The sequence below is a fragment of the Nicotiana sylvestris genome, chromosome 2 (assembly GCF_000393655.2).
Source record: "Nicotiana sylvestris chromosome 2, ASM39365v2, whole genome shotgun sequence".
NCBI classification, from domain to species: Eukaryota; Viridiplantae; Streptophyta; class Magnoliopsida; order Solanales; family Solanaceae; genus Nicotiana; species Nicotiana sylvestris.
Window position 1 is genome coordinate 20,333,674 of NC_091058.1, and position 72,089 is coordinate 20,405,762.

General features: G+C 37.6%; 3 protein-coding genes across 5 annotated transcripts; 2 read left to right on the plus strand and 1 right to left on the minus strand.

Moving 5' to 3' along the window:
• Window positions 1-4,034: 4,034 nt before the first annotated feature.
• LOC138883387 (uncharacterized) lies at window positions 4,035-5,192 on the minus strand. The gene is made up of 3 exons (XM_070164069.1): window positions 4,810-5,192; window positions 4,499-4,623; window positions 4,035-4,354 (listed from the first exon to the last, which is right to left on the minus strand). The coding sequence occupies exons 1-3, from the start codon at window positions 5,190-5,192 to the stop codon at window positions 4,035-4,037; spliced, it is 828 nt and encodes a 275-aa protein (XP_070020170.1).
• Window positions 5,193-19,822: 14,630 nt separating this feature from the next.
• On the plus strand, window positions 19,823-21,998 carry LOC104228323 (peroxidase 42-like). Its single transcript, XM_009780762.2, has 4 exons — window positions 19,823-20,204; window positions 20,295-20,483; window positions 20,786-20,951; window positions 21,339-21,998. The coding sequence occupies exons 1-4, from the start codon at window positions 19,989-19,991 to the stop codon at window positions 21,746-21,748; spliced, it is 981 nt and encodes a 326-aa protein (XP_009779064.1). The 5' UTR covers window positions 19,823-19,988; the 3' UTR covers window positions 21,749-21,998.
• A 17,358-nt stretch (window positions 21,999-39,356) lies between these two features.
• On the plus strand, window positions 39,357-50,498 carry LOC104217250 (uncharacterized). 3 transcript variants are annotated; one of them, XM_070167760.1, is made up of 3 exons: window positions 39,357-40,123; window positions 41,465-43,073; window positions 50,285-50,498. In XM_070167760.1, exons 1-2 carry the CDS (start codon window positions 39,803-39,805, stop codon window positions 43,037-43,039), a joined length of 1,896 nt encoding a protein of 631 aa, XP_070023861.1. In that variant the 5' UTR covers window positions 39,357-39,802; the 3' UTR covers window positions 43,040-43,073; window positions 50,285-50,498. The 3 variants fall into 3 exon arrangements, with proteins under 3 accessions (XP_070023861.1, XP_009765744.1, XP_009765745.1); XM_009767442.2 differs by lacking the exon at window positions 50,285-50,498 and having other exon boundaries at window positions 41,465-43,339; XM_009767443.2 differs by lacking the exon at window positions 50,285-50,498 and having other exon boundaries at window positions 39,358-40,111; window positions 41,465-43,339.
• The last annotated feature ends 21,591 nt before the right edge of the window (window positions 50,499-72,089 follow it).

A 72,089-nucleotide genomic window follows, 5' to 3' on the forward strand; every position in this document is an offset into this window, starting at 1 on the left:
ATCAAGCAAGGAACACTTTGGCGTCAAGACTCTTCTGGCTTGTGACTATCCAGTCAATGCCACCCTAGTTGAACCTTGTTCATCTTTGAAGACACCTGTGAACAGCAAGGTTAGGGCTTTGGTTTAAGAGTGTGGATCTAAGGATGCGGAAATTGCTCGGCTCCAGGCTCGTGTAACTGAACTGGAAACTGAAAGAGATGGCCTTAGAACTGAGCTAGCAAAAGAAAAGAATAAGAGTGATGGGATGCTTCAGAATATGCTCAACCTTCTCCAAACCCAGCCCTCTAGTACCTCCAAGCCTTAGGATTTCCAGTTGTTGTCTTCTGAACCAATCTAGTACCCCCAGTGACCCAGATTAGGGACTTTTTTGTTTTTTTACTCATGCTTGGAAGTTTTTCTTTCTTTTTGTGGTTTGTTGGTGGAAACATATCTTATCAATGACAGCTGCTATTTCTCTTGTTCTATGAAGATTTTGCTCTTAATAGTTTGAATATGTTTGTTGATTATTGATGATTTCATCCATGTTTTCACTTGTAATTGCCCAAGTGGCCAAGGGGGAAGAGATATTGTGCTTTACTCTTTATTCTGAATAATGTGATATTTTTAACCTAATTAAATCTGGTCCTTAATGATAAGTTAAAATTTTAAGTTAAAGTGTTGATGGTCAAGCTGAGTTCCTACAGGTTCTTTGATTAGTAAAAGCACAGAGTTTGTCATCATCAAAAAGGGGGAATTTGTTGGCCCAAGTTCAGGTGAAGTTTTGAAGAATGACAAATGAACTTAGTCATGGAGCAGGTTCATCATGTGAAGCACAATATTTATCAACCTAGACATGTGAGATACACGTGAAGGAGATAAGTCTCAGTAATCAAGCAGCAATATCTCCTGAACTGATCGAAAAGGTTGCATATTGGATGAGGAGAGAAAGTCTCCTTATGGGAAGATGACACAATCACACAATCCGAATAAAGGATAGGGTTGGAGTTTGTATTGAACAAGGACTCAACTTCGATGGAAGATCAGCAATTGAGTCTCAATCAAACTCTGATTACTAACTCATTAAATAATAGTGATTATTATCTTTTACAGGTGTTGCACATACGCAGTAGTTAAACGTGAATAGGGAGCAAAATAGCAACGCTTTTTGCAAGCAATTCGTGTGTGATTCAAGTATGCAAACTTGAAGCTACTTGAACGAGATAGAAGAACCAGTTCTGTTGTGTTTATTCTTATTCTAGTTCAATTGTAGTAGGTGGTTTAAAGTTGTACCTTTTCAGCTTTCATAGAAGCATTTGTAATAGGTACTTTGAGTGTTCAAGTTATAGGCTAACTTGAAGGTGTCGCAACAGTTGAGGCTGTGTGCTACACAGGGATTAGAGTTAATCCTTAGGTTTACAAAGAGTTTTGTAAATGCTGTTTTGGCTCAGTGATTTTAGTGGATGTTTGGGAAAATCCCACTGAGTAGTAGGTCGTGGTTTTTTCACCTTTTGAGCCAGGTGTTTCCCACGTAAAAATCTATGTGTTCTTTATTTTCTGCACTTTTAATTCCGCAACAGTAGCAGTTAGAACACCTAGAAGAACCAGGTTTTTCTAGATCAAAAAACTGGGTACCACACAAATCACCCCCCCCCTCTTGTGTGGTATTGACGTTTAGAACATCACACTCTCCCATCCACATCTAGATTTTCCGGCACCCGAGATACCTGGCAAAGTTGAGTAACCAAGGAAGGGAAGAAGAACCCATACCTTTACAACAGATAATGGGTGAACATCTCCTCATGAATCACTTTGGCCACATCAAAGTTGTGACCATTTATAAAGCACCAAATCAGAGCCGCTCGAGGACCATTCACCTCCGTAGTGTTGGAAGACGAGATCAGGCGGTTGTTGATAACATATAACCAGCACTTCCCTTCAAAGGTTAGCACCGTGGAGTGAAACTTCTTACCATACTTCATCTAGACAATTTCCTTTTCGGGTACACAAATTATTTCAAAGAACATCTCCCATTGCGTGTGTGATCTGCCATACCCCTCATAATAGTCTTCATATGGATCCACGGGAGGGGGTAACTGGTATATCCTACGTACAGCCTCAACAGAGGCATCCATCGCCTTTTTGTGCACAGTTACTACGCCATTCACATGTTCTTTTACATTAGCGTAGAACTCACGGACAACCATCACATTCCCCTCGTTCGGCTCGTCAATGAAGATTTGTAACCCCCGACTTACCAGCTCAATATACAAGTTAGGGCAGTCTAGCTGGACCGACCCTATATCTATTCCCCTTTTCGGTATTGGTTTCTTAGGGGCCTTATCCGCAAAGCGGTCCTGATCCTTGGCAGAGATGAACCTGCTACTATCAAAGGGACGAGTAGGAGCTGACATGCGTGCCTTGGACGATCCAGCTTGACTGTTGGAAGAGGCACCTGTGGTGCGGTATTTCCTAGATGGAGCCATAGTACCTGGAAAAGAAATAACATTAGCACAGCCCAAAAAAATTGTGACTCAATGCGGTTACTCAGATTTCACGTGCACAATTGGTCACAATTACTCATTTGCATTCACTGTCACATTTAAACAAATACCTTATGGGCATTATATACTCACACTCTAATTCAAACATGTTGCACCCCAATACTACCACTATTTTACCAAATTCAACCACTAAGTGAAGATACAACTCCACCAACATTACCACCCATACTCACTACAACATACACTACAAATTTCCACTTAAGAAAAGAAAAGAAAAAACTACTACATAATTAAAAAATAAAAACTAAAATCTGTATAAGAAAAATGGCAAAACAAAAATCATACCTGTAGTGAGAGAATGTGGGGAGAAGTGAAGAAGAGTAGGGGAGAGCGTGGCTTGAACCTTGGGGAAGTTGGGTTGGGAGTTTGGAGAAGAGAGAATTTGAAAAAGATGGAATTTGAAGAAGAAGAAAAGGGTTAGGGTTGGGTAGTTGAGAGCGTTGGGGAGTTTTTTGGGAGTGAAGAAGAGGGGAGTAATTAGATAGGGGGAAATAACATTTAACAATTATACAAAATAAAAACATAAAAAATAAAAAAATAAAACAAAGTGTTAAGTTAACAGGCAGAACTAGCGCAGTCGTAGCGCAGTACGAGCGCGACCGCGCTAGTCAAAATAGTGTACTTGGCCATATGCACGGTCAGTAGCGCGGTCGCGCTAGTGATGGAGAAGTTGAGGCAAAATTTTTGCCCATATGCGTGGCCTATAGCGTGGTGGTTAACGCGGGCACGCTCCTGGGCCTGAAGATTTTCCTTTTTTCACTTGTTTTTTTCATGTCCGATAGACTTATCACCTGCCCAAACTCACTTGCATTGGTTAGTACTTCCCAAAATCAAAATTAACAACTACTAACTATCATTGGGTTGCATCCTAACCAGCGCCTTAGTTAATGTCGTGGCACGACAGTTACAACAAATCAATGGGTTGTCTCCCATGCAGCCCCTGATTTAACGTCGCGATACGACTCAGATAAGCGCATTTAAGGCTCGCTCGACCTCTGAGGTTCAGTCAGATGGATCTCTGACACTTCCTTTGGTTCATTCATGCCCACATATAGTTTCAATCTCTGCCCATTGACTCTAAATGTCTGAGAGTCATTCTCTAAGGCAATCTCTACGGCACCTGGGGGAATACTTCGACCACTCGAAATAGTCCAGACCATCGCAACTTGATTTTACCCGAAAATAGCCTTAATCTTGAGTTATAAAGCAATACCATGTCCTGGGATTGAAATTTTGCTCAATAATGTTCTTGTCGTGCAACCTCTTCATTCTCTCCTTATACAGCCTCGTGCTCTCGAAAGCAAGATATCGGAACTCATCGAGCTCATGCAATTCTGTGACTCTAGTTGTGCCCGCAGCCTCAATGTCCAGGTTCAGCTGTTTCATTACCCACCAAGCTCTATGTTCTACTTCCACTGGCAAGTGACAGGCCTTCCCGAACACCAGCTTGTATGGTAATATATCAATTGGTGTTTTAAAAGCAGTTCTATAGGCCTAGAGTGCATCATCCAACTTTTTCGCCCAATCAGTTCTTGTGACATTCACAGTTTTGGTCAGTACACTCTTTATCTCTCTATTAGACACTTCGACCTGTTCACTAGTCTGAGGATGATATGGTGTTGCCACCTTGTGGCACACATTGTACTTAGCTAGCAATTTCTCAAAGGCTCGATTGCAAAAGTGAGTGCCTCCGTCACTAATAATAGCTCTTGGGGTCCCAAAATGGGTGAATATGTTCTTTTTCAAAAAGCCCACCACCACTCTTGCATCATTCGTGGGAAGCGATATAGCTTCCACCCATTTGGGCACGTAATCTATAGTAACAAGTATTTACTTATTGACAAAGGAGCTGACAAAGGGGCCCATGAAGTCTATCCCCCAGACATCAAACAATTCAACCTCTTGAATTGGGTTCATGGGCATCTCATAGCGACAGAAAATGTTCCCGGTTCGCTGACATTCGTTACAGCCCTTCACCCATTGATGTGCATCATTTAACACTGTTGTCCAGTAGAACCCAGCTTCTTTTCGTTGTCGTCCTGAATCCTCCAAAATGCCCGCCATACGCCGATACGTGACATGCCTGCAAAACAGAAGATTGTTCTATCTCAGGGACACACCTCCAGATCATATTGTCAACAAATATTCGAAACAGATACGGTTCATCCCAGTAATACATGCGGCAGTCACGATAAAACTTTTCTTTTACACAGAGGAAAGGTCATAGGAAACTATACCGCTTGCCAGGTAATTTGCAAAGTCTGCATACCATGGCACTTCCTCAAGGCTTGTAGCGAGTAGCTGCTCGTCTAGAAAGGTTTCCAGAATATCCTCAACCTTAACTGAGTTTCCATCTCCTACAAGTCGTGATAGATGATCACCGACTTGGTTTTCTGTGCCCTTACGATCACGAATTTCAAGGTCGAACTCTTGCAGTAATAGCATCCAACGAATCAGACGCGGTTTGGACTCCTTCTTCTCAATCAAGTACCTGAGAGCTGCATGATCAGTATATACAATTACCTTAGATTCAATCAGGAATGATCTGAACTTGTCGAATGCAAATACCACAGCCAGCATCTCCTTTCCAGTCGCAGTGTAGTTCAGCTGGGCTCTGCTCAATAGTCTACCGGCATAGTAGATTGGGTGCATTAGCTTGTCTTTCCACTATCCCAGCACTACCCCCACTGCATAGTCACTAGCGTCACATATGAGTTCGAATGGTTGCTCCCAGTTGGGGGCAACAATGATGGGTGTTGTGACTAGCTTCTTTTTCAACTCCTCAAATGCTACCCTAGAATCATTAGAAAACAAGAAAAGGTGATCTTTTTCTAACAACTTACAGAGAGGCTTGGCAATTTTTAAGAAGTCTCTTATGAATCTTCGGTAGAAGCCGGCATGCCCGAGGAAGCTCCTGATTGCCTTGACTGAAGTTGGAGGTGGCAGCTTTGCTATCACGTCAACTTTAGCACGATCCACCTCGATTCCCTTACTTGATATCCGGTGTCCCAAGGCTATGCACTCTTGTACCATGAAATGGCACTTCTACCTATTAAGAACCAGGTTAGTCTCAATACATCTTTTCAACACACGGGTCAGATTTATAAGGCACTCATCGAATGAGTTTCCCACCACTGAGAAATCATCCATGAACACATGCATTATGTCTTCGACCATGTCAGTGAATATGGCCATCCTGCACCTTTGGAATGTGGTGGGTGCATTGCATAGGCCAAAGGCATCCTCCGAAAAGCATAAATTTCATATGGGCATGTGAAGGAGGTCTTCTCCCTATCCTCTGGTGCAATGGAGATTTAATTGTACACTGAGTACCCATCTAGAAAGCAAAAGTGGGACCTCCCTACCAGTCTGTCAAGCATCTGATCAATGAAGGGAAGTGGGAAGTGGTCTTTCCAGGTGGCCAGATTCAATTTCCTGTAGTCCATGCAAATTCTCCATCTTGTGACGGTTCTTGTAGAGATCGGCTCATTGTTATCATTTTTTACCACCGTCATACCACCCTTCTTAGGAACACATTGCACCGGGCTAACCTAGTTGTTGTCAGAGATGGGGAAAATGATTCTCGCATCCAACCACTTAATCACCTCTTTCTTCACCACTTCCTTCATGTTGGGATTCAGCCTTCTTTGGTATTCTCTGGAAGGTTTGTGCCCATCTTCCAGTAGAATTTTATGCATACAATATGCCGGGCTGATCCCCTTAATGTTTTCCATGGGCCGCCCAATGACAGTCTTGCACTCCTTGAGTACCTGCAAAAGTTGTTGTGCCTACACATCTAACAAACTAGATGAGATATTAACAGGTAATGTGGAGTTAGGTCCTAGGAATTCATACCTGAGATAGGCGGGCAGTGGCTTCAACTCCAGCTTTGGTGGTTCTTCTATGGATGGGTTGGCTGCAGGAGTTTCTCTGTTTTCTAAGTGCAGGGGCTCGAATTCAAGTGTTCTATCCCAGAACCCTCTGCCCTCTAAAACCAGCACCCATTCTGCCAATTTTTCCCCATTCAACTCATTTAAATTTATAGACATGTAGTAAGAGGGTATTCAATAGTCAACGTTTCATCATCTGCTTCTACGATTACATCCACAGCATCAATAAGAGAACAATTGGCGAATTCACTTGGTCGCCTCATAGATTTCTCCACATTGAATGTTATTTCCTCGTCGTTCAACCTCATCTTGAGCTCCCCAGTTTCACAATTAATGAGAGTTCTCCCTGTGGCCAAGAAAGGCCTTCCCAAAATTATGGGAATTTCTTCATCCACCTTGCAATCTAGAATCACAAAATTTGCAGGGAACATAAATTTCCCTACCTGAATCAATACATCGTCCAAGATACTAGAGGGTCTTTTCACGATTCTGTCAGCCAGCTGCAATAACATAGAAGTGGGTCTAGCTCTTCCAATCCCCAACCTCTTATAGATCTCCAGGGGCATAAGATTTATGTTAGCCCCCAAATCATAAAGTGCCTTGGCAAAAAACAAAGTTACCAATGGTGCAGGGAATTGTGAAACTCGCTGGGTTAGACAACTTCTCAGCAACTGGTCTAGTCACCACAGCACTACAGGTCTGATTAAGAGTCACTGTAGTCAAGTCTTGGAAATCAAATTTTTGGGACATCAAGTCCTTCATCATTTTTACATAACCAGGCATCTCCTTCAAAGCATCAATCAATGGAATATTTACTTGGATTTGTTTCAGCATCTCCAAGAATTTCTTGTATTGTTCCTCTTTCTGGTACTTGGCCAGTCTCTGTGGGAATGGTGCTGGAGATCTCTTATTCCTAATGATTTGGGTATTTTCTTTGTCAGGCACCACCTCAACTACCGGTTCCTGGCTGCCTCAGCTTCTTTCTCAGCCTCAATTTGTGTATTGGGTTCTTCCTGGGTAGGCTGTACTGTCACCTCTGTCAGTTTTGTTGAATCATCTAGCTCAATGGACACTGGTACAAGTGTCTCAGCTTGTCTGCTTTCCCGAGCCCTGTCTTGCTCCAAGTCTAAGTCTCTGCCATTACGTAGACTCACTGCCCTCAGCTGCTTCGGGCCTTGATCTTTTGGATTTATTTGAGTGTCTGCAGGCAATGTCCCATGAGGACGATTATTCAAAGACATCGAAATTTGGCCCATCTGTACTTCAATATTCTTTATAGCTGACTCATGTGCATCTACCCTTTTACTCATTTTTGCATTTGACCCAATAATCTGCTGCATCATTGCCTCAAGTCTAGCAAACCCATATTTTTGTCTTCCCCCATGCTGTTGTTGAGGAGGATGATGACCCTGCTGCTGATTTTGATTGTTGTATCCCGGTGGCCTTTGGTAAGGCACCATATTATTGTGAGGTCGCATACCTCCTATATTTCTATTGTTGAGTTGTGGCTGGACTGGCCTGTATGGCTGATTCTATTGGCCCCAATTCTGACCACCCTGTCTCGGGCCCCCATAGTTAGACACATAATTCATGTCCTCAGGGTAATGGTGATGATCACTTTCTGCATTCCATTGGTTACCAATTGGCTGACTAATGCAAGATGTGCATAAACCCCTGTTGGTAGTACCTACAATATATACCTACTGTTTCTGCCGTGACTCTTCCACCTTTTTGGTGAGTATACTCATTTGTGTCATTAATGTGGCCATATTTTTAGCAAGAGTATTGGATGGATCTAAGGGCACTGAGTGAACTACTAGAGTGATAAATGCATTCCTGGTTGTCCACCCCGAATTTTGTGCCATCTTGTCAAGTAGGCTCTAGCTTTCTCTCCATGTTTTGCTCAAGAATGCTCTACCAACTGAAGCATCAACATTAGCTTTCACGCTATGTGTCAAACCCATGTAAAACTGCTACCCCAACATCTGGTCTGGAATACCGTGGTGCGCACATATAACCAACATCCCTTTGAATCGTTCTCACATTTCTTGTAGTGTCTTCATTGATTTTTGTTTGAAGCTCAAAATTTCATCAATTTGCTGAGTAGTCTTGTTGGGTGGATGAAACTTATTCGCAAATTGCTTGACTATCTCCTCCCAATTCATTATGGAATTAATGGGGAGTGAGTTTAGCCAAGTCTGGGCAGCTCCTGTCACTGAGAATGGAAACAACAACAGCTTTATTGCTTCCTAAGTTATGTTGGGCTGCCTTTGAGTTTTGCAGATTGACAGGAAATTCTTCAAGTGCTGTTGAGGATCTTCCATGTATGACCCCGAAAATAGTCCCTTGTTTTGCAACAAGTGCAACATGTTATTCGTGATTTGAAAAGACTCGGCCTGTATCTGTGGGACTAATATCGATGTGGCTAAATTCTCTTATGTGGGTTGTGCCCAATCATATAGAGCAGCCTCGGGCACACCAGGTGCCACTAGCGCCAATGGCGCAGCTGGGTCTAACACATTATCCCCATGTCTGGTTCGAGTTGTTCAGTTGATTGTTGTTGTTTGTTTTTCCGGTTGGCCCGATTCAAGGCCTTAAAAACTTTCTCGGGATCTGATAATGCTTTAAATACTTCACCAATTCTCGATGATTTTCTAGGCATGCACCTGTACAACTAAGTTAACAAACGTTAAAATTTCCATGTATAGATTGAAAATAAAGAAAACTGACTACACTAAGAATTTTTGTATTTCTTTCAACTGTAATTGATAACACTGTTAATTCCCCAGCAATGACGCCAAAAATTGATCACGCCCAACTATGCCTTATAAAAAAGACACGCGATCGTTACAAATATAATCCGAGTATTTATCCCAGAGTCGAATCCATAAGGAATTAACCTACTCATTACTCTTGTTCGACTCACTGAATTCTTCGTAATCAACTTCCTAGATATTTTGAATAACAATAGAGGTGTTTTTACGAACTATAACTGAATGAAAAAAAGTAACTTAAAAGAAGGATCTAAGGTTATGATTTCCCCTATTGATGGAATCCCTTCCTGATATGTTTCACATAGATTCGCCTAATCATCTTTATCGATCATGAGCACTCTTATTACCGTAAATCTCTCCCGAATAATCACGAAACTTTACTAGACCACTCTCTTGAGTTACGCTAGCTGGCTTTTATTACAGCTCATTTTAGATCGCACCCAAGGTTTCGTTATCCCTAATCCCACCTTTAAACCCTCGGTTATTGATCTCTCATATACTTTGGGAGTGGTATTATTCAACAATTACCTAAATATGCACTCTCTCGAGTAATACATACTAAATAGGCACAGCTAATTAAGGATCCTATCAATTAACTACAACAAGAACGTAGTTGAACAAATAGAAATTAAACCGGGCAAACTATATTAACATAACATGAAGTTTATCCTTCAACAGGTTCCAACAAACCCTAGACTAAATATTTAGCTACTCATAAATGTGTTCATACTAACAACAACAAAATTTATCACTTAAGGTAAAATACACAAGGAGGAAAGGAAGAACTCGATGTTGAACTATCCTCCTTGCCTCTTGACTATCCTTGCCTTCAACTAAACTGTAAAAACCTTGATAATGTCCCTTTGGGCGAGCTGGACCTCTTATATGTTAAGTATAATTACCCCCAAACTTCCAAGTTTACCCCTAAATTATATGTTCCGAACTGGACTAGCGCGGTCATGCTAGTGGGCGCGCTAATGATCACGCATATGGCATAGTATTCTGCCTCGAATTCCTGGGCTAGCACAGTCGCGCTAGTGGGCGCACTAATGGCCGCGCTAAGCTGGGTCATCATTTCAGCTCTTCATTTCTCTCTTCTTTCAGCTTACTCAACTCCGAGGAGCTTCCTTTGCTTTAATTTAGCTCCAACCACTGTCCTATGTTCTCATAAGTGCAACTCGCTCCTGCAAAATATGAAACTCACAATTAGAGCCAATTTATCATCATTTAACTATCCTAGAATAGTGAAGCATAGTCAAATTGGGGCATAAACAGTCGCCAAATTACATGAATCTAGCCTATTATCACTACTCATCCTTTTGAACTTGTGCATGCTGATGTCTGGGGATCATATAGGGTCCCAACTTATGATGGTAAGAGATATTTTATGACATTGGTAGATGATTTCTCCAAATACACCTGGCTCTTCTTAATGAACACTAAAGCAGAATCTATTGTTGTGTTGAAAATATTTTTAACACTAGTTCAGACTAAATTTTTAACACTAGTTCAGACTCAATTTGATACCAAGGTTAAGTGTCTCAGGTCTGACAATAGTACTAAGTTCTTTAATGAGCAGGTCAATAGTTTCTTGGTGCTACATGGCATTATTCATCAGAGTTCCTGTATATATACACCTCAGCAGAATGGTAAAGTGAAGAGAAACACAGGTCTATCCTTAATATGGCAAGAGCCTTGAGGATTCAAGCATTTGTTCCACTACAATTTTGGGGTGAGTGTGTCTCTACAACAGTCTATCTTCTAAATAGATTGCCTACCATGTTGTTGAAGGGAGCCTCCCCTTTTGAGAAACTTTATAGCAAGGTTCCCTCTCTTCAGTACTTAAGGGTCTTTGATAGCCTGTGCTATGCCACCTCAGTTAGAAAAGCAGATAAGTTCAGCCCCAGGGCTATTCCTGCTGTACATCTAGGCTACTATTCTGTGCAGAAGGGATACATTTTGTATAATCTTCACTCTAAACTATTCTTTGTAAGCAGGGACACTGTTTTCAAGAAGGATTTTTTTCCCTTCAAGCATGCTACATCCAGTTCCTCTCCTTTATTCCCTATTTTGGATCTTTCAGAAGCTGATTGCTTTTCTCTCAATTACATTTCTCCTCCTGGGAACACTACAGCCTAATCACTTGCTTCTATCTCTAGTTAGTATGTTGGTCCTAGTCAGCTGGTTCATGATCATCCTCCGCAGTCCAGTTCCTCCACTACTGCTGACCCACCTCCTATTAAGAAGTCATCTAGGGCTTATGTTCCTCTTATATGGTTGAAAGATAATGTTGTACCCTCCAAAGTAGCAGCCTGTAATTACTATATTTCCCAATATGTTTTTTTATGATAAGTCGTTTTCTATATATCGGGCTTGTCTTGCTGCCTACTTAGCTGTGTTTGAGCCTACCTCCTATGCTTAGGCCAGTACTGATCCTAAGTGGATAGAAACCATGCAGGTTGAGATTGTTGCTCTTGAGAAGAAACAGACCTAGCCTATTGTGGACCTGCCTCCTAGCAAGGCTCCTATTGGTTGCAAGTGGGTATTCAAGGTTAAATATAAGTCCAATGGGGAGGTAGGGAGGTATAAGGCCCGGCTGGTTGCTAAGGGGTATAATCAGCTTGAAGGCCTGGATTACAAAGAGACTTTCTCTCTTGTGGCCAAAATGGTCACAGTGAGGTCTGTAGTGACTTTGGCTGTAGCATCTGGCTGGTTTATCTTCCAAATGAATGTGCACAATGCATTCCTTCAAAGAGATCTTCTTGAATAGGTCTATATGCAGATCCCATATGGCTTTGCCAGCCAGGGGGAGTGTCAATAGAACGTATGTAAACTGCATAAATCCTTGTATGGACTCAAGCAGGCTCCTAGATAGTGGAACCTGAAGTTGACTTCTGCTCTGAAGGATATGAGATCTGTACAGTCTCATTATGATTATTCTCTTTTCACACAAAGGGTAGATGGTGATCTAATAATAATTCTGGTATATGTTGATGACCTCCTGGTTACTGGTAATAACTTGAAGCTTATTCATCAGTTAAGGACAAATTTACAAGCTAAGTTCAAAATGAAGGACTTGGGAGAGTTAAAATTCTTTCTGGGAATTGAATTCTCCAAATCCAAATAAGGAATCCTTATGAATCAAAGAAAATATGCTCTTGAGTTAGTGTCGGAGCAGGGATTAGCTGGTAGAAAATCTGTGGCTACACCTCTTGAGTTCAATCACAAACTCACCTCAGTAGCATTTGATAACTTCATGAACAAGGGGGAATCCTCTACAGATGCACAGCTTGAGGATCCAGGTAGCTACCATAGGTTGGTAGGCAGATTGCTATACTTGACAATGACAAGTCCATATATTGCCTTTGTTGTTCAAGTATTTAGCCAGCACATGCATGCTTCTAAGCAGTCACATATGGAAGCAACTATACGGGTGGTCAAGCATGTCAAGGGAACTACAGGATTGGGATTGCTTATTCCAGCAAAAGGAGACAAATAACTAGTTGCTTACTATGATTCAGATTGGGGTTCATGTGTGGAGACAAGGAAGTCTATCACTAGTTATATTGTTAAGTTTGGTGGAGCTTTAATCTCTTGGAAATCCAAGAAGCAAAGCACAGTTTTTAGGAGTTCTGTTGAATCAGAATTCAGAAGCATGACAACTACTGTTGCTGAAGTCACTTGGCTAGTTGGCTTGTTTGGAGAGTTAGGAGTTACAGTACACACTCCTATACAGTTGTTCTGTGATAGCAAAGTTGCTATACAGATTGCAGTTTCATAAGAGGACAAAATGCTTTGACATTGATTGTCATTTTATAATGGAAAAGATTCAGGGTGGTCAAATTCAGACTCATCATATTGGGACTAAAGAACAGCTTGCTGATCAGCTTACCAAGAGTCTATGCAAATCACAACATGAGTACTTGATTAGCAAGTGGGAATGAAGAACCTCTTCCATCCCTCAACTTGAGGGGGAGTGTTGAGAAGTAGGTATATTGTAGAGGTTAGCTAGATGGTTAGAAGTTAGTTAGTAGGTTTGTGTACAACTGTCAATAGCTATTATTTTATTCTTAAGGAGTTATAGGTTATATATATATATATATATATATATATATATATATATATGTACAGTAGCGGTGGACATTCGGTATTTCGGTTCAGTATTTAAGAATTTTGATTTGGTACTTCGGTATTCGATTTATCAATTGTGTATACCAAATACCGTACCAAAGTATTTCGGTATGGTTCGGTATTTCTTATTTTGGTTCGTTACGGTTTCGGTTTAATACATATTCACCATAATAATTGGTGTGATTCTCCTTGACAATGATATAGATGGTCAAAAATTGCGCAATATCTACCAGCAAGAACATATAATGAAATCAAGAATTACTGGAGAACAAGGGTGCAGAAACAAGCTAGGAAATTGAAAACTGACTCCAATAGTGCAGCATTTCAAGTTTCAACACATGATTCGCCATCTCTGGATACCTCGGCTTCTTCAGAAGATACAAGGCTCATCATCTGCTTTAATACAGAGCTCAATAGATATTCAGCCCTTCAAGATTTTACATTCAACTCCATCATTTGATTCACAATATGGTCCTCTAAATATCAATGGAACACATAACCCTTTAAACTTAGGGAAAAATATCACCAGTAGCTGCAATTCAAGTTCACGTTCTTCAGAATGTCCTGAAATTTCACCTCGTGAGATGGGTGATCCTGACTTAAATTCGTGAGGGTTTTTTGAAATTTTTGTCTGCCTCTAACTCTAAGGGACTAAGCCTAAGGGTAAGGGACTAGGGAATTAGGGGTTTTGGACCTTTGGGGTGTGGGCTTAAGGTTATTGAGCTAAAAAATAAAAATAAAGTTGGGCTTGGACTAAATTATTTTGGTATACCGAAATATCAAAAATTCAATATCGTATACTGTACCGAACTACCGAAATACCGTAATTTCTGCACCAAAATAAACCAAAATACCGAAAAAATTGAAACTGAATACCAAATTAATTCGATTCGGTTCGAAATTCGTGTTTTTGAATTTTATGTCGACCCCTAGTGTACAGTACATGCTTAATGTGAGATTCGATATTTTCCTAAAAGTTGTGCCTCTTCAACAAAACAACTTTGATTTCTTTAAGAGCAAATTATCCTCTTTTTTTTTTTCTAAGTGAAGATTTATCATTTAATTAATTTGGTGTAGTATCATACTATCATTGAATCCTTTTTTTTGGGGGGGGGGGTGGTGGAGGAGGCGAGGTCAAGTATCATATTGTAAAATAAAATAGGAATTTCTTATAGTAATGGACTATTTCTACAATTACTATTTCTTATTGTTTATTTTTAATGTTTAACTGGAAGAGATATTTTTCGAAAACATAACAGCCAGTCATCCACCTTTTTTTCCCAAAGAACATAAAATATGAGGTTTTCTTATTTCTTTTTCTTTTGGCCAAATAAAATATTGGCTTATTTTGACTTATAGAGAAAAAAGTGTTAAATCTTGTGAATCTCTAGGAAAACTGGGCTTATTTTTCAAAGGATAATCAATTCCTTGTGAGATTCTCTAGGCAAAAAAATGTGGGCAATGAGCATCTTCTTCTGACTTTTATATGGAATTAAAATTGTATTAGAAAAAGAAACAAACACGGATAAAACGATAATTAGGAGTTACTCTCTCCGTTCACTTTTACTTGGCAGGTATACTAAAAATAGATTTTCAATTTTACTTGTCACTTTACGCATATCAAGAGAAGACAAACTTTTTATTTTCCTGTTATACCCACAATATTTATTACTCATTTCAAATTATTTTCTCAAATCCAATAAAATATATATCAATTAATATGTGTATTATAGTAAATTACATACTTTATTTATTATTTTTTAATGGGCGTGAAAAGTCAAAACATGCCAAGTAAAATTGAGTGGAGGGAGTATAACACCAACTTTACTTATTTGGTATCCATGATAAAGTAAATTCTTTTAAAACATTGCTCTGTATTTATGTGTGAGAGACAGAGAGCGCATTGATTTTACAATTCTCTTTGATTCAAAATATTACTAGTTATTTTGACAAACTGATAATTTTAATATACTTCATGTTTTGAAAAATAAGAAGTCACTAATTTTTATTTTTATTTTGTAAATTTAATTTTTCTTTATCAATTATTAAGTATTAATGTAGATGTTTAAGGCCATCTCCAAGGCTGCATCAAATTTTGCACCAAATTCAAATTTGGTGTTTTTTTGCTTCAATGAAACACAAAATCTTGCACCATTGTAGAGCATGAATAGTGTTGCACCAAATTTAGTGCAACATTATTCATCACACCAAATTTAATTTATTATTATTTTATTCATCTTTTTATTTTTTAGACTTTTAATTTATCATATATTGTGTATACAATTAATTTTTATATTAAGATATTTATAATTTTAATTTTATATCCTATTTTTTTATATATTAATTTTTGTATAAATTATATTTGTATAAAATTATAAGTTAATTTTATTATTACTATAATTGTATAAAAAAATATAACCATTATTTAAAAATAAAATATGCAAACGTAAGATATCTAATGTTGTTAAAATTGAAAAGTGAAAACTAAAATTTTAAAAAGAAAATTAACAATACATAAAATAAAAATACATTATAATTAAAGTACATCAAACGAGGATACATTAAAATTGAAATTACATTAAAAAACATAAAACATAAGTTTAGTAATCCCCTATGTCTTTTCCAGGTGCACCAAAATTACCAAACTACTGAGAGAACGGGGTAGAAGATTGTTGTGCTTGTGGTTGTTGAAATTGTTGACTTCTTTTATCGATTATTCGTTTTTGTTCTTGTCACAAAAATTCACGAAGATTTGAATCGTCAATGGAATTCAAGTTCGTCATCGATTTGAATAATTTTTAGCTCGACACAAAAAAATTAAGGATAAAGATGCGCATTTTGCACTTCGTAATGCATTAATCGAGCATTTATGGGAGAATAGAGGCGAAAATTAAATATTTATGTGGTACTTAAATTAAATTTGATTATGATGTAATATTTATTTAATTATCTTTTATCAATGATTTTATTATTAGTTAATTTATCCTTTAAAATAATTTTGTAATAAATGATTATATAAGCGGTGAATGTGAATTATATATAATGAATATGGAAAAAAGAAAAAAGATAGTATTTGTTTGAAGGAAATAAAAAATAAAATTTAAATAGAAGATAATAATATAATATAGAAGATAGAGAAGAAATATTATTTTTTGGTGTAAAAAATGGTGTAATGATTGGAGTAAATTTGGTGTTATACAATTTTAGTGTGAAATTTGGTGTTAGGGTTGGAGATGGTCTAAGAGATTAGAGATTGTGCAAAAAAAACTTTTCTGAGTAAAACTATTAAATATTTTTAGTGATGGAGTGTATAACGTTGAAAAGACAAATCATATGAATAACAAAAATATCTAAATAAGAATTTTAAAAGTTTAAAATATACTATTATAATAGTCGAATTGAGAAGAGATAAGTGGGGTCAACCATTCAGCTACGTTGCGTGAGCACCGAGCAACGCACTTTCATGTCACGTGCTCATCATCAAAGTGTCGGTGCTCATTACTCATTAGTCTGATAAAAGCACTTGGACTGAATGAGATCATATTTGATTGGTAAAAGATTTTGATTTAAATTTCTTTTTGTATATCTTTTAGATATGTAACAAATTAATATGCCAATTCATAAAAATTTAATTACATTAATCTTCTTACTTCAAATAGATTCACCTCAAAAGGAGGAGTATGAAATTGTGTTTATGAAGTTGGGTACTTCCTTCAACTTTCACTCACTGTTAGATAAGTTATAGCCATTTTTAATATAATTTTCTTCAACCGTCAAACTTCTTTAGAGTTTCGAATTTTTTTAAATATTATAGCGAAGTGCTATTATATAGAATATATATTATAATATAGTATGAAAATTGATTCTATTAAAAATTTAATTTTTAGAATAAAATAAATATTATATACGATGATGTTAAAGAGAGATCTTACCGTATATTATCCTAATATCGAATAGGAAGAAGTAAATAGTAAAAGTTGAACTCAAACCTTTTATATAAAAATTCTGGCGAATATCACTAGACTGTAAACATAATAGTATATAGTTTAATCATTCAAGTCAATAATGCATTTATCCATTTTTGGATAAATCAAGAGTGAGACAGTGCTTATTAAATTAGTGCCATTTATTTCTTCTTTAAATGTCCCACTAAGGAATAAAGCTTTTCAACTACCATCAACGGGGGGCTCCCTATCTTATAGTAATGCTTACAATATAGTAATAGTACCACTTGCCATGTGGATCCCCTTTTCACGTACATGTGTCCATGCAAAGATGCCTAGCTCTTGTTTTCTCCTTTGGAGACTTGGAGTAAAGTATTAATTTGCATTTGGGAATTTCACTTAAAATATCATATTTTAACTTTCTTGACCTTTTTAAATAAGAATTAATCCAAATAGCAGCCATTTAATTTTTTAAACTAATAATAGCCGATGAATATATGATATATATAAAATTCATATATAATATATGTATAACCAATGTATAATTTATATATACCACCTAGAAAAAGTAAACAATAAATCTGACCGGCTATTTGTATAATAGTTTTAAATTGGATTTCAGTTTTCTCCTTAACTATGTAAGAAGGAAAAACAAAAAAACATTACAAACGAAAGACAAGAGGTCATCATGTGATTTTTCACTTACTAATCTTAATCGATTCATGCCTATGACTCATTTGGGGGGAAATGCTAGTGTTAATATAATTTTTTCTTTTTAGGATTCAAATCCCAAATTTTTACACAAAGAATAGGTGAATCCCATCCATTTTGCGGCACGTTTTGGTGTTAATCATACCTTTATTTGTGAATTTCCAGGCAACTTGTTAATATCTTCCAACTCACTTTCGCCTCAGGGTGCCCAAGCTATGTTCTATTTAACAATTACTACTAACTAAATCAACTTGAAAAAGTATGTCCATTGTAGCTTCCATTGAAATTTCCACGGGAAGACTTGGTATTGACTTGAGTTAATACATTGGATTATCTAATTTTTTGTCTCATAATGGATTGCAAGATCACATACCATTATTTCCAAAATTTTCCATTAAATGTTCATTACTACAGTACTTCTTTTTTGATATTTTACTTATATTTTTACTGCGACATTATGTGATCATACCTCCTGCTTTCAAGCACTGTCTTCCGTGACAACGACAAATGGTACCGAAAAGAATATCATATACACTACTAACTTATTGGTTGTACTCTGACCTTATTATCCGTATCTAGTTTTCCTGGATAGAATCTACTATAATCTAATAAAGTACTGGTTTTATTATTACAAGATATTAAAGTGGGTGGAAATTCAATGGTGGAGTTGAAACCTAGACTTGATTGAAAGATAGGAAAGTATTCAACGTGAAGCCTAAAGTAACAGGCAGCATGAAAGGAGAAAATAAGTAAATTCAAGAAGTCTTCTGTAATTCTTTTTGGATGATAAATGAAGTGGAAGGTTTTCTAGAGTATAGAGTACTAAAAATTCAAATATTTTGGGTCTTCTAGTTGTATTTCTTATTTCTTGATCCGAAAATTGAAAATTCTCCCAGAAAAAAAGGTTTCGGCCTAGTGTAAAGAAAAAGTTTGGCAACATGGTGGCAGCTATATATCAATAAATGCCTCCACGTATACAAAAGGAGTCAGCTTCATTACTAATGAAAGTGTATTTACATACTATCGAGTCACTTTAAAATAATTAAAGGTAATCGATAAGAAAAAAGTTTCCTCCGTCTCAATTTATACGATGATTTTCGCTTGCAAAAATTAATTTGACTAAACTTTGAAGTTAAATTAGATAAGTTCAGCTCAATACTTTAAAACTAAAATTTAGATATTTCAAAGCTATATAAAAAATATTGTAAGTTATATTTTTTCTCATGTCAATATGATAAAAAATATTTTTTAAAATATTGGTCAAACTTCACACAATTTGACTCTTGATGAGCGAAATGTGTCATCTAAACTGAAATGGTGGAGTATTGGTAACATGAAAAATTAAACAATTTACATAAGATGTCGTTTGGTAGGAGGTATTAGAAGAAATAATGCAAGCATTAGCTCTATGCATTACTAATACTTTGTTTGGTATATTTTTTCAACATGTGTATGACATCATACTTGGTATTATCATATATATATAAGTAATGCATAGAAAACCATGACATTAGTAATACCAAGGTTATTAATGCATGCATTAGTATGGTTAAAGACATAATTGTCCTTAAAGTCCCTTAAAGCTAGAGAATATGGAGGACATTTTTGTAAACAACTATTTTTCTTACAAATTATGCAATGCATTATAATTTCAATACCTCACAGCAAATAATAGATAAGAAATAATATCTGCATAACTAATGTTTGCATTACTAACTCATGCATTACTAATACACCTTATTCTGCATTATTCTTATGCACTCTACCAAACGACCCTTATACAACATACTAAAAATAATATTATGCCAACTTTTTTATGCTAGCAGTGTAAAAAAAAGTTTAATCCATTTACAGAAATGGAAAGAAAAAGGTCAATTCTTGTTGGCAATTTCAGCACTTTTTTCCTTATTTAAGAAGGTAGCCAAGGATCATCCAAAGAACAAGGTCTACTGACCATTTCCATTAGTCACTCTACAGTCTCTTCTGAGTAAAGAGAAAATGGGTTTCAAAGTTTTCTTTTTCTTTGCTATCCTCTTCTTTTCAGCTGTCTCTGCTTTTGCAGAGGACAATTCTGGCCTTGTAATGGACTACTACAAGGACAGTTGCCCTCAAGCTGAAGATATTATCAGAGAACAAGTTAAGCTTCTCTACAAACGCCACAAGAATACTGCATTTTCTTGGCTCAGAAATATCTTCCATGACTGCTTTGTTGAGGTACTAAAAATCTATGTTTTTTTTAGCCACCCTTTTTTGAAGATGTTAAATTAACATATGACAAACAACTGAACATTTATTTTTCTGCAGTCATGTGATGCTTCATTGTTGCTGGACTCAACAAGAAGGATGCTGTCTGAGAAGGAGACAGACAGGAGTTTTGGTATGAGAAACTTCAGATACATTGAGACTATTAAGGAAGCTGTAGAAAGGGAGTGTCCTGGTGTTGTTTCATGTGCTGATATTCTTGTGTTGTCTGGTAGAGATGGCATTGTTGCTGTAAGTTTTTAAGAAATTTTCTTTTATAAAGTGTTTGTTTCCTTTATTTCTATGTGTACTTGTAGTAGTAGATCTGGATTTACTCTAGTCAATAGTTCATAAAGTTTCCAACTTTGAACAAACATTTACTCTGGGGGTATGACTCAAGTTCTTGTCATTTCATATTAAAGAGAAGACACATCCATTTATGCATGTTTAACAAGTTCAGATAATTGTCTGTGTTTATTCCTTTTTTGGCTTTTAAAAGTGGCTTGGTTAAATAGTACTCATATTTACTGATATGTAATGGACTTGTACAACAGCTAGGAGGGCCATATGTCCCACTCAAAACTGGAAGAAGAGATGGAAGAAAGAGCAGAGCAGACATTCTTGAGCAACACCTCCCAGACCACAATGAAAGCATGAGTGTTGTTCTTGAGAGGTTTGCCAATGTTGGTATCAACGCTCCTGGAGTTGTTGCCTTGCTAGGTACTATAGACATTCTTCCCGCACCTCCCCCCTCCCTCCCCCCCCCCAACCAAAAAAAAAAAAAACCAACAAACAAAAAAGAGCACTTCAAATTTCTTGGTTCTATTGGTATTTGATTGTGAAGGGGAGCCTTGCTTAACGGTAAAAGTTGTATTACAGTCTAAGACTGCGTAAAGTAGATTAAACGTGGTCTGATCCTTGCATAGTGGTTTGCATAGCGGGAGTTTAGTAGGTCACTGGTTCAAATCAGGGCAACAGTCTAAGACTGCGTAAAATAGACTAAACGTGGGTTTGCATAGCGGGAGTTTAGTACATTTACTACTCTTTTAATTGGTATTTGAATGTGAAAAACTCAAAGCTTATTTTGTGCAATTTGTTCTTGAACAGGGGCTCACAGTGTGGGAAGAACACACTGTGTGAAGTTGGTACACCGTTTGTATCCAGAAGTAGACCCTCAGCTCAACCCTGACCATGTTCCTCACATGCTCAAGAAATGCCCTGACCCAATCCCAGACCCAAAGGCTGTACAATATGTTAGAAATGACAGAGGCACACCCATGAAGCTAGACAACAACTACTACAGAAACATATTGGAGAACAAGGGGTTGATGTTAGTTGACCACCAACTAGCAACGGACAAGAGGACTAAGCCTTATGTAAAGAAAATGGCAAAGAGCCAAGATTATTTCTTCAAGGAATTTGCAAGAGCCATCACTATTCTAACTGAGAACAATCCTCTTACTGGAACAAAGGGTGAGATCAGAAAGCAGTGCAATCTTGCCAACAAGCTCCACTAGAGGACCTAGCTTTTGCTATATGGTTGTACTCATTATCACTTTTCCCCTTCCTTTGTATAGGTGAGGGAGAGGAGACAGTGAAAATGATGGGAATAAGATGGTTTTCTCCCAGTGTGAGTCTGTTTTAGTGCAAGGTAGTAGTGGCATGAAATTGGTGGTCATCATGTTCATTACATTCCATGTTCTGTTTGTAAAATTCACTGTTTTAGCTATCCTTTAATTTAATTAAGTTATGAGTTTTATGTTAGAATTGGGCTATGGTGAAGGAGATGTTTGATTGTTATAATGCAAGAATGGTGATTATGATTCTTGCATAGAGATTCACTTTTTAACAATACAAGCAAGATTCCAGCAACTTTAGGTGGAACTCAATGATAAAAAGAAGCATCTTCCTGAGGAAAGTTAAAGCAGGAAAAGCAAATTAGGGTCCCATATAAAAACATTTTTTAAGTTAAAGAAAGAAGTAAAAAGAATTTGCTTTACTTACGTCATCACTTACGTCATGGCTGCTAAGACAAGAGATAATATATATAGGGTTCAGACAAAGAGAAAGAGGGTCATGAATGTTGTACAGAAGGGAAGATAGGTAAATGGCAACAACAATTAATTAATGTACATAATTACGTAAAAGCAAACAAAAACAACCAGACAGGTGGTTTGATTATAAGAAGTCACATTCAAGAAATAGACTGGTGTTTTTGGATTATTAAATTCATATCAATTTGAAAGTATGCTCTGAACAACCAAGAAATTGAGTTGGTTGTACCTTAAGGTGCGTTCTTGATTCAAGAGTGAAAGAATACAAACTCTAGTCTGCTTATAGGTCAAATAGCTTCCAAGACCAAAACACTAAATATTCAAAAGATTACTTGAGGAGGATTATTTTGCTTCTTGCTTGTTCACAGAGAAAAAGTATTAGGACATGCTAGTAATAAATAAAATGACTCATGCTGTTCAGTTAAGACAAGATATATTTTCATTTACTTGTGAGCATGATGGAAAGCAGCAATACTAAAACTTTATCCCTTTTATTATGTCACTGATATAATTAGCAAAATGTTCTCGCTCTCCTAATGTAGGATAAGTAGCAGCCAGGGGCAGAGCTAGGTGGGGGAGGGTTCATCCAAACCCCTTCCGCCGAAAATTATTATGTGTATATAATGTCAATTTTTTTCTAGGTATATATATTAGAGGCATGTTGAATCCTCTTGGCTTTTTCAGATGTTTAACATTTTTATTTGTTGAATGACTGAATCCTCTTAGTGAAAATCTTGCTTCAGGTAGCGGCAAACTAGAATATATGCAAAGCATGTTTAACCAACATAAGAAAAGTAAGGTTAGAATGAGACTGGACGAGATTGTGATGGCTAAATGCAAGCGACTTAAATATCTAAGCTCAATGATCAAAGAGAATTGTATGATAGATGAAAATATAAGGTCAAAGTAAGGATGGTCCCTCTCTCTGATTTGATTCAGTTGTTTAGCAAATACTAGACCTAACTAAAACACGCCTTCATGGCCATTTACAATGTTATAAATAAGGGTAATAATTTCATAGCCTTCAAAGTTTCTGGTTCTTCACATTCTTGTAATCAAATCAATAAGTTTGTCTCTTGAAATGACGATAGATAAGCACAAAATTACAATGGGAATCAGACAAGTCAAGAAGAAACAAGAAATATAGAAGAAAAAGAAACGCACTCTACAATATACACGGTCTTCAACTCAATCTATATAAAATTGCTTACCGTGCTGTACTCCAATGCATCCCAAGAGTATTTACCTCGATTTACTTCAAAAACTTCTCTTCCAAGTGCGTTCCACTTCCCATCATAGCACAGAATATTTATTCTACTAACCCGTTTAGGTGAAAGAGTCAGCACAAAAGCAGAATACCATAACAAGATTGTCAACCTTCAAACATTTCATGACACTACTTATGTTGTCTGTCCATTCCTACTATAATTTCCTGGATGGTGGCCTCATCACCCATACCATACTACTTCAAAGCACTTTTCTAATTCAACTCTTGTGATGATACTGAATCAGATTGTAGGAAATTGAGTACTCCCATAAGTAGAAGCGGAACCATGATTTGAAGTTATAGGGTTCGAAATTCCAATTATAAATTAAGAATTTGTATATATTCAGTGAATTCCTCAAGATGAATACATAATTTGGACCAAAGCTACTGGGTTCGTGTAATGAACTTGTGAATTTGATATTAAATTGTAATCAAACAAATATTGAAACTCAAATTGGGATTTTATTGATTTAATCAACAATTACAGTAGAATTGAAAGATTGAGCCCAAAGGATAACTACAAACTAAAGATTAGGTTCCAACTCCATTGATGAGCTTGAGTAACTGAATGAACATAAATGAAGGTGAGGAAGGTTCTAAAAGAAGAGAGAAGAGAGAATTTAGAAAGATGTAGAGAGAGGGAAATCACAAATTATCGGATTCTAACTAACTCCTTTCCCCCATTCTGTTAGTTGTTATAATGACTTAGAATCAATCTGGACCGTCCGATGATCTATAGTGCATCTTTTAATCTGGACCGTTTATTCTCTTTCTTTAGTCATCAGCTCCTAACCGTCCACGTGTCCTTCCACTTTACCATTTACACCTAATATCTACTACTATCTTCTATATTTCTTCAGACCCGTCTTCTTCTTTACTCGTCTGCTAACAAACCCTCCTCGTTCAAATCGACCTTGTTCTCAAGGTCGGAGTTGGGCTACAAATGTCGGAAATTGGCTCCTGATATAACCCCAATCTTCCCAAGTAGCTGCATCGTCACCCAAATTGGCCCATTTCACTAAAACCTTCACCCCCACTGTGTTATTAACCATGACCATTTTTCTTTGTACAATGGCCTCTGGTTGTATCAAAATCCTTCAGTCGGAGTCACAAGCTGGAGGCTGCCATTGTGGTGTGATATCTGGGCCAACCCTGCATTTCAGTTGCGACACGTGGAACACTGGGTGGATCTGTGAACCTGGAGGAAGATCTACACGATAAGCCACTGAACCCACGTTGTGTATGATTTTGTAAGGCCTATAGTACCTATCACTCAGCTTAAGATTTCTCCTCACTACAACTGATGATTGTCCTTATGGTTGTAACTTGAGATACACCAAATCCCCTTCTTGCAGTTCCCTATCTGTTATGTGTTTATCTGTGAAAAACTTCATTCTTTCTTGGGCTTGCTTTAAGTTTCCTTTAGATTCTGTAGAAATTGTTGTCTCTCTGCTAGTTTTATTCCCACAGTAGTAGGGGTGTAGTGGGGTAAGTATCCCATAGGAATCTGGGAAGGGTTGTACCCATAGAGAGCTTGGAATGGGGCGGTATTTAAAGCACTGTGGTGGTTTGAGTTGTACCACCACTCTGCTAGAGGCAACCACTTCATCCATCTCCTTGGTTCATTTAGCACCATGGCCCTAAGATAAGTCTCAATGCACCGATTGAGCCTTTCAGTTTGGCCATCAATTTGTGGATGGTAAGATGTTGACATGGTTAATTTGGTGCCTATGACTTTGAATAGATGCTGCCAAAACTGACTGGTAAAGGTAGGATCCATGTCAGACACAATGATCTTGGGCAGTCTATATAGTCTATATATCTCTGCAAGAAATAATTCAGCTACATCTTGAGCTGAAAAGGGGTGTTTAAGTGCTAGGAAATGACCATACTTAGTTTGTCAATAACTACTAAGATAGTATTTTCGTGACCTGAAAAAGGAAGCCCTTCAATCAAATCCATAGCAAGGTCTTGCCATGGTAATTCTGCGATAGGAAGGGGCTGCATAAGCCCTGGTGGTTGACTGTTCTCATTCTTTACTCTTTGGCAAATACCACACTCAGAAATCCACTTAGAAATATCTTTCTTCATGTTTGGCCGCTAGAAAACTATCTTTATTCTCTTGTATGTCCCCTGTTGTCCTGAATGCCCTCCAAGTGACCACTGATGTAGTGATTGAAAGATTTTTTCTCTTAAATTGGCTCATCTACCTATGAAGATCCTCTGATCACACCTAATAATGCCCTGAGCTAGAGTGTAATTGGCCTTGCTTCCTGGGGTTGTAATTAGCTCAGTCATTAGTTACAAGGCTATGGGATCATGCTCATAACTTTGTGTGATCTCCTCCATCCATGTAGGCTCCACTCCTGAAATATCATTAAGGGTAGGACTTTCCTCATCTCTTCTGGATAATGCATCAACCACTCTATTTTCTGTCCCTTTTTGTATTGTACCTCATAATACAACCCTCGGAGTTTGGTTAGGCCCTTTTGTTGCAGTGCTGTAGTGACCCTCATAAAGAGCTTCATCCGGATCCTTTCATGTTTTCCGACCCCAACAAGCTTGTCATAATAAGTCCTCAGATGAACTCTGGGATCACCTGTACCATCAAACATTTCGAACTTGGGAGTTTTGTAACCCTCTAGAAGTTCTACATCTGGCTATGCATAAGTCTGTCGAAGTTTGGCAAAATGCCAAAGTCCCAAATCGGTTGGGAGAAGAGTTAGGGGGATTTTCCCCCCTATAAAAGAAGGCCTAATGTTTAGGATTTAAATACACCTCTCATTTGCTTTCTCATCTGTTTAAGGCATTTGTATCTTCTCTCTTTAGTATTATTTCACTTGTATTTTTGGAGTGGAATAAAATATTGGTTGTGTCCGATGAGTAGACAAAATTAGCCGAACCTCGTAAATTCTGGTGTTCCCTTTATTGTTGCTTTATTGTCTTATTTATTATTTGGTGGTTGTCATAATTTTTGGTATAGTAGTTGTGACTTATTCACACTATATACATTTGGCTTCCGCAACAATTGGTATCAGAGCCAAGGTACTGTCTAAGTATGCTCTGTGGTTGCAGCATAGTCTGATCTTCCACATCAGAAAAGATTTATCTTGGTAACTGAGTCAAGGTTCTGTCTGAGTATGCTCTGTGGTTGCAGCTTAGTCTGATCTTCTACATCAGAAAGGAAATAATCTTGATTTGTGTCGTCAGCTATTAAATAATATTTGTGTCAAATATGGGAGACAATAAACAAGAAGAATCTACATCAAGTGTCAACAATACGTCATCATTGGCATCTTCGCTTATGACAAGAATTGTGTCAAATGCGAAATTTGCGGTAGAAATTTTTGACGGGTCCGGGCATTTTGGGATGTGGCAAGGCGAGGTTCTAGATGTCCTTTTTCAACAAGGGCTAGATCTTGCCATTGAAGAAAAGTGACCAGATGTTATTGGAGAAGAAGATTGGAAAATTATCAACCGTGTTGCTTGCGGTACCATTCGATCCTACCTTGCTAGAGAGCAGAAATATCCATACACAAAGGAAACTTCTGCAAGTAAATTATGGAAAGCACTGGAGGATAAATTTTTGAAGAAAATGAGAAATACTCCAAAAAAATTCAAAATAAAATGATTTTCCTTGGTGTGCAATTTTGAGTATTTTTGTGATATTTTTGGATAATTATTTGTATTTGTTTGTGTTTGCTTATTTGTTAAATTAATAAAAAAAATATAAAAATATGTCGCATTTGCATGTAGGATTCAATTCTATAATTGATAATAATTAATTTAGTTTTACAAAAATTAAAATTACAAAAAATAGGCATATTTTGCATTTTTAGCATTTAATGTCCAAATGAACAATTTTATGCTTAATTATTACTTAATTGTGCGTTAATTGTTATTGGGAGAAGAGAAAATTTATGAAGAAGGGGGTGGAAAAAAGAGGAAAAACTAGATAGAGAGAAGAAGAAAAGAGGGGGCGGAGAGAGCAGTATACACTCGATATACACTCTGGATACATAGAATATACAGGGACATAATTCATTTTGGAGAGAGTAAAAAAGATAGAAACAAATTTTCTGAAATATTGAGAGTGGAAGAACACCATAGAGAGTTCAAATCTAGAAAGAAAAAATAAAGAAAGATTTCCGCACTATTTGTCTTCTCTATTTTTACTAGTTTTCTCCGTGTTGTTGGAATTTCTGGACTGAGGTGTTGAAGCTATTGTGTTGGGTTTTCTGCTGCTGTATGTTGCTGTGTTACATACTACTTTGCTGATCTTCTTCTTCTTGTACTGTCATTTCCAGGTACACATTTGTACACTCTCGGCTTGAAGCGAAATGAAATATTAATCAGGCTTTGTTCCTGTTGAATCCCTCCTGTTTAGATTTGTGTTTGAATATAATTTTCCTTTCTTTGTATAAAAATGTAGTCGATTAATTAATGAGTAATGGGCTTGCATATGTATAACTTCTTCATCTAATAATTTTAGTTTAAATTAATCAAATACTAGTTAATTTGTTTTTGATATTATGGTGTGTCAATCTCATGTTCCAGTATTATTGAATAATAGAATATAGAATGAAAGCAATTTTTCTTTGTACAAACTCGATCGCAATTTTCCATTCACATTAGCCGTAAACTAATAACTAATAAGTTATTTTTTTTCAGCATGTAATTAATTGAGAAATTTTCTTTTATTTTTAGAGACAAACTTAATAGAAGAAATGTAGTCACTATAGGTTTATCTTTTAAAATAAAAATGAGATGAGCCTCGCTTAGTAAAATGTATACATTGCGGGGCCCTCACAAATGTATATATTAATTATTTAGATTTCAAGATGGGCGATTTAGTAAAATTCACGGTCTTACCTAATAATATCATAACGCGTAGTATTTTGGCGCATATTTAATAAGGTTATTTTCTTGAATACGGGTGTACATTTATGTAACCCAAATCACGATCTTGACGAAGTCAAAATGCGTCAACAAATCACGCGTGCACTGGTTGTGGCGTGGCTCGAGATGCGTTTTCACGACGTTGCAATTTTGTATAAAATAAATAATGATAAAAGCGGTTTTTAAAAGTTAAATTTGCACATAAGTTTATAATACGTATTATATCAGATAGTCAAGCCAAATATAACAGTTGAGCGACCGTGCTAGAACCACGGAACTCGGGAATGCCTAACACCTTCTCCCGGGTTAACAGAATTCCTTATCCGGATTTCTGGTTCGCGGACTGTAATACAAAGTCATTCTTTTCCTCGATTCGGGATTAAACTGGTGACTTGGGACACCCTAAATGCGAAATTTGCGGTCGAAATATTTGACGGGTCCGGACATTTTGGGATGTGGCAAGGCGAGGTTCTAGATGTCCTTTTTCAACAAGGGCTAGATCTGGCCATTGAAGAAAAGAAACCAGATGTTATTGGAGAAGAAGATTGGAGAATTATCAACCGTGTTGCTTGCGGTACCATTCGATCCTACCTTGCTAGAGAGCAGAAATATCCATACACAAAGGAAACTTCTGCAAGTAAATTATGGAAAGCACTAGAGGATAAATTTTTGAAGAAAAACAGTCAAAATAAATTGTACATGAAGAAGAGACTGTTTCACTTCACCTATGTTCCTGGTACCACGATGAATGAACATATCACCAGTTTCAATAAGTTGGTCACAAATTTGCAAAATATGGATACAACTTATGATGATGGTGACTTGGCCTTGATGTTGTTGGCATCACTTCCTGATGAGTACGAGCACCTTGAAACTACTCTACTCCATGGAAATGACGAAGTTTCTCTCAGAGAAGTTTGTTCGGCTTTGTACAGCTATGAACAAAGAAAGCGAGAAAAACAGAAGGGCGGAGAAGGAGAAGCACTATTTGTGAGGGGTCGTCCTCAAAATCAAACGAGGACAAAGAAGGGAAGATCCAAGTCAAGATCCAGACCCAGCAAAGATGAATGTGCCTTTTGTCGAGAAAAAGGGCACTGGAAGAAAGACTGTCCGAAGTTGAAGAATAAGGCCAAATATAATAATGGAAAGGCCATTATGGATTCAAATGTAGCTGATTGTGATGATTCAGACTTCTCATTAGTTACAACAGAGTCATCAACATCATCAGACATATGGTTGATGGACTCGGCTTGTAGCTATCATATGTGTCCCAACAGGGACTGGTTTGTGGAATTTCAAGAAGGAGAATATGGAGTCATCCACACAGCGGATAACAACCCTCTTACCTCATATGGCATTGGTTCAATACGATTAAGGAACCATGATGGAATGATCAGAACATTAACAGATGTTCGATATGTACCGGATTTGAAGAAGAATCTCATCTCTGTGGGAGCCCTAGAATCAAAAGGGTTCAAAATCATTGCAGAAAATGGAGTGATGAGAGTATGCTCCGGTGCACTAGTGGTAATGAAGGCTAATCGGAAGAATAATAATATGTACCGCTATCGTGGCAGTACAGTTATTGGGACAGCGACAGTGACATCCAGTGACGACAAAGAGGCAGAAGCAACCAAGCTATGGCACATGCGCTTGGGACATGCTGGAGGAAAATCCTTGAAAACTCTATCAGATCAAGGATTGTTAAAAGGAGTAAAGGCTTGCAACTTGGAGTTTTGCGAGCATTGTGTCAAAGGGAAACAGACAAGGGTTAAATTTGGTACAACGATCCATAATACTAAAGGCATTTTGGATTATGTACACTCTGATGTTTGGGGTCCTTCCAAAACACCTTCATTGGGTGGGAAGCACTATTTTGTAACCTTTGTTGATGATTTTTCCCGAAGAGTATGGGTGTATACAATGAAGAGCAAAGATGAAGTGTTGGGAATTTTTCTCAAATGGAAGACGATGGTGGAGAATCAAACAGGCAAGAGGATCAAGTGTATTCGCACAGACAATGGAGGTGAATACAAAAATGATCATTTCAATAAGGTCTGTGAAAATGATGGCATCGTCCGACACTTCACTGTTAGACATACACCACAACAAAATGGAGTGGCAGAACGTATGAACCGGACCTTGCTGGAGAAGGTACGGTGTATGTTGTCCAATGCTGGCTTGGGCAAAGAATTTTGGGCTGAGGCAATTACATATGCATGCCACCTCATTAATCGTCTACCATCTGCTGCTATTGATGGCAAGACACCATTTGAAAAATGGTATGGAAAGCCTGCTGTAGATTATGACTCTTTGCACGTGTTTGGCTCAACTGCATATTATCATGTGACAGAGTCAAAATTGGATCCAAGGGCAAAGAAGGCTATTTTTATGGGAATTACTTCTGGAGTCAAAGGATATCGCTTATGGTGTCCTATGACAAAGAAAGTAATATTCAGCAGGGATGTTACCTTTGATGAATCTGCTATGGTAAATAAGGTAACAGAAGATACCAAACAAAATGAAGGTGCTTCTAAGTAGGTGGAGTTTGAGGGAAAATTTATTTTTCCTACACAAGAAGCATAGGAGGAAACAAATGAAGATTACCCTCTGGAAGGAGAGCCAGTAGAGGAGATTCCAACTCAGGAACCTCAACAATAACTTGAATCAATAGCAACCAGCAGGCCAAAAAGAACAATAACGAAACTTGTTCGTCTCATAGAGACGGTTGCTTGTGCAACCTCAATTGTAGTTGATGATGTTCCTACTACTTATAAAGACGCTGTCCAAAGTTCAGAAGAAGATAAGTGGAGGATTGCCATGAATGATGAAATACAGTCCCTTCATCAGAATCATACATGGAGATTGGCCAATCTCCCGAAGGGAAAGAAAGCAATTGGGTGCAAATGGGTATTTGCAAAGAAGGAAGGATTTCCTAACCAAGTAGATGTTCGCTACAAAGCAAGATTGGTGGCCAAAGGATATGCTCAAAAGGAGGGAATTGATTACAATGAAGTGTTTTCTCCAGTTGTAAAACATTCCTCCATTAGAATTATGTTGGCTTTGGTAGCACAATTGGATTTGGAACTAGTTCAGATGGATGTAAAAACTGCGTTTTTACATGGAAACTTGGAGGAGGAAATCTACATGACTCAGCCAGAAGGATTCAAAGTTGCTGGAAAAGAAAATATGGTGTGCAAACTTGAAAAATCATTGTACGGATTGAAACAATCTTCTAGACAATGGTACAAGCGATTTGACGAGTTTATGTTGCGGCAAGGGTACAAGAGAAGCAAATACGATCATTGTGTGTATTTGCACAAGCTTAAAGATGGTTCCTTTGTATATCTTCTCCTATATGTTGATGATATGTTGATAGCTTCCAAGAATTCGGAAGAAATTGATAAGTTGAAGATTCAACTGAAGAAGGAGTTCGAGATGAAGGATCTGGGTGAGGCAAAGAAAATTCTTGGCATGGAGATAATTAGAGATAGACGTTCAAAGAAACTCTGTTTATCTCAGAAAGAATATTTGAAGAGAGTACTACAACGTTTTGGCATAGATGACAAGACTAAGCCAGTTAGTACTCCACTTGCTCCCCATTTTAAGCTAAGTACTACTATGTCGCCAATGGATGAAGCTGAACGAGAGTATATGTCAAAGGTACCATACGCAAATGTTGTTGGTAGCTTGATGTATGCAATGGTCTGTACGAGACCTGACATTTCACAAGCTGTTGGAGTTATTAGCATATATATGCATAATCCAGGAAAGGAGCATTGGCAAGCTGTGAAGTGGATTCTACGGTATATTCATAATACTGTAGATGTTGGGTTAGTTTTTGAGCAGGAAGACAATCAGTCTGTAGTTGGATATTGTGATTCAGATTTTGTGGGTGATCTGGACAAACGAAGATCAACTACTGGTTATGTGTTTACTTTTTCAAAGGCACCAGTTAGTTGGAAGTCTACTTTGCAGTAAACAGTTGCTTTGTCTACAATAGAGGCAGAGTATATGGCTATTACAGAGGCTGTGAAGGAGACAATTTGGCTTCAAGGATTGCTAAAGGAGCTTGGTGTTGAACAAAAAAGTATCACAATTTTTTGTGATAGTCAAAGTGCTATTCAATTAGCGAAGAACCAAGTTTATCATGCAAGGATGAATCACATTGATGTTCGGTATCATTTTGTACGAGAAATCATAGAAAAAGGTGGAGTCACGATGAAGAAAATTCATACTACAGAGAATTCTGCTGATATGCTGACAAAAATGGTGACTACGATCAAGTTTCAACATTGTTTGGATTTGATCAACATTGTTGAACACTGAAGATTGAAAATGAAGGCACAACCAAAATTTGTTATTGAGAGAGAATTGAAGATGTGAAATGTTGGGAGAAGAGTTGGGGGGATTTTTCCCACTATAAAAGAAGACCTAATGTTTAGGATTTAAATACACCTCTCATTTGCCTTCTCATCTGTTTAAGGCATTTGTATCTTCTCTCTTTAGTATTATTTCATTTGTATTTTTGTAGTGGAATAAAATATTGGTTGTGTCCGAGGAGTAGGCAAAATTAGCCGAACCTCGTAAATTCTGGTGTTCCCTTTATTGTTGCTTTATTGTCTTATTTATTATTTGGTGGATGTCATAATTTTTGGTATAGTAGTTGTGACTTATTCACACTATATACATTTGGCTTCCGCAACAAAGTCTTCATAGTTCAAATCTTCTATTCCTTTGTCGCCTTCGACACCCTAAACTTGACTCGTCAACTTCTTGAGTTCCTCAGCCATGTTTTTGATGAGCAAGTTCTTCTCGGAGGATTCTGGTGTATAGGAGGTTGGTTGGATAGAGTGAGGTACGTTTTCTACGTATATAGGGTTGTTTTGGTGAGTGCCTGGGTGTAATGGTGGTCATTGGTTGAGTTTTGAGGATCGAGAATGGGTTGTGGTGTGTTCTGGGGAGTGTGATAAGTGGCGGTTGGTGGGTTGTGGTGTGTTCTGGTGGTCATTGGGGTGTTTTAAGGAGGTGCTAGGTTCTTTGTATTTTGTTGATTAATGTCGGGAACATTCAAAGTGAGGGATAAGTTTGCCAAGTTGCGGACCTGCTCAAGTTCTCATGTAGATCTAGATCTTTTTTTCTAATCTTAAAACTAAATCATTCGGTGTCGGAGTACTCCGACCATCTGAAGTTTCTGCATTTTCCTTTCGAATACCACCTAAGTCGTCCATTTTAGCCTTCCTTTTGCTCTTTGTATTGCTTGGAAGAGGAGATGGTGGATGGCCTCTAGATCTGGTGTGATATGATGATGATGCCAGTATGAGCGAACCAACCTTAGGGGATGGGAATAAAGAATAAAAAGGAAAATAAAAGGGGTAAACAAGTCAGTAAGGGTTTTGAAATATTTGCGATATTTAAACACATATTGCGAGAATGTAAATTCGTGTACTTCAAGCTGTGGTGGTCAGTTTTAATAATGAAATGACCTCCCTGTAAGTAGTGCCTCCACCTATCTACTGCTGAAAGAACTACCATGAACTCCTTCTCATAAGTTGATAGGCCCCGATGTCTAGGGGCTAAGGTTTTGCTAAAATATGCAATGGGCCTTCCTTCTTGCATCAACACAACCCCTATTCCTTTTGAACAAGTATCTGTTTCAATGATGAAATGCTTAGAAAAGTATGCTAATGCTATGACTGGAACAATAATCATAGCTGTCTTTAACTTCTGAAATGCAGCTTCTGCTTCTTCATTCCATTTGAATGCATTCTTCTTCAGTAGATTAGTCAAGGGCCTGCAAATCACTCCATAGGACCTCACAAACCTTCTATAGTAGCCTGTGAGTCATAAGAATCCTCTCAATGCCTTGATAGATTTTGGATTTGGCCAATTAGTCATGGCCTCAATCTTAGAGGGATCTGTGGCCACTCCTTGCCCAGTGATTACATGGCCTAGATACTCCACCTTACTTTGACCAAATGAGCACTTAGACATTTTAGCAAAGAGTTGTTCTCTTCTTAATACCTCTATAACTTTTTTGAGATGCTACACATGCTCTCTCATGGATGCACTGTACACCAAAATATCATCAAAAAACACTAATACAAACCTTCTTAAGTAAGCAGCAAACACTTGATTCATCAGATTTTGGAAAGTAGCTGGTCCATTAGTCAGCCCAAAAGGCATGACTTTGAATTCATAATGCCTCAAATGAGTCTTCAATCCAATTTTATATGTATCCTCCTCTTTCATCCTTATTTGATGGTAGCCAGCCCTTAGGTCAATCTTAGAGTAGACTCAGACCCACATAACTCATCCATCAAGTCATCCACCAAGAGGATTGGAAACTTATCATTAATGGTCATTTTATTCAACTCTCTATAATCAATGCATAATCTCCAGTTTCCATCTTTTTTCTTTACTAATAATACTGGTGAAGAAAAATGAGAGTAGCTAGGTTGAATTATAACATTACTCAGCATTTCATTTACTTGTTTTTCTATTTTATTTTTTTAGAAATAATTGTATCTGTAAGGTCTAATACTCACAGGTGTTGCATCATTCTTCAGGGGAATGAAATGGTCATGACTTCTGCTTGGTGGCAAGGTTTTTGGCTCAGCAAAAACATCAGTGAATGCTTGTAAAACTTCTTGGGAGTTGTTTCACTCCTTTTGCTGTCATACCCTGCAGTTTTGCTTGGTGGTATATCCCTTTCAGCTCCACCCTTTTCCCCTTATGTGTCACCTGTGCTTTATACTCCACAAAATCCAATACCACTAGATTATGACCCCTCATCTAATCACCTCCTAGAATTAATTCATTGCCCCCAATCTGACCAGTCTGACTGTATCCTCAAACTCTACTCGTTGTACTCTCCACTTAAATTTAGGACATGTGTGCCAGCTTGTAATATGATTACCATTAGCAACTGTAACTTTCATTGGCCTAACATCATTAATTAGGCACCCTATCCTTTTGGCAATCTCTAGATCTAAGAAGTTGTGTGTGCTACTAGAATCCAACAACACAGTAATTTTGTTCTTCTTAGACTCACCTCCCAGCTTGATGGTATTGGGTACCTCAGTCACAGGACGGCATTAGGACTTATTGCCTCATCCAGTACTTGCTCTTCTTGTAGCTTTAAGATATCATCATTATTCACCATCTCTTCCGGTTCTTCCTCCTGAGTTTCAGGTGCTGCTTCTGCTGTCATGGAATTAATCTGCTTCTACTTGCATTGATGACCTATGAAATATTTCTCCCCACACTTGTAACACAACCCTTGTGCCCTCCTAGTTTCAAACAACTTATTTCCTTGAGTATTGTAGTTATTGGTAGTGCCTTTGTTGGGTTGTGGTGAGTACCTTGGTGTTGTATTCTTACCCCCTATAGCTTCCCTTTTTGTACAAGGAGTCCATTAATTTCTCCTTGTGTCTAGCCTTCTCCAAAGCCTTACTGAAAGAATAGGGATCTAACATCTTAACTATTTGCCTGATTTCTTCTATCAAACCTTCAATGAAAAATTCTAAGAAGAATTCTTCTGGAATAGTAGGGTTTCTTATCAACACTCATGCTTTCAGTTTTTCAAATTGTTCTAAGTATTCATCCACGGTACCTGTTTGCTGTAAATTCTTGAAGGTCTCAATTAGGTTAAATTTACTGTTGGCTGTACTTGCAAATATGCTATAGATTTCAGCAATAACATTCGCCCATCTAACATTGCTTTTATTGATATGGTAGGAGAAAAACCAAGACTCAGCTCTCCCATTCAAATGAAGAAGTGCTTCCTCCAATTTTTGTTGAGGGTCAGTGATATGATTGTACTGGAAGAAGCACTCACACTTCCTCAACCAAGCACAAGGATCTTCACCGTCAAAGTAAGGAATCTCATATCTCGAGTGAGAATTATGGTCTTGATTCCTTCCCACATAAGTATCCCCTTGATCTGCAACTCTAGGTCGATTGATCGCACCATTGAGCTGAAGATCTCCAAAGGAGCACTACCCAGTATTCCTTCTCTTGGAGAAGAAAGAAGTTTCTCCATAAAATTATCCAACTTCTTACCCAGATCGTCCATTTTTAGAATCATTTGCTGCCATGTAACTTTGTAATTGCGATTCCGATTTCTTCATAGTTTCATCAGTGGTCTTCGATCTCGTTTTTGCTCTTGTCATTTTGAATGGGCCAGGTCACGGCACTGATACCAATTGTAATGAATTTGTGAATTTGATATTAAATTGTAATTGAAAAAAAATTGAAACTCAAATTGGGATTTTATTGATTCTAACAATAATTACAGTAAAATTGAAAGATTGAGCCCAAATGATAACTACAAACTAAAGATTAGGTTCCAACTCCATTGATGAGCTTGAGTACCTGAATGAACATAAATGAAGGTAAGGAAGGATTTAGAGGAAGAGAGAAGAGAGAATTTAGAAAGATGTAGAGAGAGGAAAATGGCAAATTACCGGATTCTAACTAACTTCTTTGCCCCCATTCTGTAAGTTGTTATAATGACTAAGAATCTATCTAGACCGTTCGATGATCTATAGTGCATCTTCTAATCTGGACTGTTTATTCTTTTTCTTTAGTCATCAGCTCCTAATCGTCCATGTGTCCTTCCACTCTACCAATTACACCTAATATCTTCTTTATTTCTTCAGACCCATCTTCTTCTTTACTCGTCTCCTAACAGTTCGGCCGAAACATAACACATACACTGGCTCCACTTCCGCCCATAAGCGTGCTCGCTCACTTTAGTCCTAAAAATGGGTCAAATATGGATAAGAACCATATTATAGAGAGCAGCCTGGTGCACTAAGCTCCCGCTGTGCGGGGGATTCAGGGAAGGGCCGGACCACAAGGGTCTTTTGTACGTAGCCTTACCCTGCATTCCTGCAAGAGTCTATTTCCACAGCTTGAACCCGTGACCTCCTGGTCATATAGCAATAACTTTACTAGTTAGGCCAAGGCTCCCCTTCTATAAGAACCATATTATCCATCTAGAAAATGGATAACCAATGGATAACTAATGAGCATAACTTTTACATTTGTAAAGCCTCAAATTGAGGGTTCCTCAAGTTTTGGAGACTAGGAATTCTCTCAAAAGTGATCATTTTCAAGAAGTCGTGGATAATATGGATATCCTATCCATATTATCCGCCGATTAACCCGTTTTTTATCTGAATTAAATATGGGTCTGGTCGGATAATTTATCTATTTTTGCAATACTCGTTTTGACCCGATCCATATCCGCATCGCCCCGCTCGTTTGCCACCCCTTGTCCTAACTACTCCGTAACATACCGACTAACTATACCGACTAAATATATACGGAATACAATATAGAAGGGATTGATCTAATACACCGTAACAACCACCTCGACCAGTAATTCCAGCCGTAATTCATCCCGTCTTCTCCTTCCACTAAAACAAGTGAACATCTTAAAGGAATAATGTGAGAAACGATAAAGACTTAATAGAGCATACTGGACTAATAGAATGAGGCCTCGTTAAAGGGATTATTTTCAGAATATCTAAGCACATGCTTCCCAAATAGGGCCCAAACTCAAAGATTAGGAAAAGCTATAAGGAGCTCCCAAAATAGCATAGCCCAGAAATAGCCGGATATAGCTCAACAATAACTATGTTTCAAGAAGTTTCTTTGTATGGGTCAATTGGGGTCACATATATATGCTCAAAATATAGTAATATACTCAAATTTTTAGATGGGTTACGCAGGGCTGTACTCAAATTGACCCGTCATTTCGACCGAGTTGGACGGTTCAAAAGTTATAGTTTTATCATTTCATGAGCTGAATTGGACATCAATTGTAGGGAAAAAATTGATTTTCTCAAGATTAATAATATACAATATGAAACTAAATGCTCTTCTCATCCTCATTCTAGGCAAAGGAAAAAGGATATTATGGATAATCATTTTGTTTCCAAACAAGCTTAAACAAATGAAATCATAAGCGTTTAGCTAAAAGCATGATGTATGTTGGTGCAGATGATTAAAATTTAGTGACGATAATTAGCACAAACAGGAATTTGTCCCCCTTTTCTCATTTAACTTAGACAATCAATTTTTTTTTTTTTAAATGATTGTTGAAATAGCAGTGAGGAATGCGTTTTTGGATTAATATCTATAAGTATTCCCTGCACAACTAAACATATTTGCAGAAACTAATGAGCTCCAAATTGGGAGTTGGTAGCCTGGTCACTTACTCTTTTTTTTTTTTGGGGGGGGGGGGTCGAAAGTCTCTTTCTATATATTAACTGAGATCGAAACAGATACAAGAGAGGTAATTAACATATAAAAAGACAGTCTAATGCACGAAACATTCCTCGTTTATCCAGGGTCTGGAGAAGGATTAGACCCTAAGAAAGTATAATATAGAAAACCTACTCAAATAACACGGCTCGAACACATGACCTATAAGTCACACAAAGATAACTCACTAATAGAAATGAACAATATGCAAATTTCATTGATGATGTTATCTTTGAATAAGTTGGGGATAAAAACTGTATATTACATCTAAATAGAAGCTAACAAGTCATGGATGACTAGCCAAATATAGAAGCAAGCTGAATGTATCTAGCCAAGGTGGTGGACCTTGTATTTTTTGTTCGTTTCCATCCTTTATTGGACTTATTATAATGATGCATTATGCCTTGTCAATCACTAGCATAGTGTCCGACACCTATATATTCTTTTTTTATGTGCATAATTTGCAATTACTCCATTGTCAACTCAAATTAAATTGGCCTCTTAGAAAATAAAGTTTTAATATCAGCTTGTTTTTGAGTATTCAAATGTTTAAAAAAGAATAAAATTTCTTGATCAGGGAGATGGCAATAAAGTTTCTTTGGAGGCACTTAATTAGACATTTGAAAACAACTATACGTGCATAAAATGTTGAGAAGAAAAAATTTAAACCTTGTGGGGTTGGCCTAGAGACCAAAACAAAAAATCACATACTGAAATGTACAGTCATATGTAAAAAGAAAATCTTTTATAAAAATTTCTGTCGACCGACTCATGCACACAAAGTCCGACAACCCCACCAACCTTTAAGACCCGCCTTTGTTTTCTCCTTTCCCTGTTTCAAACTTTCTAAGCTAATTCATAATGCAAATATAATAAATATATACACAAATTAATTCTTCATACCTACTTGCTTTAAAGTTTAAAATATTTTTTTAATTATATGTACATATATAGTTCGAATTCAAAGTGTACATGTAATGATATACTAACTATTTAGTACTCCATATGTTTGATCAACTTTGAGCTTCATGTGAGTACAAACTGCAAATTGGAATAAAGTTTTCTTGTTAAGAAAAATGAAGATTAAAGATGGGACTTACAAGTCAAATTCTGCTAGTTCAATTGAGTATCAGCTGACTACTGATCATCAGAAGTTGCACCATCGCCGGAAGAAAACAAGACCTCCGGTGGCGGGAGGTCGGAGGAGGATAAAAGGTGGAAGTGTTTCACCCAATCGATTCTTGCTAAGCAAGTTTAAGGAAAAAGATGAGGCAAAGGTAGGTGTCTCTGCTAGGAAGCTCGCCGCTGGTCTGTGGCATTTGGCGGCGGAGTTCACCGCTGGGGGCGGCGGTGGTGTGAAGCGGCAGTATGGTTTGATTCATCCGGTAGGTTTTCAGGTGTGTTGGAATTATGCGTTATGTTGTTGTTTCCAAAAAAGTTTTCATTTTTTTCTTAGTTTGTCGTTTGTAAACTTTTGTTTCTTTTTGCTACTTAATTGGTTTAGGGAATTTGATTAAATAGCCTAGCATAAAGTAAATAAAACTTAAATGTGCTCTGCTCTCTAGATGGCATGTTAGATTGTGTATGGTTTTTTAAAGTTGATCCTTACATAAAAAATAGGAGAATCAGTATCTAACATTTTAGGCGGAGGGAGTATAATTTATGTTCATGAGTGATGAATTATTTCTTAAGGAGAGCCTTAGCGTAATTGTTAAAATTGTTGTCTTGCGACCAAGAGGTCACGGGTTCGAGTCGTGAAAATAATATCTTGTAGAAATCTAGGGTAAGACTGCGTACAATAAATCCTTATAGTCCGGCCCTTCCCTGGATCCTGAACATAACGGTAACTTAGTGCATCGGGCTGCTCTTTAGTGATGAATTATTTCTGGATTTTACTGTTGGATGATGGATTAGGTTCCTCTTTAGTCTACATTCTCTGCATCTATCATCCACAAACCTTTTCAATGCTTTATTTATGACAAAAAAGCTCCATACTTGGTTGATTCAAGATAAAATGATTCTATAAATTTTCCAGTCAAAAATAGATACAAGTTGTATCTATTTTGACTCATTCCCCAATTCAATTCAATGGTTCAAATAGTTTTGGCTCATTTCCATCATGGTCAGCTTGTTGCCTGATGCAATTTCACAAGAGAAAGATATGTTTTAGTATACTGATCTGGACATCTGGTAATTATGAGAGTTAATCTGAGGGAGCTGTGGAGTATAATTATGGTTATAAACTAAAGTGCGTAACTGTAAAGTGGAACAGGAGGGAAGGTAAGAGATCCTAACCAGTATGATGTAATGAGAAAACCTCAAGCTTTGTAACAATATTACAATGGACCTACAAACAATGAAATATTTGTTTCCTTAATCTCGCAAGGAAGCCAAAACTGAAATACAAACATCTAATATGGTCTACCACCTTTCTTGACGTATATATTGTTTGTACCAGCTGCACACGCCCAGAATGCCCGTATATTTTGCTTTAGTCATGCTGCAGTTCATTGCACAAATTTTCTGTAACACGGATATGGTTTAACTTGCCTGCTTTATCCTTCTTTTCATTTTCATTGTATACATCATTCCATCACTTTGATTCCTGTTTTTAGTTTGTTCGCTGTTTCTTTCTCTCTTACTTCTATTTTAATCTACTAGATATGCAACTGGAAGTTTCATTTTAATTAATATCCAGACTTCCTGACAAATTTCATGATCGCTTTTATTATCGCTAGCTCCATTCTTGGATACCAATCACTAGATCCGCGACGGAGGGAGCTACAAGGTGGTATCCTGGCCACTTAAAAATGTCCAGAGAAGTTAAACATTCCAACAGCCTTGTAAAGCTTTATAAAAGTCAACATACTGCTACGACCTCAGTTGCTTCTGCTTTACAAGTTGAACTAATAAGAGCGCAGAATTGCATTCAAGAGCTAGAAGCTAAGAGGGGACGCCTAAAAAAGAAATACAAACACTTAGTGAGGAAGCTGGAAGAAGAAAGAATCTCATGGATGAGAAGAGAACAGCGGAAGATGCATTCTGTAATTGATGGCTTAAAAGATGATTTAAGAAGAGAAAGAAGTAATTGTAAACGACTGGATGTTGTTAATTCCAAAATGCTGGTTGATGTAGCTGATTTAAAGGTATCGTCCAGACACTATATGCACAATTATGAGAAAGAAAGAAAATCCAGAGAATTACTGGAGGATGTGTGCAACGAGCTAGTCAAGGAGATTGAAGAAGACAAAACTGAAATTGAAGCTTTGAAGAGCGAAAATGCCAGGCTTGGCGAGGAAGTGGAAGAAGAAAGAAAAATGCTGCAATTGGCTGAGGTTTGGCGTGAAGAACGGGTTCAAATGAAGCTGATTGATGCGAAACTACTTTTAGAAGAAAAATATCGCCTGATGAGTAATCTTATATCAGAACTTCAGAGCTTTTTGAGATCTAGCAATGTAACTGTGGATGTGACTAGCTTAAGTGAAGCGCAGGTGGTCAAGCAGGTTGTTGACTCATTGAACATCCAAGAAATAAATGAGTTCTCTTCTGGCTCTCCAATATCAAATGACATATATACAACTAAAGAGGATAATATTATCTTTGAAGCTAAAGAATTGGGAACTAATCAGTGCACTGATTATAGCACTCCTAGCCATTCCTCTGCAGTCCAAATTGTTTGTACCGAGAGTAAAAGATGTGCTACAAACACCAGCAGTGAGTGTTTGAATGGCTTTCTTGATCATGGTGAGAGTTGCAAAGATGTAAGTGGGAGGAGTACAGTGACCCACGTCGAAGATCAGTTTTCAAGTTACACTTCTGGTGAAACTAAGCATTCCGTCAATGGTATTGAAGGGGGCAGATATCATTTTACTGGCAAAGTGAATCATGAGAAAAACACCGGTCAATCGGGTTCTCTGCATTTTGAGACCAGTGAAATCTCCTCGGTACTTCCAAAGCAATCAAAGAAGAAAGGATCCTCTTTTCGCAAGTTTTGGAGATCCCCATTGTCATTTGATGAATTCTGCAAGACAATCTCACTCGATGAGAGTGGAGGACTTTCAAATGGATCAACATCTAATGTGGATGTTATTTCTTCAGAGAATGTACCAGCTGAAAGGCCACTAGCATACCAAGATTTTGAAAATCATTGCTGCTCAGGAGGCCCAAGAAATCCACACATCGCTCGAGCTATGAAAGGTTGTATTGAATGGCCTCGGGGAATCCCAAAGTATGGTTTGAAGTCCAAGATTTTGGATGCAAAATTTGAAAGCCAAAAATCGCAATTGTGCAATGTACTTAAACACATGAATTAGGTGGAGGATGGCTTCAGTTTGCTGCTTTACTGAGGTAATTCTACAAATTATTTCATGAATATCATGAACTAGTAGTTGGATTCACTTTAGCGGTAGAGTGCAGCTGTAACAATTTTGTCTCTTCTTAGCTGCCTCTTAAGGATTTCGATGAGGTTCATTTTTTCAATGAACTTCCACATATCATCAAAATGTATACACCCAAAGTTATATATGTTATTTTCATCTTGTACATGCCATCTTCCATAACGTAAAATATGGCATTTTAATCCTATCATTCATGAACCAAAGTGCTTAGTTGTATAGTTTGTCTGTAAAGTCAACGTAGAACCAGAATCATTCCTATCTATGCATGCTTCTTAGAGGTTAAACTTATTCTTTCCTCAAGATCTTGCTCCCACCCTTCCTTAGACTAACATTTTATTAATGCCTTTAATAATGGTTGTTACTTTCTTAAAAGAACTCGCTTACAGTTGGCACTTTACTAATGGAAGTGATGGTTTCTTCGTCAAAGATTTAATCACTTAATTTTAAGTATATTGATTGGCCTCATGAAAGGAAAATGGGAAATCTCAAAATTTTGAGGTGAAGTCATGCACCTTGGATTTTGTCCCTACAAGGTTACTACTAATTTCTTCAGTGGACTGCTGAAATTATTCAGCAGCAGAATGATGTGTGGCTGAATGGTGATTGTCTTTACTTTTTCTTGGCTTTTGTATGTATCATTCTGGGGGACACCTATGCCCCAAGCTTTCATGTCTCAGATTTCTTGAATTTAGCATCATTCACAATCTAGCTCTCCAGGTTAAAAGGTTCCACACAAGCTTCGGTTCGGTGGCGTTTTTGTACATCTTTGTTCAGATTAATAGTGAGACTGAGAAGAATGAGTTTTGATGTCTTCCATAGGATCTGCCCTTTCCACCAATATAATAAACAACTCATGGAATTTGGATGAGTGTTTTTCACAAGCACATGATAGATTGTTGGAATTGGATGAGTATTTTCACAAAAGAGATTTTTGCCTCAGCCAATCCCAAAATATAATGTAGGGTCTCCTTTCTTTGTCCTTTAAGTTTTCTGTTTAGGCTGGCTGTTGTTCCACAGTTTGCTTTAGTCTTTCATCCTCCAGGCTCCACAAACAACAAATTCCCATCAAATATACATAGGCAAATAGAAGTAGGGAACATAACAGAACCACTTCCAGGACAAAAGAGCATATAACCCTTTAGAAGGAAGAACTAACACACTTGAAGATAAGAACATGGTAAAAATAGCACGGGCTAGCCAGTTTTCGGACTGGTCATACCAAAATAGCCAGCATTTCAAAGTCATTAAAAAATAACCACTATTTTGCTGCAACACGGAAAGTTCCGGCATAATATACTGGAGATCGGTGCACCTGTGTATGAACTTCCAACATATTATACCGGAACTCCAACACGCGGAAAGTTCCAGTATATTATGCTGGAACTTTCCGCATGTTTTATACTGGAACTCCAGTATAATATTTGGCCCATTTCTGTATATAAATCAAGATACTCAGAGGAACGGATAGGGTATTAGTATATCTAATATATAATTATATAAATAATTAATTGATCACAAGTTATGAAAATTTCTAAGAATAATCAAAAACATCAAACCATTCAACTATTAAATTTTGATGTATTTTTCCCCTATCAATTGTCGTCATCGTCATGTAAAACGAAATGGAGGTAGTACAAAATATAATTTTATCCCAACTCTAACTAGTAGTATGAAGTATCGCCGAGATTAAATGAAGGTACGAATTGTCACGCCCGAACCTGGGCCTGGACGTAAATGTGGTATCATAACATGTGGTATCATAACATACTGAATGCAGAAGATAAACTAACACATGCTGATATACTTAAAGTCTGGATGATATAAATAAAAGTGCGGAAATACTACTACAATTCTGAAACATATTTGTAGCCAACATAGCTCAATATGAAAAGTCTAAGACTCTGTCTAACTATTACTCTAGTCTATGAAGCCTCTATTTGAGTACTGAAAACACTGACTGTATGTGAATACTGAAGACTGTAGTAATCATAATGCCCCGAAAGAACTGGGGATCACCAAATAGCTGGTACGAGAATCCTAGCGCACTGAATCATCAACCTGTAAATAATTACCTGCATCGTGAGATGCAGGCCCCGGGCAAAAGAGACGTCAGTACATTTGAATTGTACTGGTATGTAAAGCAACTGAAAGAAAGAATTATAAATGCTGAAACTGAAACTAAGTTGATAATTGAGAATTTATAATTGATAACTGAAATGATAACTATTCAAACTGAAACTGAAATGATAACTGATAACTGAACTGATAATTGATAACTGATATGATAGCTGATAACTGAACGGTAACTAATAATTGAACTGAAAGGAAGTAAGGATATGAATACTCCTCTTCTGAATGATGAACAACCTGTTTATCTGAATATTAAACTGCGGCCTCAGGCTATATATATATATATATATATATGTGTGTGTGTGTGTGTGTGTGTGTGTGTGTGTGTGTGTGTGTGGTGTGTATTTGGGCCTGAGGCCGCAGTTTATGCTTTATGTATTTTGGACCTGAGGTCGTAGTTATGTATACGTAAATTTGGGCCCGAGGCCGCACAAACTGCGGCCTCGGGCCCAAATTTACGTATGCATAACTGCGACCTCAGGTCCAAAATACATAAAGCATAAACTGCGGCCTCAGGCCCAAATATAGGTGTTCAAATTCAGGATTTAAAATCAGGAACTGAGAATCATACTGCAATACATAATAGTGAAATATTGAATCACGCTGAGTTACATGATACTGGAATACTGGATCACACTGAGTTACATTATATTGAATCATACTGAGTTACATAATACTGGAATACTGAATAGGAATAGAATGAGACATGTATTCTTGAACTGGTTGTGAACACTGAAACTTCAACTGTTTCTGACATGCTGAGTAAGCTATACTAAGACTTAGGGAAATCAAGCCCAAGTCTATATTGAATACGAACTGAGCTCACAACGTTCAGAATGAAAATCATGAACGAGTTATGAAGCTAGAGAATAGAAGTCCGACAACTATTCAAGGAACTAGGCTTAACTATATTTCTGAGGCAATTGATACGTCGTAAAAGAAACGTATAGTAGGGAGAATCATTAAAATTGCCAAACATAGAGAGTTTGCCTCACATACCTTAACTTCCTGCTCTTGAGCATAATACAACATTCGCCAACCCTTTCAACTTTAATCCATATCAATACAAGTCAAAGGGATTCCAAATTAGCAACAATAGTCATGTTTTGGTCACTTAGGCATTTTATCAAACACTAGATGGCATAAAGCTTCATGACCCTTATTAATGGTGTTTCTACATTCAATAACCCATTCTCTTGCTCTTAGATAAATTCTAAAGTCTCAAATGGTTATAAACAACATTATTCTTTATCACCTATAAGGTAATCAACACCCATAACCAATAATAACCTATCAACAACCCAAACCTATCATCGTTCATGCTTTTCTATCAAACCCATCAACTCATATCTCATGAAGTAGAGTCTATAATCATTAATTCAATGATAGAATCAACTAGAGGGTGAAGATATTACCTTTTTGACGTTCAATCTTCTTGAATTCGAGTTCTAGGGTTTCTCCTCTCAAAAATGGTGTCTCAAATTGAATATCTAATGATATGGAGGGTTTACCCATGTTAATAAGATGTTGGGAAATTAAAATTAACTTAGAATCACCATTACAACTTACCTTTGATGGTGGAGGGACTCTTGAGGAGTTAGGTTTTTGAGAGTTTTCCTTTGTAGAGCAAGTTTTTATGTTTTGGGACTGTGGGGGATGAAATAGGGCTAAACATGACCCCCCCAAGTTGTCCACCGCGTCCCGGTTGGCGTAACCGTGGTAAATTGCTGAGACACTGCCTAGCTACCGCGGCCGCGGTAAAATGCGGCAGGACCACGATGGTTGCGCACCTCTCTGTAAAACGGGCATAACCTTTTGCACTGAGCTCCATTTGGACTTCACAATATATAGTTGGAAAGCTATTTCAAAGGCCTATAACTTTCATGCTTTGAGTTTTCCCAATTTCCTTACACATTTTCACTAACACCTGCTGGAATACAAACCTTCTGCAAACTTAGTCGATTTTGTCAAATCTTATGCATCTCACTTTCCATCTTGATTTTGAAATAACTATTTTCACCCATAATCATCCCGATAGGACTTCACATGATAAAAATATATCCTTACTACTCCTTTATGTCATTCATACCTATGCCAAATTTTTACGGGGTGTTACATTATGTCCCCCTTGGAATCATTCGTCCTCGAATGAAGGTCCTAACTGCAACTTCTGCTAACTTTGGACCTTAAACGGGTCTGGTAGAAACATGAACTTTCATTAAGACTTGCATACTAAATTGAATGAATTCTTGATTATTGAACTGTTGAGATACTAAACTGAATGACTATTGCATTAACTGGATATTGGTCTGCCATGGATACATGAATACTGAACTAACATGGATATATGAATATTAAACTTGCATGAATATTTGAGTATTGAAATAACATCAATATCTGAGTACTAAGCTGGTATGAATATCTAGATGTAACGACCCGACCGGTCATTTTGAGCTTTTGCACTTCGCTCGCCAGTTCTCGGGCATGACTTACCCCGTGTGGTGTATTATGACTTATGTAATTCGTTGGTGTTGGGTTTCAGGTTAATCAAAATGAATTTCGAAGAACAATCTCAGTTGAAAGCTTAAAATTTGAAAGGTTTGACCAAGATTTGACTTATGTATATTTGATCTCAGATTGAAATTTTTATGATTTGGTTAGCTCCGTTAGGTGATTTAGGACTTAGGAGTGTGATCGAAATGCATTTTGGAAGTCCGTGGATGGTTTAGGCTTGGATTGGCGAAATTGAGATTTCAGCTCTTTCCGGTTGATAGGTGAGATTTTGATATAAAGGTCGGAATGAAATTCCGAGAGTTGCAGTAGCTTCGTTGTGTCATTTGAGATGTGTGCGCAAAATTTCAGGTCATTCGGACGAGATTTGATAGACTTTTTGAGCGAAAGCATAATTTAAGAGTTCTTGGAGTTCTTAGGCTTGGATCCTATATTAAATTGGTGATTGGATGTTGTTTTGAGCGTTTTGAAGTTTTGAGCAAGTTTGAACGATGTCATGGGATGTGTTGGTACAATTGGTTTGAAATTCCGGGTGTTCCGGGTAGGTTCCGGGATGTTTTAGTGCAAAACTCATAGCCATAGCAGGTCCACATGGGTTGCAGGCCCCGGAACTCACTCACGCGGTTCGCACAAAAATAAGTGTGCCCGCGGTGAGTGATGTGCGGACCGCACAAAAGCAGACGTGGTCGCGGTAGGCGTCGCGTGAACCGCACAAAAGTGGCGGGGCCGCGGTGAAGAACCTTCCCGCTGGCCCTACTTCGGAAGCTCATATCTTTTGATCTACAAGGAATGTTGAGGTGATTCAAAAACGAAAGTTGTAGCTCTTCGTATCTAGTGTCTAGAAAGGTAAAGACATCTCAATTTGGACATATGTAGCATAAGTTATGGTCAAAATACTAAAGCATGTCACTGCAGAGGAAGGCCTGTGCGGCCGCGGTTGTTTTTGCGCGGACCGCGGTCGATTTGATGCGGCCCGCGGTGGCTGAAATCTGAGGGACACTCTATAAATACGAGGTTTTGGGTTTTATTTGATATTTTGACCTAGAGAGCTCGGATTTTGGCGATTTTTCGAAGGTTTTTGAAGAAATTCATCAGGGTAAGTGATTCTAACTCAGATTTGGCTAGAGTACATGAATCTATCATTGAATTCATCATTTAATCCTTGATTTGGAATGGAATTTGGGAAGAAAATGGTGAAACCTTTCAAAAATGTAAAATGGTGATTTGAAGGGTCAAATAGTTTTGTGAAGAGCTCGTGAGAGCATAAGGATTCTAGTTTTGTGAATTTTGTCAAATTTCGAGACGTGGGCCCGGGGCTCGGGTTTTGGTAATTTCAAGAATCGTGCCCTTTATTGATTTTTTTCGCTTGGGCTTTGTTCCCTTAGCATATTATGATGTATTCGTTCTGATTTTGGATAGATTCGACGCACGTGGAGGCCGATTTGAGGGGCAAAGGCGTCGCGAGCTAGAGATTTTGCCGGTTCGAGGTGAGTAATGATTGTAAATGATATCTTGTGGGTTTGGAACCCCGGATTTGCACATCGTAGTGCTGTATTGAGGTGAGACACGCGCTGGATGACGAGCGTGGGCTCTTTTACTATTGGGGATTGTGACTTTGTCCGTCCCGATTGATGATTTTACCGCGTATTTAACTGAAAACTAATTGTTATCATCATTATTTGGGCTGAATGCCTTCTTTGGGCCTAGCGCCAGCTATTTGAACCCTTCGGGGATTGTTGTTTGATATTTCCTCACTGTTTGATTATATAGTTGAACTCAGTCATGTTATTTTCTACTGTTTTCAAAACTCAGCCATGTTTACCCTGCTCTAACACTTGAAATGGTATTTTAAATAATATTTTGGGCTGAGTATCATGTTTTACTTTTGCCCGAGGGGCTTATGTGAATTTCTACTGAGTAAGGCCGAGGGCCTGTATTGTGAGGATACTCTTGGATCGGGCTGCACGCCGCAGCAGTGAAATACTGATTTATATGAGGCCGAGGGCCTAGATTTGATGCCACGAGATGGCTTGATTTTGCGCTTGGGCCGTAAGGGGCCCCTCCCGGAGTCTGCACACCCCCAGTGAGCGCCATCAACGATAAATGGAACGGGTTGCACGCCGCAGCGATGTTGGTACTATTTTATGTGTTTACTTTATTTCATATGTCTACCATTATCTGTTGTTGTGCTACTTCATGTGATATCTATCTGATTGTCTGGCATTATTTGTTAATTGAGTGTTGCGCCCGAGGGGCAGATTTCCGTGCTTATCTGCATTATTTGTTTTGCATTCATTTGCGTAACTGTTGAGAAAGTCATTTTCAAAAGAGTTTTAAACTGAGCTAAGATATTTCTAAAGATTTCACATCTTCACTTTTTTTCTCAAAGGGTTTTCCACTGCCTCTCTACAACATGTTGGTTGCTTTACGTAATTTCTTACTGCTCAGTTGTTATTTACCTTTATTACTCACTGAGTTGGAGTACTCACTTTACTCCCTACACCTTGTGTGCAAATGCAGGTATCTATACACCCGGTGCGGGTTTTGAGCCGATCAGAGGCTAAGTTATCGGAGTTTAGCAAGGTGACCGCCAGCGTTCGCGGCACCGCATTTCTTCCTTTTGTTTATCAGTCCTATTTTGTATAATTCAGACCGTGTAGTTGTATTTATACTCTAATAGATGCTCGTGGCTTGTGACACCCCGGTTTGGGCTGTGTCGGGATGGTTTCTTCTATTGTCATCATTATTTTTCGCAAATTATGGCTATTATATCATGTTTAGAACTGTTTATGATATTTAACTATTTAAAAGAAATGTTCCGTTTTGGTCTGGCTGGCCTTGTCTTCACGAGAGGCGCCATCACGACCGGGTTCGGGAATTGGGTCGTGACAAGTTGGTATCAGAGCCTAGGTTACATTGGTCTCACGAGTCATGAGCGGGTTTAGTAGAGTCTCGTGGATCGGTACGGAGACGTCTGCATTTATCCTCGAGAGGTTGCAGAACCTTTAGGAAAACTTCACATTCTTGAATTCTTATCATGCGTCCTTGATTCAACTTGAAAAGTAACTCTTGAAATTCCTTCCACGCGTTTGCATGTGCGCATGAGCACTCAGTATCAGATGTGCCTTGATGGCTTGTGATCCCCCGATCGAGGGGTGAGATGCAATCTCTGTGAGTTGATATTGGGCCAGTCTGGAGGACTTGAGGCCAGATCTCTACCTATGGCTTGAGCACCGAGGTGCTGATTGTGTGAGCAAGTATTTTGAACTTATACATTCGGTATTGCCCCTATTGGTGTGAATGACGGCTGGGTAGCTATGTGATGAGTATGTTAGTACTGCGAGATGTATCTATATGACTCGGAAGTGGAGAGGAAGGTCTGCTAGATGATAGATGAGCCATTAAGTGTTTGATTTCCATTGTAATTGGATGTGTAGCCCCGAGTTATGGGCGCGTGAAGAATCTTTTCATGTCTCCTAGTTGGAGTGAAGTAAATTTCATGTTGCGGTATGAGTTCAGACTCAGGAAGATTAAGTAACTGTGTAATGTGTATGACGGCGGAAGGTATACAGAAATGTTATATTAAGGCGAAGCAGGCGGGTTGTCTCCTGTGGTGTTTTGAGATTGTGTGATCCTTATGTTGTCTGTTAGAAGATCTCATTCCCAAGTGAAACATATGTGTTGAAATTTAAATTTGGGTCACTTAATAGAGTGGGTTTAACTACTACGAGAGTGAATGCGAGATTTGCATAGAGTTAAAGTACCCGATGGTCAGTGTTTCAAGAGCTTATGAAGGACTGAGTCTAATCTCACTATGGTATTATGGAAACAATAAAGTATATGCGTTATAAGTTGTGGTGCGTGTTTCGATCTATGGCTTTGAGCCAAGTGGGGGGAGTCCGCTATTGAATAGTTGATTGCATGGTTATGTGCTCTAATGGTTCCAGTTTGAGGCGTAATTGCGAATCAGTTATGGCTCGAGTAAAGGAAAGTTTAATAAAGGTTATGTTATGCCTTATGGGTATACGAGAATCGGGGAATGACTTGAGTTGTGGTTGGTAAGGAATGCTCGGTGCATGGGGCAGGATGTTGCTTGGTTATATTGAAATGAGGTCACATTCTGCAGTGTCAGAGTGCTAATGAAGCACAGATTGTTCGGTTCATTTAATCAATCTAACTGCGGTTTGAGTAGAGTGGATGCCTCTAGAGAATGGTCCTATTGTGTTCAAAAATTTTCATGCAATAATTGGAGGCTTTCAAGTTGTACTTATGGATAGAAACTGAGTTTCCTTGGAAGACGTCAAGACTTGTGGTGTTTTCTATATTAATTGTGGGATTCTATGTATTAATATTAGGAGATAACGGATTTAGATCCGCAGGAAGTTCTTCAGAGCGAAGTATTTCGGATGTAGTGCTTTTGGGAATAATTAAGAAAGAATATCAAGTTGAATATGAATTAGAAGGAAATTTAGATAGATGGGGTAGCTTTATAGTAGACCGAATCGGTATGGTAAGGATATGATTAATTCCTGGTGTGTGTTCGAGGTAATAAGTTCTTTTAGGTATTTTGCGGCTATGCTCTTAGGTTTTGATGTCTTGCTTAGCTTGGTTGAGTTAGAAGGATTCGGTCCTAACATGTCTGATTTGTGCAAAGGGAACTCAGAGAGTTCTTGATGGTTTCCACCACAGTTAGAGAGGTATATTTTTCCTATTGGCGTAAGAAGCATGGGATGTATAGTGGTTCTCTTCTAGATGGAATCAATGGGGAGTTCTTGGTTAGTGGAATGCATAGCTGCTTGTGATTCGGAAGGGATATGAAGTTCTCATGGTTATCCTAGGATGGTACAGGCTGTGTGGTATGTTGTGAAGGATTGAGAATCGCGTGTGTAAGGTTACAGTGCAGTTCTGAACGGAAGGCCATAAAATTCTTAGGAAGCACGGGCAGTTTCGGATTATTAGAGAAATTAGCTTCAGATGATTAGGGGGATGATCTTCAGATGATTAAGGAAGTGATATTGCTAATTGGAGTGATTTAACGAGGGTATATGTTTCAGGAAAGGCAATGTGATTAAGCTAATGGTACTTCGGTAGTATTGCGGCTCCTTCTTTTTGGATCGATTATGGGTATTCGAGTTTGCTTGGTGGCATCAAGGAATTTCAAAGTATCTCTCGTGGAATGATTGAGTATTTGAGGTGTGGTATGAATTCGTACGATGGAATTGGGATCAGGTTTGTTGAGTTATGTGCCATATGGATTGGAGTCAGAGAAGTTCTCACATTTATCTATGTTGTAATTGTGAGTCGTGTGTATCGGAACTATTTAGTGATTACCTGGATTTGGAGGCCCGAGTGGATCTTTCTTTTCTTGGCATATTAGATTTTGGATGTGATGTTGGGGTTTAGACTGGTTGTCTCCGTGTTGGGTTATTCCATACTATTGCGCTTGGGGCTATGCCGGAAATGCCACGGGTTGGGTGGTGAGGTGCGTCGGTTTATGTTATAGTAGAGTGGTTTATATTTCAAGGACCCAGCAGACGGCTGGGAAGGGTTGCCTTTCTTAATTGAGCTTTCGTGATGGATGTCAGTGCAGAGGATTCTACCACTAATTCAGTTCCGGTGTTGAGGGACTCTCCGGATGTGTTTCTTGTGGCCGAGCATGTCGCCGGGCAGGGTCGTTGATTTCGGTATTGCCTTGGTGCCGGGAACTGTATCGTATGGCTCCGGCAGGAGTTATAGTAGTGGAAGGAGCAGCTTCAGGCTTCCTTGATAAGGAGTTCGTTGGCAGGCCAATGTGGATGCGTGTTCTAACGGAGTCGGCTTAGTTGGCCCCAAACTGTATTGTTGAGGGACAGGTTGATGCAACCGTTATTGAGCTTACTAGTGATCTGGGAGATCTATGAGTTGCCTTCCTGTATTGGGAGACGTTATGATTTTTGGGTTATGGGCACATATGGTGCGGTTCTATTGGGGTTCATAGTGGAAGTCGAACGGGGAAAAGTAATTGGGTGTTGCTCGGCGAATGGCGTATCGGTTATGTCCTATCGGGTTTGAGTGGTATATAATATTTGTTTCACTGTCAAATTGTCCGTGATTGTAGATTTCGAGCAAATGGCTTGAGGTGTTCCATGTGGAACAGTGGTTGGATAGAATCGTGCATTGCAACGAAGATTCCGTGGAGGCATAATCCTTTGGGTTAGATTCATGTGTTCTATTTCGATGATGTGAGATGGGTCCTCAGCCTTGTGTTGTGGTGGATCTGGTGAGCTTGAGGTACAACTCTTTCATTTAAGTCATTTTCATGATTTGAGTAGGTTTGGACCGTTGCTTATTGGTGCGCGTATTATGCAAGTCGTGTCTTAGGCCTCTATTGACGTGTCATGTTACCAGAGTGGTGTGTTGGACTAGGGAATATTGCCGGGATCATTAATGAATACGAACGGATTTGATTTCAGCTTGTTGGAAGGATAATATTGAGGTTCGGTTCGGAAATTGCTGTGGTATTAGCCAAAAAGGGAAGCGGCTTCATAAATGGTTGATCTGGGAAAATGGTTATGGCTTACGACGTTTTTTTGTGATCATTGGCCGTATATGAAAGTGTTGGGGTGAGGCTTTAGTTGATAAGAGTTTTTCTATTGGTATTCGGGTGCTGTGGGCAGCTGCTGTAATTAGAAGTTATCATTACGAGTGTTTAAGTCATGTGGTATATCAAATGATTGCATCTGAGATTGCAAGTATGGGTAATTACAGCTTGTTCGGGCTTATTCTGAATATAGATATGAGATTCTGATCTTGTGAATGATTTCAGAAGTGAAAATGTGGTTCTAAGGCTTATGGGTTAGATTGGGTTGTGAAATTTCAATTACTGTGTGTTATCGGACCTATATGAGATAGAGTGACGTGGGATCACCCCCGGGTATATGCATGGTAAGATTATTCAGCGATTGGTTGGCTTTTAGAATAACTCTGGGCACGTTCGCGGACGAACTTATGTTTAAGTGGGGGAGGATATAATGACCCGACCGGTTGTTTTGAGCTTTTGCACTTCGCTCGCCAGTTCTCGGGCATAACTTACCCCGTGTGGTGTATTATGACTTATGTAAATCGTTGGTGTTGGATTTCAGGTTAATCAGAATGAATTTGGAAGAACAGTCTCAATTGAAAGCTTAAAATTTGAAATGTTTGACCAAGATTTGACTTATGTGTATTTGATCTCGGATTGAAATTTTTATGATTTGGTTAGCTCCGTTAGGTGATTTGGGAATTAGGAGTGTGATCGGAATGCATTTTGAAAGTCCGTGGAAGGTTTAGGCTTGGATTGGCGAAATTGAGATTTCGGCGCTTTCCGGTTGATAGGTGAGATTTTGATATAAAGGTCGGAATGAAATTCCGAGAGTTGTAGTAGCTTCGTTGTGTCATTTGGGATGTGTGTGCAACATTTCAGGTCATTCGGACGAGATTTGATAGACTTTTTGAGCGAAAGCATAATTTAAGAGTTCTTGGAGTTCTTAGGCTTGGATCCTATGTTAAATTGGTGATTGGATATTGTTGTGAGCGTTCCGAAGTTTTGAGCTAGTTTGAACGATGTCATGGGATGTGTTGGTACAATTGGTTTGAAGTTTTGGGTAGGTTCCGGGATGTTTTAGTGCAAAAATCATAGCCGTAGCAGGTCCACAGGGGTTGCAGGCCCCGGAACTCACTCACGCGGTTCGCACAAAAATAAGTGCGCCCGCGGTGAGTGCTGTGCGGACCGCACAAAAGCGGATGCGGTCGCGGTAGGCGTCGCATGGACCGCACAAAAGTGGGCGCGGCCGCGGTGAAGAACCTTCCCGCTGGTCCTACTTCGGAAGCTCATATCTTTTGATCTACAAGGAATTTTGAGGTGATTCAAAAACGAAAGTTGTAGCTCTTCGTGTCTAGTTTCTAAAAAATAAGGATATCTCAATTTGGATATATGTAGGGAAAGTTATGATTAAAATACTAAAGACTATCACTGTGGAGGAAGGCCTGTGCGGCCGTGGTTGTTTTTGCGCGGACCGCACTGGCTAGCACGGACCACGGTCAATTTGATGTGGCCCGCGGTAGCTAAAATATGAGGGACACTCTATAAATACGAGGTTTTGGATTTTATTTGATATTTTGACCTAGAGAGCTCGGATTTTGGCGATTTTTTGAAGGTTTTTGAAGAAATTCATCGGGGTAAGTGATTCTAACTCAGATTTGGCGAGAGTACATGAATCTATAATTGAATTCATCATTTAATCCGTAATTTGGAATGGAATTTGGGAAGAAAATGGTGAAACCTTTCAAAAATGTAAAATGATGATTTGTAGGGCCAAATGGTATCAGAATTGGATAATTTTCATATGGTTAGACTCGTGAGAGCATAAGGATTCTAGTTTTGTGAATTTTGTCAAATTTCGAGATGTGGGACCGGGGCTCGGGTTTTGGTAATTTCGGGAATCGTGCCCTTTATTGATTGTTTTCACTTGGGCTTTGTTCCGTTAGCATATTGTGACGTATTCATTCTGATTTTGGATAGATTCGACGCACGTGGAGGCCGATTTGAGGGGCAAAGGCGTCGCGAGCTAGAGATTTTGCCGGTTCGAAGTGAGTAATGATTGTAAATGATATCTTGAGGGTTTGAAACCCGGATTTGCATATCGTAGTGCTGTATTGAGGTGAGACACGCGCTGGATGACGAGCGTGGGGTCTTTTACTATTGGGGATTGTGACTTGGTCCGTCCCAATTGATGATTTTACCGCGTATTTAACTGAAAACTATTTGTTATCATCATTATTTGGACTGAATGCCATCTTTGGGCCTAGTGCCAGCTATTTGAACCCTTCGGGGATTGTTGTTTGATATTTCCTCACTGTTTGATTATATAGTTGAACTCAGTCATGTTATTTTCTACTGTTTTAAAAACTCAACCATGTTTACCCTGCTCTAACACTTGAAATGGTATTTTAAATAATATTTTGGGCTGAGCATCATGTTTTACTGTTGCCCGATGGGCTTATGTGAATTTCGACTAAGTAAGGCCGAGGGCCTGTATTGTGAGGATACTCTTGGATCGGGCTACACGCTGCAACAGTGAGATACTGATTTATATGAGGCTGAGGACCTAGATTTGATGCCACGAGATGGCTTGATATTGCGCTTGGGCCGTAAGGGGACCCTCCCGGAGTCTGCACACCCCCAGTAGTGCCATCGACGATAAATGGATCGGGCTGCACGCCGCAGCGATATATGGATCGGGTTGCACGCCGCAGCGGTGCTGGTACTATTCTATGTGTTTACTTTATTTTATTTGTTTGCCATTATCTGTTGTTGTGCTACTTCATGTGATATCTATCTGATTGTCTGACATTATCTGTTAATTGAGTGTTGTGCCCGAGGGGAGGATTTCCGAGCTTATCTGCATTATTTGTTTTGCATTCATTTGCGTAACTGTTGAGAAAGTCATTTTCAAAAGAGTTTTAAACTGAGCTAAGATATTTCTAAAGATTTCACAGCTTCACTATTTTTCTCAAAGGGTTTTTCACTGCCTCTCTACAACATGTTGGTTGCTTTACGTGATTTCTTACTGTTAAGTTGTTATTTACCTTTATTACTCACTGAGTTGGAGTACTCACTTTACTCCCTACACCTTGTGTGCAAATGCAGGTATCTATACACCCGGTGCGGGTTTTGAGCCGATTAGAGGCTAAGTTATCGGAGTTTAGCAAGGTGACCGCCAGCGTTCGCGGCACCGCATTTCTTCCTTTTGTTTATTAGTCCTATTTTGTATAATTCAGACCGTGTAGTTGTATTTATACTCTAATAGATGCTCGTGGCTTGTGACACCCCGGTTTGGGCTGTGTCGGGATGGTTTCTTGTATTGTCATTGTTATTTTTCGCAAATTATGGCTATTATATCATGTTTAGAACTGTTTATGATATTTAACTGTTTAAAAGAAATGTTCTGTTTTGGTCTGGCTGGCCTTGTCTTCACGAGAGGCGCCATCACGATCAGGTTCGGGAATTGGGTCGTGACACTAAGTATTGGATTGACATGAGTAGCTGAGTATTGAACTGACTTTAATATCTGAGTATTGAACTGACATGAGTATCTGAGTACTGAACTGGCATGAGTATCTGAGTACTGAACTGACATGAGTATCTGAGTACTGAACTGGCATGAGTATCTGAGTACTGAACTGACATGAGTATTTGAGTGCTGGAAACTTGAATGTTATAACATGGCTCGTGAAATACCGGTTGTACCAGCGCTAATTCTGGTGGTAACTCCAACTCATAATCTAATTGACTGATCCTTCACAAGATTCTATACGACCCAATATAGCAGGGACTATGCTTCCCCTTCTTTTCATATCTCATAACGCCTTTCACAGGCAAAACTTTCAGAAACAGCCAATCATCAACTTGAAACTCTAGGTCTCTATGCCGCACATTCGAATAGGACTTTTGGCGGCTCTGATTTATCTTCAAATGCTCTTGAATCAACTTAACTTTCTCTATAGTCTGATAGACCAAATTTGGTCCCATCAACTCCCTTTTACCAACTTTCGACCAACCAATTGGTGATCTACACCTTCGGCCATACAAATCATGCTTTCAAAATGAGCAAGATAATCCTATTATAAGGCCCATATTTACCATCTCCACTCAAAATATGTGTATTCTGTGATAAAATACTGGGTTTTCTGCTGCTCAACTTTTACTTACTGATAATTCAGATACTTGTCCATAAAGTCTGCAATGTCCTTTTTCATGTCGTTCCACCAATAAATCTCCTTAAGACCATGATACATATTTGTGGTACCTGAGTAAATAGAATAACTGAAATTCTGGGCTTCTAGCATGGTCTTCCCTCTTTAAGTCCATCTATGTCTGGAACACACAATCTGTCATGGTACCTGAAAGCACTATCATTTCCCCCTTATTCCAAAGCTATCATTTTATAACTGTGAATGCCCTCTTTCAGCTACAACAAGTAGGGATCATCAACTATTTCTTCTTCACTTCGCCTACAAAGGGGGGAACAAGTCATATTCTAGACAACAACTCTACTATCTTTGGAGTATGCAAATTGAACTCCTAGCTAGGCTAAGCGATGAAATTCTTTCACCAGAGTTGTCTTATCTACCTCGATCATGAGTTATACTTCCCACACTTGATTATCTTCTTAAGTACTTCCTGAAAACACTTATAGAATTGTTGTGAGCTAAGTCTATACTCTGAAGTCTCATGTGATGGCACTACCCTTGTGATATATAACTGGGCATGATTTTATAGCTTTTCTGTGATCACTTTATCATCAATAACTAAGCTCGGTGATCATTCTACTCACTTTGTTTTTCTTACACATGCTAGACATAATCCATGTGGTAATTATACAATTTTTCCTCATTACCGAACTGATTTTCTTTTCATATCCCATGCTAACTATTCAGGTTTCAAATCGGACTTACTGATGGTTTTCACATCACCCCTTAGACCATAGGTCTTATACTTGTGGATCCTTTTCCTTTTTGTTGGGATCCAAATAACTTTCCTTATTTTCTGCAATTCTTTGCACTCTACGTCAATGACAACTCATCTTCCAACTTACTTTTGAGAAATCTTTCTTACTAGGAAAAACGAAATTATTCACTTAATGGAAAGTTAATGTATTCACAACTATTATACACAATCTTAATGATTTAACTCTACTCACACTGTCAATCCTGGAGAAACCATATTACAAAAATTCCTAAAGGCTATTCTTCTATATTTTTCTCTCTCACTGCCTAGCTGATTTTTTTCCCACTGCCACTGTACTTCGAGTTTAACTTAAACTCTTTGGGTTCTAATACATGCGTTTGGTATTTCAAACTGCCATCCATCACTAGAGATAACCTGGCTAAGTAAATTAAATTGTACCTCTACTAGCTCTGGTGAAATTGCTAATTTGTTGTATCTACTCAATACTTACTTAATATCCTTTTTCTAACCACCTGCTAGCATCATATTTTCTTCTCTGCTTTGAATAACTAAAATGAAGAATAAGGTTACTCCTAACTTCCCTCATCATCTGACCATATTCTTTTGTTGTGCACTATCATTCTTTTGAACTATGCACATGGATCGCACTTAGGGAAAGTTCATCTGTCTTAAACAAAATTGGAATATCTAACCCCAAACTTTCTATACACTTCAAAATCATATCAGATTATAAACCTCCAACCTAAACACATAGTCACATCAAGGGGAACTGTCATATTCTTTTATCTCACAATAATAGCCACTTCGTATATAAATTCACTAACATGGTACTTTCTAGTTCTGATTTGAATAAATATGAACAACTTAAAATCATTCCCTGAAATTCACTATTGGCTGCTCTTGTTTCTCATTTCATACATCATATCTTCTAGTCATTTGCATGAATTGTACGAAATCATATCTTTGGTCATAATAAACGTTTCTGACTCTTAGGTATTTTGCCCTTAGGCTCTTTTCTGTCCAAAACTATAATGACCAATGCTAGGGTCTGACATCTCAACTATCATCATCCAACTTGTGGCTCCATTTCCAAAATTAAAAGAAATTGTTCTCTGAGGTAAAACGCATACGAATACACTACCATGCACAAACTTATCCTTCAAAGTATACCATCATCTGATAAATCACTTTTTGCACCATCCGGTGAGTCTTGGTCTTAATCCAGACCTAAAGTATGCAAAGGATTCGCTATAATCACTATTACTTATATTTTCTTTGAGAACCCATATGCATCACTGTATACTCAAAAGTCACCTGAAATTTCGATACACTGAAAATCGGATATTTGATAAACATATAACTGAATACTGGAGTACTGAATAACCATAAACTTGCTAATTGAGAAATTACTAAAAGACTGTATAACTGGTAACTAAGGTAAACTGATAACCATAAGACACGATAACTGCTTTTGTACTTTCTGATAAGGTTATGCTTTAATTTGTACTACTATCCATTTCATCCCACTTTTAACGTCCTCTCAAGTCTCATATTTACCAACCTGTACTCCATAATTATAGCCCAATGGAAATTATCCTCTATAAGACCTTAGATTTCTTATGGGCGTCGCTTGGGCATCCAATACGTTTGGAACTCGATAGGAAGAAAAGGTTAACAATTACTCTAAGCTACATGGCACGATCTAGAGTAGAAAGAATGGAGACAATCCTGGATGTCTTGGTAGTTAACCATTTATATGAGTGGCCGGCACACACATACAAAGGAAACTCCACTAGACACAGCTTCATAGACTCCCTAGGACTCTTGAACCTAGTGCTCTGATACCAAACTTTGTCACGCCCCGAACCTGGACCTGGACGTAACACGACACTCAGTGCCTGACTACATGTGACCGAGCGAACCAACTGGCTGGCTGAATCAACATGTGGTATCATAACATACTGAATGCAGAAGATAAACTAACGCATGATGATATACTGAAAGTCTGGATGATATAAATCAAAGTGTGGAAATACTATTACAATTCTGAAGCATATTTGTAGCCAACATAGCTTAATATAAAAAGTCTGAGACTCTGTCTAACTGTTACTCTAATCTATGAAGCCTCTATTTGAGTACTGAAAACACTGAATGTATGTGAATACTGAAGACTGTAGTAATGATAATGCCCCGAAAGAACTAGGGATCACCAAATAGCTGGTACGAGAATCCTAGCGCACTGAATCATCAACCTGTAAATCATTACCTGCATCGTGAGATGCAGGCCCCGGGCAAAAGGGACGTCAGTACATTTGAATTGTACTGGTATGTAAAGCAACTGAAAGAAAGAATTATAAATGCTGAAACTAAAACTAAGCTGATAACTGAGAATTTATAATTGATAACTGAAATGATAACTATTCATACTGAAACTGAAATGATAACTGATAATTGATAACTGATATGATAGCTGATAACTGAACGGTAACTAATAATTGAACTGAAAGGAAGTAAGGATATGAATACTCCCTCTTCTGAATGATGAACAACCTGTTTATCTGAATTTTAAACTGCAGCCTCAGGCCCAATATATATATATATATATATATATATATATATATATATATATATGTGTGTGTGTGTGTGTGTGTGTGTGTGTGTGTGTGTGTGTGCGCACAAACTGCGGCCTCGGGCCCAAGTATACGTATACAAAACTGCGACCTCAAGTCCAAAATGCATAAAGCATAAACTGCGACCTCAGGCCCAAAGATGCATAAAGCATAAACTGCGACCTCATGCCCAAAGATGCATAAAGTAGTAGCTGCGACCTCAGGCCCAAATATAGGTGTTCAACATTCAACGATTTAAAATCAGGAACTGAGAATCATACTGCAATGCATAATAGTGAAATACTGAATCACGCTGAGTTACATGATACTGGAATACTGGATCATACTGAGTTATATTATACTGAAATACTGAATCATACTGAGTTACATAATACTGGAATACTGAATAGGACTAGAATGAGACATGTATTCTTGAACTGGTTGTGAACACTGAAACTTCAACTGTTTATGACATGTTGAGTAAGCTATACTGAGACTTAGGGACATCAAGCCCAAGTCTATATTGAATACGAACTGAGCTCACAACGTTCAGAATGAAAGTCATGAATGAGTTATGAAGCTAGAGAATAGAAGTCCGACAACTATTCAAGGAACTAGGCTTAACTATATTTCTGAGGCAATTGATACGTCGTAAAAGAAACATAGAGTAGGGAGAATCATTAAAATTCCCAAACATAGAGAGTTAGCCTCACATACCTTAACTTCCTGCTCTTGAGCATAATACAACATCTGCCAATCCTTTCAACTTTAATCTATATCAATACAAGTCAAAGGGATTCCAAATTAGCAGCAATAGTCATGTTTTGGTCACTTAGGCATTTTATCAAACACTCGGTGGCATAAAACTTCATAGCCCTTATTAATGGTGTTTCTACACCCAATAACACATTCTCTTGCTCTTCGATAAATTCTAAAGTCTCAAATGGTTATAAACAACATTATTCTTTATCACCTATAAGGTAATCAACACCCATAACCAATAATAACCTATCAACAACCCAAACCTATCACCGTTCATGCTTTTCTGTCAAACCCATCAACTCATATCTCATGAAGTAGAGTCTATAATCATTAATTCAATGATAAAATCAACTAGGGGGTGAATATATTACCTTTTTGACGTTCAATCTTCTTGAATTCGAGTTCTAGGGTTTCTCCTCTCAACAATGGTGTCCCAAATCAAATATCTAATGATATGGAGGGTTTACCCATGTTAATAAGATGTTGGAAAATTAAAATTAACTTAGAATCACCATTAGAACTTACCTTGGATGGTGGAGGGACCCTTGAGGAGTTAGGTTTTTGAGAGTTTTCTTTTGTAGAGCAAGTTTTTATGTTTTGGGGCTGTGGGGGACGAAATAGGGCTAAAAAAATGACCTCCCAAGTCATCCACCGCGTCCTGGTTGGCGTAACCGCGGTCCCGACCGCGGCAAATCGCTGAGACACTGCCTCGCCACCGCGGCCACGGTAAAATGCAGCAGGACCGCGGTGGTTGCACACCTCTCTGTAAAACGGGCATAACTTTTTGTATAAAGCTCTGTTTGGACTCCACAATATATTTTTGAAAATCTATTTCAAAGGCCTACAACTTTTATGCTTTGAGTTTTCCCAAATGCCTTACAAATTTTCACTAAAACCTGCTGGAATACGAACCTTCTGCAAACTTAGTCGATTTTGTCAAATCTTATGCACCTCACTTTCCATCTTGATTTTGAAATAACTATTTTCACCCATAATCATCCCGATAGGACTTCACATGATCAAAATATATCCTTACTACTCCTTTAACTCATTTATACCTAAGTCGAATTTTTACGGGGTGTTACACGAATTCTGTTTGATATAAATCAGTTAGAGGCACACGAAGTAAACGAAGCTTGAATTATTATATTACTTTATAAAAAGTCTAGTGACTGCTATTTAAAAAGCTATTATTAACAACACTTCGGAAATGTGGCCACAATTATTTCGATTCGGTTTTGATGTGAAAATTCGAAAGATATAAATAGCTTTACAAATCTTCCCTGGGGTCATTTTCAAAGCTTAAAGAAGGCCTTGTTATAAGGTCATTTTCGGTAGTGTACTGTTCCTTTCATTTTCTAGGAAGCTTCATTTCCTTATAGTAACAGGAGGGGTTGCTCTGATGGTAAGCAACCTCCACTTCCAACCAAAAGGTTGTGAGTTCGAGTCTCCCCAAGAAGAGCAAGGTGAGAAGTTCTTGGAGGGAAGGATGTCGGGGGTCTATTTGGAAACAGTCTCTCTACCCTAGGGTAGGGGTAAGGTCTGCGTATACATTACCCTCCTCAGACCCCACTAAGTGGGATTATACTGTGTTGTTGTTGTTGTAACTACTTTCTCTTTTGAAGCAAAGCAATGTGATTAAAAGAATTATACTAAGAATAGTAAATAAGTAGTGCAACTATTACTATATAATAGTGCTAATTTATAGTGGCGGATCCAGAATTTTACACAAGCGGGTTCATAAAAAAAATAACGAAAGGTATTAGTACAAGTAGTGTTGGCCTGTTGGGTATGACAAGCATATAAGGTTTGATCACTTTTTTTCTTCTTAAAACAATCTAAAAACAAAGTCATTTTAAAGTCTGCGCTCTATTGTTTTAACAAAATGAAAAATATTTTTAAAAAGATATAAAAAATTATATTTTTTTATTTTAGCAGTTTATCTTAATTTAACAAATTTTACTTCAAGAAATTCAGTTTAAAAAAATATTACTAGCTTTAAGATCATATAAAATCTAGAATTTTTCTTGTTTTTATGTTATAAGTTGTTATTTCTAAACAAAAGAGAATAACAAAAATTATAAATACTAAATTAGTTCCAATAATTAGTGAAAAAGAGTTATATACCAAATCCAAAAATCTAGTATAAAACAAATAGACATTTCAACATAGACTAAAATTATTTAAACTAACAAATGAATAATTTGAAAATATATACTTGCATTTTAATCAAATTTTAAGAAATAATCAAAATTCACTTTGTAAATAGGTTTAATTTTGTAAAGCAAATTAAACTAAAAAGAATTAAAATTCACTTTGTAGATAGGTTTAATTTTTTAAAGCAAATTAAACTATAGAATAATTATTATTGATTTCAAGCAAAGAAAATAAAGTAAAATAGTAAAATGACAAAGGAGAGGACATGAGAGTGTAAATTCAGAAGAGAAAATCGTCTTTGCCTTACGGTATGTAATTCTTTTCGCTACATGCGAAAAATTAAATTTGATTCTTTCTTAAATTTTGATTAAAATGCAAGTATATATTTTCAAATTAAACTAAAAAGAATTAAAATTCACTTTGTAAATAGGTTTAATTTTTTAAAGCAAATTAAACTATAGAATAATTATTATTGATTTCAAGCAAAGAAAATAAAGTAAAATAGTAAAATGACAAAGGAGAGGACATGAGAGTGTAAATTCAGAAGAGAAAATTGTCTTTGCCTTACGGTATGTAGCTCTTTCCGCTACACGCTAAAAATTAAATTGGACTAAGAGCCGAGTGGATTCGAACACAGTACTGCCTATTTGTTTGAACCCGTTGTATCAACTCAACAGAGAGTGCAAGTGCAACAAGTGGGTTCAACTTATAATTTCTATAAACAATTTCTTTGTTTTAAATATAATTTATCTATATTTCAACGAAGCGGGTTCAGTTGAACCCACTTGACACTACGTGGGTCCGCCCCTGCCAGTTTATCCAGCAGGGGTTCCACTACGCCTTTAAGTCAGTACTATTTTGCTATTAAGAAGCAAATACGTCAATTATTCATTTAGTTTTTAATCCAAATTTGAATCAATTAACATGATTGCTGTGCTTATTACTAATTGATCTAAACCTTTACCTAATCAGAGAAATGGACTTAACACTAGCCTTATTTGTATACATATCAAAGTGTAGACCGAGATGCATCAATCTCTTTCCATTAAATGTAACTGAACCCCATCGCATCCAGTAAATTCTTACTCACACATGGTGTTTACCTTAAATCACATTGATTTACTGGAGTTATATGATACAAATTGAGGTCAGAATACATAATATATCATGGTTAAGTGACAAAAGTATAGCTAACAAACACGTATCATATTTAGGGCCGGCTGATGGGTGAAGCAGCCTCACTCTTTTGGGGCCCCCAAATTTTACCCGAAATTAAGTACTTAGTTAACTTGGTACTAAGTATTTTACGTAGAAAAATAATTTAATTTGTGATTGATTTACTGTTTCACCAAAAAACTGGTAATGTGAATCTTCTCCCAAATCCTTTATGTGTGAATAAACTGGGGAATAGGTTTGACATGCACATTATTGTTTTCTCTCTTTACATTTTCTCAATAGAAAACTTTAAAGTTTAAAAAATTATTTATAACTTTACAAATTAAAATGTTAAAAACAGACTTTATATAAAATAAATATTAATTTTTTTTTCAAAATTTATGGTCTCTCCTTAAAATTTGGCTTTAGGCCACTAAAATTGTTGAGCCGCCCTGATCATGCTTTTATATTTTTGACTTCTACATTGAGTGAGGATAAATTTTTCAAGAAAAGGGAAGTAGGGATATATGCAAGTAGCTTGAATGAAGTAGTTCTTGAGAGAAAACTGTTTTTCATATAGCATTGAGCAGATATGACTTGTCTATTTAGAATTTTTTAATTCACCAACCTTGAAAAATGAATTATGAGCCTTTGTGCTTGCAACTTTCTAAAAATATCAATTTCGTCATTATGGTCTTGAAGTGGATTGAAACCCGATAATGGGATGTACTTTGCAACTTGTTCAGAGAGTTTCAGACAATGGCATAATCATTTATTAATTAAAATTAAGTTGCTAATACTGTTAAAATAACAATAATATATAGGAGTAAGTGATACCGACTGTTAGGAGTACTTGATTAAAGTAAGTGAAAAGAATAGTTAGGTAAGTGTCTAATATGCAAATTCAATGGTGGAACTTAAAAGGTGCCTACCTGACGTACAATAGTTCTTGTGTGACGAATAGATGCAGCCAACTCTGGTCAATAAAGTAGGATTACTTTTTCGGATATATGCAAATTAATTAAGGGCTCTAAGTTAATTTCTTTATTGTTATTAAGGTTTATTAAAGTGGACACCGTCATATGATTAATAATTCTTATTGGAATCTTTGAACCTACCATTATGTTAAATCATTTGTTTAAGCTGTCAATTCAATTCTCTGTATTTAGTATTGATAATAATAACTATGTCATCAATTCATCAACTAACGCGGCTAAGAAACACTATTTGGACCGTCAGTATATAATAGTATTGCTTTATCATCACAAAAATATTGGCAGAAACTATTCTAGGATTTCAAACTAGTGGTCTCAACCTTCTCTTCAATTTTAGTTTTAGACTTTATTAACAAATATCACCTTTCACCGTAAGTGGATCCGAAATTTTAAATTCACATGGATGATTTGGTAGTCTTTTCACAACTAAGAATCGATCACATCAACTATTTATGCAAGGTTTTCAAAGATTACGCGAATATCAATAGTTTTTCGCTGGTCAGTTACCAATCAAAGTGCTACATGATAATTTTGTGTTGGTTTTGACAGAATTAACAGTACTAAATAAATTTAATTAAGCTGGTAAATAAATTCACTTATTTAATATGTAACGTATCAGTGCACTTGCTTCTCTTTGTAATAATCATATTAATAAATATAAGTTTTTATTAACCTACTGCATAGATGTACACAGCAGATTAGTGTTATCCTTATTTTTCCAATCTCTAGTTTTCCCTTAAGGGTTATAATTATACATTTGAGCAAATAGTTATGTCTGACCACTTCTTGGCGGCTATTTAGAGAGATATCGGATTAACGTAGCTAGAGAAACATCAGACTGAAAAATAGAGACGATGGAAGACAAAATGTCTATATTTTTAATGTGCTTGCGTCATTTTATAAAACTAAAAAACAAAGACATACTAGCTTGTTTGGCCAAGCATCTCTAATCTTAGAAGCATTTTTTTTTTTAAAATGCTTTTTGTTTAAAGTTGAAGTGTTTGGCCAAGCTTTTGGAAGGAAAAAAAAATACTTTTGACAAGTAGTTTTGGAGAAGCAGAAAAAAATAGTTTCTCTCCAAAAGCATTTTTTTGAAAAGTAATTTTGAGAAAAATACACTTATAAGCAGTTTATAAGAGCTTGGCCAAACACTAATTGTTGTTCAAAAGTATTTTTCAAGTTAATTATCCAAATACAAATTATTTCTCACCAAAAATACTTTTAAAAAAAATATTTTTAAGTAAAACACTTTTCAAAATAAGCTGATTTTTGCAGCTTGGACAGAGAGATTATAAGCATGCTTAAAATTGGTGTGCTCGCATTCGCTGCACAAGGTTACATACGCCATCACATCAACAAGAAGCTAAGGACGTAGCAAGCTCGAGTTCAGAACCCAATTGTGATTATTTTGGACTTAAATTACGTAAGTAAGTGTAAAAAAAATTACTTTTTTATATATAACTCCAAAATATGTCACACTATACTTTAACGGTAACTTTTGCCGTTAAGGTATAGCGTGGAGTATTTTAGCGCTATATATACTGACGATTTGACTGACAGGTATAATGTGCTGTATTTAATGCTATACATATAGCGTAAAAATACAGCACGGTATACCCCTGATTATGGGCCCACCAATAAGTTAGCTGACATAACAATAATTCAAATGTGTATAGCGTATATTCAAAGAGCGCTATACATCAAAAATTTCAACCCCCCGGGCTAGCCATTTCCTATATAAAGGGGTTAGGATTTTAGGAAAATCCATTCACAAAAAATTCTAACTCCCATTCAATCTTTTCTTCTTGTTAAACTCTCAAGCATTTTTTGGTATGTCTGAAGAGCGTAGAGTACGTGACGACCCAAAAGGTTTTGGGTCATCACTTATTATAAAAGTAAATTCTGCATTCCGAGGCCTTAAAAACCTCTTTGTCTCACCTCAATTTGCGTGCGCAGTCCGGGCATGTAACCGGAAAGCCATTATATGAAAATCTGTGAAAAATGATAAATTTTTACTTTAAAATGAATTTAAGTTGACTTGGTCAATATTATGGGTCAACGGACTCGGACCCGTGACTAAAATATGAGACTTGGACGTATGCCCGGAATCGAATTCCGAGGTTCCAAGCCCGAGAAATGAATTTTTAAAGAAAATGATTTTCTGGAATTATTTATGAGTTTTGAAAATGAAATGCGTTTAAAATTTGAGGGTATCAGGCCTGTATTTTGGTTCCGAAGCCCTGTACATGCCTTATATGTAATTTAAGATGAGTCTATAAAATTTGGTAAGAAACAGAAGTCATTTGAGGTGATTCGGACCCGTAGTTGTGAAAATTGATACTTTGGAAGTTTTGAGATTTTTCTTAGATTTCTATGCTAAATTCATAGTTGTTGATGTTATTTTAGTGATTTGAATGCACGAGCAAGTCCGTATGATGTTTTTAGGTTGGTGTGTATGTTTGGTTTGGAGCCTCGAGGGCTCGGGTGAGTTTTCGATAGGCCACGGGGTGGATTTTGGACTTGGAAAATTGCAGACTTCAACTGTTGCATTACAGGCCTGCAGGCTTCGAAGGCTTTGTTACAAATGCGAAAATAGCCCAGGTCAGCCTACCTCGCAAATGCGAGGGATTTATCACTAATGCGATCCCCCAGTTTGTAGCCAGTCATCGCAAATGCGACATGTTGTTCACAATTCCCACTTCGCAAATGCGAAAAATGCTTCGCAAATGCGAGCTTAGCAGAACCATGGTCGCAATTGCGACATCTGCGACCTACAATTTTATAACTTAGCTGAAAATCTTTCATTTTTCACACTCTTTCTAAACCAAAACACTCTTGGGCAATTTTTCAAAGACAACTCTTCTTCCAAATCGATTGTAAGTGATTTCTAACTAGTTTTCTTCAATCTTTAACATCTTTTCACATGATTTCAACTCAAAATAAAGGATTTTCATCGGGGGAAATTGGGTGTTTTGGATAAAATCTAAGTTTTTCAAATTTTGGGATTTGGACCTTGATTTGAGGTCCGATTTCAAAACAAATTATATATTTGGGTTCGTGGCGGAATGAGTAATCGGATTTTGGTTCGAACCTCGGGTTTTGACCATGTAGGCCTGGGGGTAATTTTTGACTTTTTGGGTTAAACTTTAGAAAACTTATTTTTCATGTATTAAAATTGATTCATTTAGTATTTATTAATGTAATTAAGTAACTTGTAGCTAGATACGAGCGAATTGGTGGTGGAATTAAGAGGTAAAGCGATAGTTGAGACTTGAATTATGTTCGTGGCATCGAGATAAGTGTTTGGTCTAATCTTAGCTTGAGGGATTAGGAGTTGTGTCCTATTTGCTACATGTTACTTGTTGAGTACGACGTATAGGCATGGTGACGAGTATCTATATGTTGGTGTCAAGCATGACCGTAAGTCTTAAATTGAAATTGTTGTGTTCTTAATAAATACTACAAATGCCTAAATTGTTGATTCTCTGTGTTGAACAAGGATTATGATTATTCTCGTGGGAATTACTTATGATTGAGTATTGGTGCTAGTTGAGGTAGTTAGATGTTGGAACAAGTTTGGTTATAGCTGATTTTCCCTTGCAGGGACGTATTTACTTATACTGTCGATTCCCTTGCCGGGATAGTGTTGTTTTTTTATTGATCCCTTGTCGGGACTCTTGTTGTGATTAGTGTTGAACTGTATATGTGGATCGGGGTGCGTGCCGCAATAATATTATATTTGGATCGGGTTGCATGCCGCAACAATATTATATATAATTGGGTCGGGTTGCACGCCGCAACAATATTATGCTTGGATCGGGTTGCACGTCGTAACAATGATATAATTGGATCGGGTTGCACGTCACAACAATAATATAATTAGATCGGGTTGCACGCCGCAAAAGTGATAAATAATATGAATCGGGCTGCACGCCGCAACAGTGTCATTATATTTTGGGATCGGGGTGCGCGCCGCAACAATTGAGAAAACAAAGTGTTTATGGATTGGTTACGAGTTCCTTATTGTTTTGCTGTAAATTCTAGATTGCCCTTATGCCTTTCTCTTAATTTACGGTTGGTAGTGATATTCCCCCGCAGCATGTACTGTGAGCACGTGATTTTTGCCCCATATGAATCACTCCCACAAATTCAAAATAAAATAATTTTTTCCATTATTTGCAATTTTGTGAATTTTTGTGGCATTTTCTATTAATTGTTTGCATATGTCTGTGCATATTTATTTCATTAATGAAAAAATACAAAAACATGTGGCATTTGCATTTAGGATTTAAGTCTACATTTTAAGATTAATTAGCAAATTAGTTGTTTATAAAATGAAAAAGTTACAAGAAAAAATAGTTTAATTTGCACTTTTTAATTTTAAGTTTGAATTTTGAATAGTTTTTCTTTTAATTTGTTTTCTTTATTAATTGTGGTAATTATTAGGTTTAATTAGTGTTTTTGATAAGTTAATTAGGTTTTAGGATTTAATTTAGATTTTAATTTAATTTAGAAAAAAAAGAAATTAGAAAAAAGGAAGAAATGAAAAAAGAAAAGGAGTTAGATGAAGGCATGAATTTTCGGGCCAAGGTTAATTGATATTTACCCAGCCCAATCGAAAGTCCACCTAAGCCCAATGTCAGTACTCGCCCAAGCCTAGCCAAAACCCGGTCCAGTTTTGTGTTTAAAAGTCAAAACGACGTCGTTTATAGTTCCTTGTCCCGGAATGATCTGAGCCTCTCATTTCGGCTCATCCAACGGTGGAGGTTGTTTCGCTTATTTTAGTTAAATATGTCCGAAGGTCTGAGATTAACTCAGAACAACCCCCCCCCCCTTTTTCTTTTGTCCATCACCCCTGTCTCTCGTCTCCCTTGCCAAACCCTAACACCGCCTAACGCCGCCCTTCATCTCTTCGCCATTCCCAGCCGGCGACAGAGCTCAAACCACCACCAAAATCCAACCACACAACCACCATCCATCCAGGAGTCCCAATCGATCACCATTCCTCCCAAAATCCTCACCAAATCGGGTCAATTACAAATCTAAAAAACGAAAAAAAGAAGATCTTTCAAGCTTTCAAGTTTCTATGAGTGATTGGGCCTGAAGCTAGTATTGTACGGTTGTTCTCAAAGATAACAGGCGACTAATATCAGTTTTGG

What these genes read in the sequence shown, in the direction of transcription:
- LOC104228323 (XM_009780762.2), top strand. Translation starts at nt 19,989, where the DNA reads ATGGGTTTCAAAGTTTTCTTTTTCTTTGCTATCCTCTTCTTTTCAGCT. An exon ending in TCCATGACTGCTTTGTTGAG is followed by an intron (nt 20,205 to 20,294) that starts GTACTAAAAATC and finishes ATTTTTCTGCAG; the next exon opens with TCATGTGATGCTTCATTGTT. An exon ending in TGGAGTTGTTGCCTTGCTAG is followed by an intron (nt 20,952 to 21,338) that starts GTACTATAGACA and finishes GTTCTTGAACAG; the next exon opens with GGGCTCACAGTGTGGGAAGA.
- LOC138883387 (XM_070164069.1), bottom strand. Translation starts at nt 5,192, where the DNA reads ATGCACCCAATCTACTATGCCGGTAGACTATTGAGCAGAGCCCAGCTG. An exon ending in AGCCTTGAGGAAGTGCCATG is followed by an intron (nt 4,624 to 4,809) that starts GTATGCAGACTT and finishes TCTGTTTTGCAG; the next exon opens with GCATGTCACGTATCGGCGTA. An exon ending in GGTGAAGGGCTGTAACGAAT is followed by an intron (nt 4,355 to 4,498) that starts GTCAGCGAACCG and finishes TTGTTACTATAG; the next exon opens with ATTACGTGCCCAAATGGGTG.
- LOC104217250 (XM_070167760.1), top strand. Translation starts at nt 39,803, where the DNA reads ATGAAGATTAAAGATGGGACTTACAAGTCAAATTCTGCTAGTTCAATT. An exon ending in TTCATCCGGTAGGTTTTCAG is followed by an intron (nt 40,124 to 41,464) that starts GTGTGTTGGAAT and finishes TATTATCGCTAG; the next exon opens with CTCCATTCTTGGATACCAAT.